The sequence below is a fragment of the Pteropus vampyrus genome, unplaced genomic scaffold (genome assembly GCF_000151845.1).
Source record: "Pteropus vampyrus isolate Shadow unplaced genomic scaffold, Pvam_2.0 Scaffold242, whole genome shotgun sequence".
In the NCBI taxonomy this organism is placed as follows: domain Eukaryota; kingdom Metazoa; phylum Chordata; class Mammalia; order Chiroptera; family Pteropodidae; genus Pteropus; species Pteropus vampyrus.
The window spans coordinates 2,956,924-3,029,012 of record NW_011889023.1 but is presented as its reverse complement, the minus strand read 5'-3'; the positions used below and the strand labels follow the sequence as shown (position 1 = coordinate 3,029,012).

General features: G+C 33.4%; 1 protein-coding gene across 2 annotated transcripts; it reads right to left on the bottom strand.

Annotated features, from left to right (window-relative positions):
• Nucleotides 1-17,156: 17,156 nt before the first annotated feature.
• On the bottom strand, nucleotides 17,157-59,775 carry SAMSN1 (SAM domain, SH3 domain and nuclear localization signals 1). Of its 2 annotated transcripts, none has more exons than XM_011374265.1 (8): nucleotides 59,613-59,775; nucleotides 42,595-42,666; nucleotides 39,654-39,803; nucleotides 35,561-35,687; nucleotides 34,007-34,158; nucleotides 30,763-30,969; nucleotides 28,730-28,880; nucleotides 17,157-18,029 (listed from the first exon to the last, which is right to left on the bottom strand). In XM_011374265.1, the coding sequence occupies exons 1-8, from the start codon at nucleotides 59,667-59,669 to the stop codon at nucleotides 17,827-17,829; spliced, it is 1,119 nt and encodes a 372-aa protein (XP_011372567.1). In that variant the 5' UTR covers nucleotides 59,670-59,775; the 3' UTR covers nucleotides 17,157-17,826. The 2 variants fall into 2 exon arrangements, with proteins under 2 accessions (XP_011372567.1, XP_023375758.1); XM_023519990.1 differs by having other exon boundaries at nucleotides 17,325-18,029; nucleotides 42,595-42,661.
• Between the last annotated feature and the right edge of the window lie 12,314 nt (nucleotides 59,776-72,089).

Genomic DNA, 72,089 nt, shown 5'->3' with positions numbered 1-72,089 from the left:
AAAGTTTATTTTGATCATTTTTGCAATTATTCTCATTGCTTTTATAGATGAGAGTATTTATGGAGATCTGTACTCTGCCATTCAGAAGTGTTTTCTATTAGAATTTTTAAAGCTCCTTATATATAGTTTCTAATGTTCGGGCAAAGTTGAAACCCATTGGTTTTTAGAGAAAAGAACAAGGGCTAGATTATGGAAAACACAAGCATTTAAGACCAGTAATAGAATCAGAAGCTTATGAATGAGTCAGATAGGAAATGGTTCAGAAATGAATGGGGCTTATAAAAAATAAAAGAGGAAAGAGTTTCAGGAAGAGAATAGTCAAAGCTGTTGAATGCTGCCTACATAGTTCAGAATATGGATCGGAAAATATTGATTGGAATGATCTACTAAGAGGTCACTGATCTTTGTTAGAGCAATTGCAATGAAGTGGTGGGGTAGAATCCTAACTGCAATAAGTTCTGACATAAATGGGAGGTTAAAAAAGAGAGAACAAGTTTTACTCTGAAGAAACTGGACTATGAGTAAATGAGAGATAATATAGGCCAGTAGCTATTATATAAAATGTAAAGTCAAAAATGTTGCTTTCTCTTAGACATCAATTTAACTGCTTTACTCATTCACAGATTTTTTTTTGGCCTTTACCTAGTCCAACAGTCCCCAACTTTTTGGTACCAGGGACCGGTGCTCCTATGAAAATCTAATACCTGATGATCTGGGGTGGAGGTGAGGTGGTGATGCTAGCTTTGGAGAGTGGCTGTAAATATAGATGAAGCTTCGCTTGTACACCCATCACTCACCTCCTGCTGTGTGGCCTGGTTCCTAACAGGCCACAGACCAGTACTGGTCCACAGCCCGGGGGTTGGGGACCCCTGCCATAGACCATAGGGCCATCACTAGTAGTTGGATTTGGGGATGAGAAGAGTGACTTTTCTCCCATTATATGTAAAAGAAATATGATGCTAGACAGATAAATTATGCCTTCAAATAGATTCTCAGTGAAACTGTATGACTGGATCTATGAGGGACAGTAGACTGGAATATACATAACATCTGAGAAAACAGAGATTAAATCACAGCTCCTTTACTACAGTTACTAGCTGTATAACCTTGGCCAAATTACTTGAGTTTCTCAGCTTCACCTTATTTATATGGAAAATGATACTAATCTTTCAAAATTCTTATGTGGATTAATTGAGATAATGCCTAGGCTTTACAGTAAAGAGGAAGATGCTATATGATCAATGGAAAATTAGCCTTTTAATGTTAGTCTTCTTTTCTATAATATACAAGAGTTGGATATTATAATCTCCATGCTCCTTTCCAATTCTAACCAAACGGGCCTCAATACTATTCTCCATGTACTTTGTGGGCTAGATAGATATTTGAAATTGATCTAGGATTTAAACTGTTCTTTGTAAAGAGTTTCCATTAGAAAAGGCATTTAGAATTCCAAAGGATTTACTTACAAATGAAAGAGAGCTCTGCTGAACTGGGGTGTACTTTTAAATAGATGAGCTCATTTTAGGACATATAGAGAGCACTCACCAAGGCACATTTCATATCCTTTGGAAATGAGCTTTGAGGAGTGGCACATCTGGCATGATGTCATATCCTAAAGATTAGGTCTGTGTTTTGAGGGCCCCTGGATTGATTATTCTACCTGAAATATTTGTATTTATGCATGTTTATAACTGCTATTTTTTTTTTGGTGGTTGAGGAGACTCTGAAGCAATAAGCCACATGATAAAGAAGGGCAGAACTGAAACTAAGTATTCTGGGGAGAAGTAAAGCGGTGAAACAAGACTGAGTGAGAATTGGTGAGACCAACAGAGCATAATGAGATCAGGATTAGATCAGGCGCTCAGAGACACAGGAAAAAGGGGAGCTGGAGGCCCATTAAGGCTGAGCTGGGCTAGAACAAGAAGAACAAACCAAAAATGACTTGTCTCTTTAGAGACTTTTCCCCACCAATGCTCTCAGCTTGTTTTGTTCAGTTTACTATGTATTTTGGTAGAATTTTATTTGGGTAGACATAGTATGAAATTTACCCTCATTTCAGGCAAGAATTGAAAACTTGCTTATTTTCCATTAGCAGATAAGTGCTTTCAAGTTTAAGGAAAATAAGCTCAGTAATTTAAATGGAGATAAAATGACTAGGAAATAAGAATACGAAACAATAGTATTGTATTTATTGTAATTTTATTAGAAGCCACTTTCCACACAACTTTTAACACATGGTGTCTCAACTACAGTTTCTTCCTGAATTGTGAAAGAATTTCTACTTGAATTCTTCTTTTTCTCCCTCGCTTATTCTTCCCATGTGGCCTGTAGCATAACTTTATTTTTAAAATTAAAGATGGTTGGCAAATTTTCTTTTGGGGGTGTCCCCAATTCCACATTATTTCTTGAGATAACTGGAACTGTCCAGGGTATCCTGGGAATTCTGATCTGCATTGTCTACTTTACTGGAGACTCCATATTTGTTCAAGACATTTTGCTCACATATGACTTTTGGCAAGAAAGAATGACTGGAAGGTCATTGGATGGCCCTTTGTCTAAGTGGACCCTTTGGGTGGGATTATTGATCAGTGGGGGCTCTGTAGGCAGCCAGGCAGCACTACAGCCCTAGAGATCTTCCTCAGCAACCTGCAAATGACACTAACATTATGAAAGATTTCTCCAAAGACAGACATTTTCAATTAGCCAAATTACTCTAACAGGGCATAGCTCTGGAAGATTTAAGGCAGAGTTAGTTGCTGTACCAGCCAAGAGGCCTGCTCTTCCAGTTGAAAGGGAAGCACATCTTTCTCTGCCAGCTTGAAATGAGATGGTTCTTGCAGTGACAGCAATTCTACCATGCACATTTGATTTAAGGCCCTTGATTACCATATCTTTGTAATTATTATCAGGCATTGATAAATCCTGGGAAAAGTATGGGCCTCATATGTGAGGATCTTGGAGCCTAATCAAAATGCAGCATGCAAAATGAATCTTTCTTCTTGATGTTTTACCTCTTTTTAACCAATTGTTCTTGGTTTGTGTAAAGCCGTAGCACAACTCTTTGCCAGTAATTGTGATTCATTTTCACTTTGCTAATCAAAAAGTTGTTTCACAAGACTCTGATTGTATTTAAGACACCTTATAGAGGTATGATTTTTCTCTAATTTGGCTGGTGTAGATCTCATATTTTATATGAAGTCATAGGAAAGATTTGTAAAGCCTCCTTTAGCTTATACGTTTTCTTAGTCTGGCTAAGCACTCGCACAAGGTTTCTAAAAGGCAAACATTATATTATTGATATCTATATATATATTTTGTTTTGCTGTTATTTAAGATCAATGATATCTAGACTAGTGTTTCTACTTTTTTTCCTTCTTAGGGACAATAAGTTATTGAAGAAACACAAATTTTGGAGGATTTGTAAAGGAGAGAGAAGTTACTTTTCTTGGTGAGCCATAACTTCGATCAACTCTATTATGTTAAATATCCAACTTTGCCCAATGCTCTGTTTCACTTATGGTGAATTCAACAGCATGGTATGAAGGAAACAGGCCTAGGCTTAATTCCATAAGATCTCAGTACAAATCTGAACTCTTATTTATGAATAGGTGTAAACATGGATAGATCTCCTCGTCCCGTAGGCCTTAAATCTCTTCTGCAATGTGGTGACATTGGAATAGGTTCTCTCGAGGTCTTCTCCATCTCTGACATCTAGGATTCTTTGAAGACAGGAGTCCCTCCTCTTGAGGAATTAACTATAAGCATCCAAACATTTAGTATACATTTCGAAAAAAGTTATTTATGACACTTATTAATTTTTTTTAGGAACTTTTTCTTCATAAGATTTCATCCCTACCTGTCTTGTATTATTGCAAGCAATAGAAACTTGAGAAAGTTGTAATCAAAGGATACATCAGCATCATTCTCTTATTCATAGACTCATGGTTAAAATGGGAATGGTTTCTTTTGGTTTGGGAAATATTATAACCATCGGGACACCTATGTCCAATAGACTTATTCAGCCCACTTTGTTTTATTATATATAATATAATATTATATATAATATATATATATTCCAACTTTCCAGTTAGATGTTAAGTCCCTGAAGGTCTGAGAGTATTTGGGGGGGAGGGGGACTTTAAATACCCCTAGCACCTACCATTTATCAGTTAGCACCATAACTAATCACTTAATATGTTATATGGCATGATTTTTTTGTAAGCAAAGCTTATGGAAAATTATATAAGCTAAAAATTTCCTCTTAATCACTGCAGTGTAAACAACTTTTCACAAAACTCAATGAAAAGGAATGTAGAAATGAAGAATTTGGTCTATTGTGGTAAACCAAAATCCACTCTGGTGTAATTAGTGCTTATTTGATTTTTAATTGACAGTACCTCCCATAAATTAAATTGTATGCAGATGAGTAGTTATTACTCCATGAATAACTTACCTAGTATATAATTATATACTAAGTATCTGTCTGGTTTACCCTCAACCCTTAGAACTATAAATTGCGAACCAGAACCAGGATATCTCAGTTTCTCACAACATTTAAGTATGTCTTCCTTCTCTGAGCTCTATAGCCATTACTGTGTTCTGTTGGTTTGACAACTACGATACATCTTTTGTTGAAGGATTGTGTTGCTATTACAGTCTTTGGTATTTGTCCTTCTACCCCAGATAGATTGCAAAATGGTTGAGAGAAAAGACCACATATCTTATGATTCTGTATTCTAAGTTTGTAATAGAGTTTTACTTATCTAGAAAGTACTCAATTAATATTTGCTGGAATTCTCTAAGTAGGACTATAGGCACATTACCCATTGTAAGCTCACAATAAAATCAACGAATATAAGTCTACTTATTAAACTTTCTAATTCTTTTATGATAATTTAACCACTCTAAATTTTTGTCATTCTGTTTTCCATGTAAGAAAAAGATATATTTAGGTCCTTTAGATCCTGCCATAGAGTTTAGTCTAGGGTCTTATGTAGGTGTGGGATTGTTCAAAATTTAAAATGCTAAAAGCATTAAAAATTCATCTAAAATAACAAATTTGTTGCATATCTGAATTTTTTAATCAACATTGCAGTACACATTAAATATGAGGCAGCTTTCTAATTATTGAAAAGGATAGTAGATTTTATTAAGAGAAATCTATGTTATGTCTAATTTATATCTCATAAACGCACATGTAAATAATCCTTTGCTTAAGTTTTAAAGAATTTTGGTACTTTTTTCCTGGGAAAAAACTATCCTAGACATCTTAAAGTGTAGTAAATAAAACATTTATAAAGGCATTATAAAAGAGACACTCTAGGAAAGTATATAAATCAGAGTCCCTGGAGTCTTTTTTAAGATTCAGGATAAGGAAGTAATTTCTCTCATTACACTCCCTTGGTGTGAATATGATAATTCAATATTTCATAAATATTTAATGAATTATTATTTCCTACAACTTAAGAGTGTTTGAACAGTAGAAGCTTTGTTTGGAATACAAGTATATATCTAGCTGTGTGGGGAAATGAGTGATTATAAATGCTTGACACTGTGAGTATGTCTTGAAAAAGTCTGGGAAAAATAATATCTAAGTTTTAGAGCAGAAGGATATTTAGTGGGATTTTTTATGGTATAAATTTGAAAGTGTCTGATGGGAATGCTTCTTCATTTTTAAATCTTAAAGTATCATTATTGTTGTTGTTATTATTATTATTAATGTCACTAGTACAAATAATGAACCTTATAGAGGTTGCAGAAATCATGCTAGGTGCCTTATTTGTTTATACTTGTTTAAGCTAAATCTCTACAATGTCGTCATCAATGTCTCTTTTACACTGCAATAAACTAGAGCATAGAAGCCTAAGAACTTGAAGCAAATAAGTGCTGATACTAAGTCTTATCCTAAATATCTCACATTCTAAAAATCCATGCTCTTAAATTGCATTGTGTTGATTTTCTGTACTGAGGAAAAGTTATTTTTCTTTTTGCTATCAAAATATAGGTAATTTTTTGCATACTGGTTCTGGCACTATCTCATATAGGAGCTTCCAATAACTGCCAGTCACATGGTGACAATTATACGTGATTAAGCAGATCCAGTAAGTACTTGATCGACTTTTTCCCATAAATGCTGACATTCTGCAGCCAAAGGGAAAAGAACACTTGCCATTATTCAAAGCGATCTGGCCACCTCCTCTTGTCCCTCCCAATAATACCAGGCCCTGAGTTTCCTAAGATCAGTGTCTCCAGACTCTTAAACTCAGCTCGGATTCCAAGGTTTCTATCAAATATTTCCTTGGATAATTTGAAATGTTGAGGTCCGTAAGCCCTACAAGCAGATAGGTATGACAATTTGTGAGATTTGAGGGGATGCTTGGCAAAGTGTCACTGTTGCTATTAGTTATTCTATCCCTGATAATTCACTGCTATGGATTTTGAAGTCTTTATAAAGTTCCAGAATCCTCTAAAAATACATAGGAAAAAGTGCTTCAAAAATTATAAATGCATGCTATTATGAGAATATAAACAACCCCATGAGATAATATCATATATTTATAGTCCACTGAAAAGATGACTTTAGCAACGTTTCTCAAAAGGTATATCAGAATTGTTCAATGAGCTTGATACTGCTCTGGGAATTATGGTCCCTGCCTCAGACTATCATACTCTCAAACATAGAATATTAGGGTAATATAAATGGCGTAAGACCATAAAGTTTAATTTTATGTGGCTCTCGAATGTGGTCCAGCAGCATTCCTGAATGGTTCTCCAAAAACGACTCAATAATTCAGGTGTTTCCTACAGTGGGCTCCCTCCACAATTCAGAGTCCATTATTTCCAGCTATATAGATTAAAAGGTGGGAAAGCACAGGGAAGAGTAAGGAAAACCTCGAGAGGGAAGACTTGAGCCTCAAAGAAGATCTTATGGGCCAAGCCCTAACTTTGACCAGAACTGGTCACATGGACCCATCAGAATGTGCGAGCACTGACAATGTGCCCAGGAGGCTAATAAACACAATTTTGTGGACACATAGCATTTTCTCTGCCTCATGGTTTATATGAGTAAAGACTGGATAGAGCAGAGAAAAGCAAACTCAAGTCAGAATGAAACATATTGATTCTAATAGAATTTAATGGGTGTCCAGTATGTCTTTATAGTTAATATGGGCCTGTGCAAAGAATATGTGACTTATAGGCAGGTCTTATTGTCATTTTTGTAATCTATAGCATGGTCCTTGAGAAGATCCAAATGTGGATTGTTGATAAAGAATATCTGAAACCAGGGCTAGCTGAATGGATGTGTACTTATGTTTTTGTACAGGGCTCTGCTCTCATAAAAGCCCCACATTTGATCCAATACTCTGTTATTGCTGTTTTAGAATTTTTAATGATTTTGAACAAGGGGACTCCTCTTATTTTCATTTTACACTGGGCAATTATTCTAAGAATTCTGCCTATCTCCCATTATGTTGCTGGTCCTACCTGAAACTCATGCCTTAGCAGAGACTAAAACTGGGCTCAGTGATATAAAGAAGATACAGTCTTTAAGATACAGTTAATTCTAATTGACCTTTTAAAGAAAACAAGTTACAATAAGAAAGCCGTGTATGTGTGTTTGCGTGAGGATGTGTTCATGCATGCACACGTTAACATGTCCATGCAGGAATATGTTTTCTAGGACAAAGATTATTGGGAGCAATTTATTTTAATTGATATTCATTGAGCATCATTCCATTGTTTATTGTTAGCTACTCATGTGAAGAGTTGGTTGATGTTGATAGTGCAAATATTTGTTTCACATATATAGGTGTTTCAGTTGGGTAGGTTTTAATTAAGCAACCTTTATTGTACAAGTAGTTGTTTTAGAAACTATGAGAAAACTACTATGATTTGCTAATTCTGTTATCCTGAATCTGAAGATGTTGAATCTTGTCTATTATAACCTTGAATGTGATTTTGGCTATGAATGTCCCAAATATTTATCAATAAGAAAAAGAAATAAGAAACTTCCAATGTAATGTATTAAATTCTATTTCTACAATACCTGGTACAATTTAACTCTTCTCAAGCTCATAGAATCATTTGATTCTGAAATGATTTATTTTTAAATCTTGCTTGTACACAACTTGCCTATATTGCTATTCTAGCATATCACATTTCATAAGGATTTATTTATTTGCACATTTGTCAAGGGGACGCATGAACTCTTAACTCCTTGATAACAGGTGCTATTGCCATTTATCTTGATATTTCTAGAGCCTCATAGCGTTTCCAGGCACCTAGAACATGTTCAATAAATATTTGATGAAGGAATGAAGGAATAAATATGTTATAATAAAAATACCATATTTTTTTCTTTCAACAAAATATCTATGTCCAAGTCTTAAAGGAAACTTGTGCTCTTAATAAAGACAAAATCAGGATGTTTTTGTTTTGCAAGAACATTTTAAACTTGCATTTTGTTGTTTAGCTTATAACAGCTATATTCCAGGTGCCAATTAAAGAAAGCTTACTTTTATTAAGTGAAATTAAAACAGCTAAAGGATAAAAATAGTATAAACCTAACTGTCATATTAAGAGGGTCATTATTGTATTGAAGGAGTTTTTGTCCTGTTAAAAAAAAATTGAGTTGCTTAAATTCAGTTACACAACACATGTACAAGTAAAGAAGAACAACGTACACAGATTTCAAAGGATAGATATATTAATATACTTTCGTATTAAACTTGCTACTAATAATGTAATTTTTTTCTATAGTCTACTAGTAATGGCCATGAATAGAGGTCATTATTCTTTTGTTTAAGGCTGGAAATGGTTTATTTACTGTCTTAGTTTCCTGCGGCTGTTAAAACAAATGATCACAAACTTGATGGCTTAAAACAACAGAAATTTATTCTCTCCTAGTTCTTGAGGCCAGAAGTTCAGAACCAGTATCATTGGGCCAAAATCCAAAGCGTGTCTGCATGGCCACACTTTTGCTAGAGGCTCAAGAGGAGAATCCACTTCTTTCCTTTTCCAGCTTCTGGTAGTTTCCAACATTCCTGTGTTTACATCACCCCAATCATCAAAGCCAGCCAGCATCTTTAAATCTCTCTCTGCTCTGCCCACACATTGCCTTGTCTTCTCTGTGTACCAGATATCTCTCTACCTCTCTCGTGTACGTTCTTTCTTTGTGCGTTTGTGTTTCGCCCAGTTAATTCCTATTGTTTTTCTTGTTTTCTGCTGCTTAGTTTTTTCTGCCTTGGAGGGCCAGTTTTCTTTAGTAGGGTGACTTTTTTTCTGTTCCGCCGGTTGATCTTGTTTTTTTTTGGCTCCTATTATTTAGCTTGTTTTTTTTGCGTTTCTTTGTTTTTGATTTTTGATTAAGTATTCTGATTTCGGGTGATGTTTATTGGTTTTTTTTTTTCGCTTTTCATTGATCCTGGGTTTCGTTGCTGTGTAGAGGTAGAGAGATATCTGGTACACAGAGAAGACAAGGCAATGTGTGGGCAGAGCAGAGAGAGATTTAAAGATGCTGGCTGGCTTTGATGATTGGGGTGATGTAAACACAGGAATGTTGGAAACTACCAGAAGCTGGAAAAGGAAAGAAGTGGAGTGTTGGAGAACTATAAACTAAATAACACTAAAGGAAATCCTGCCTAAAGAAGCTAGCTTTGGCAAGTAGGAGTCAGAGAGGGAGCTCATAACTTCATGATAATACTTGACATAAATTAAGTAATGTTAATTGTCTCCCTCAAAGCATGGCCATTACGCAGCTTATTGCTCCTACCTTAAGAATTTATTTTGGCATTTCTTGTGGTTCTACATTTTCAATGGTATTTTACTTTTTACCCAGTGGGGCTATAAACACCTCTCTGACAGTCCTTTCTGGTATATTTTATCTCTAAGTATAACAACAGGAGGAAACAAATGGCCAAATAGGTACTGATAAGCTCTGCAGCAATCAAAGACGAAGGGCTCTATAAAGATGTCAGTAGGTGGAGCTCCATTTTGAAACACAGTTCCTAAAAATGGAAAGAATAAGTGTGTCTACATTCCCTAGTTATGAACAGCTAAACTGCCAGTGACCTTGCAACTGACTAGGGAATAATTTTCTATTTTATTTTTCTTCTGTGCTGAGAGAAGACCATCTGAACCATGAAAAAATATGTTTCAATTCCTTCAACACATTTTTATTCATTTCCTACTATGTACCAGTTCCTGTGTGCAAATCCCTGGCTAATACAATTGCATTATTTCTCCCTGTCAGTAGCTTTCTGTGTAATTTTCAAGTTCCTCAAAACTTTGCAAAGTTTTGTTCTTGGTCATTTACAACTGAACCAAGGTTACAAAAGGACAGTTTAGTTGGAGGGAGAAAATAGGAAAAAAAACAAGAATGCTAAATGTCCTCTAGCACATTCCCTGTTCTGAGGACTAATGTACTGTAGCAATTCATCAGTCATTCTAATAGTTTTTTAACTTCTGTCAGAAAGCCTACTAAATGCTAACATCTTAAATGTTTAATATTCTAAACATATTTTCATTAATCATGCAAATTATCTGGGTATCTATGTTCTACAATAACTCTTTTGAGATTAAGAGGCCTAAGGCTTTGTGTTTAAGAAACCCATGTTAGCGAGTGACATTATAGATGAAATATAATTTAAAATTAAAGAATTTAGACATGAGAAGTTGTTAGTAAAATCCCGATATCTATGGGCTATCACATTTATAAAAAACAACCCTAATGATGTTAATGTCAGATACTTCTGATTAGCTGTAAGCAGCTAAAATATACATTTGCTTCATTCTATTATATAGTTGGTGAATGGATATTAATGTTGGTACATGGTGTATTATCTAAACAGAAATGGCCCTATGTTTTATAGAAAAGTGGACTGTGGGCTTAGTTGTTAGTAAAGGATAGAACACGTGTTCCTCACAGTTAGGTTGGCCTGAACTGCATCATGAAAACCTCCATTTATATGCTGCCAGTCACTCCAGTTCTAGGAAATCTTACCTGCTTGGAAAAATGAGAAATATGTGGGTGGGCCCCATGAAACAGATGGCTAAGGGATTGAAAGAGGTCAAGGGCATGAGTTTTGGTAGTGTTAGTGGAAATACTTTACCCTGAAGCCATTTGATTATCAGCAAGGATGGAGGCTGTTCATGAAATAGGTAGAAATGACCTGAGACCATGTAAATGTAATTATACTGAAGACACAGAACAGTGCTCATTGGACTCAAGAACATGACCCAAGTAACTGGAAATCATGAATAATGGTGGAGCCCAGCTCCCAACAGAAAACAGATAACATAAATTGGGATAATCCAAGGAAGGTTTATTTATAAAGAGACAAATTACAAAGAGGTGGGCAGGGTGGAGGGTAGGGGAACCATTAAGGGCTGTGCAAGTAGTGAGAGCTAATGGCCACAGAGCCGTTATTAAATCTAGGCCTAAATTGATGAGAGAAACTAATAATTATCAGAATCTGAAGGAAAGAAAATTATGTGCAAAAAGTCACATTTAGGGATTGAGCTTTGATTATGGGAGATGGCCAGCACAAGGTGATCTCATGGGAAGAATAAATAACCTGGTCTCATTTCTCTCTTTCTCTCCAGTCTCCTGAGGCTTTCCATTCATTGGGTCCAACAGAAACCTGAGGGCACAGATCAAGAATGTATGGAGTCCATACAGCTCTGGGTCCTGGAGGCGGTACCAGGGCTTCACGTAGGGAGTGGATCTGAAGGAAGACACAAGGAGTCAGAAACATCTAATTTTGGCATGAATATTGCTTCTTTGGTTATGTGACCAAAATTCATATGTACCCTTTGAATGACTTTCTTTGTTTTTCAACAATTTCTTATATTTTATGGTTATTTTATTTCACACTATCGCCTGATGCTCTATTCATTATGTTGCTTCTGCAGTACATGTGCATGAACCACCTTAGCCTCTGAGTGATCAGCTATTAAAAAACAAACATAGCTAAATGCCGTCCAGACAGTTTGTTATTCTCCCATGTAGCTTTTTTCAGTGTAACAGTGTGCTTTTAAATATCTGTAGTGTGTATTACTAAAGAAGCACTGAAGTCTTCACTTTTTTACATGGTTTGCCTTCTAATTGTATTTCTCTAGTAAAATATTTAACCAATACTTCCTTAATCATAGATTCTAAGGTGCAATAAAAACCCCAAGGGAAATACAGTTGTTATACAGAGAGACAGATTTTGTTCCCAGAATGTTTTTAATGATTGCTGCAGGAATGAATGAGTAAAGGTTTCAAGAATAAATAGTTGTGGAAAACCAACTTACTGTTATATATAAGTTCATGCAGCCCCTGGGTACAAGCACTTATGTATCTCCTTTTGTTGAGTTCTCTATTTTTTTTATGAATATGCATACTGGGGAAAAACTTCCATCTGCTCTTTTTTAGCTGATTCTATCACATTTTTGAGCTGTGCATCATTATGGAGCTTCAGAAAAAGATGATCATTTACATTACATATGGATATAAAAGAGAGAAAGAGTTGATGAATTGCAAACAGTATAATTTATATGGACAAAGTGTGCCAGAAGTGCTTTTCACCCCATTTTACTCTGCAAATGGAATGATTCCTGCCCATTCACTTGGCCCGGTGCCCAAGAACTCAGAGAGGAAAACCATCCTGTTACTTATATGCATCAGGATTCCACTCCTTTCCTGTGAAGAAAAGGTTCTGTGCACTCAGGCCCACCAGGGACACCAGAAGGTCAAAAGAGATCACAGAATTTACTAATGTTATTTTTTAGGTTCTTTCATCATGGCTTCTTAATTTGTAATATACATCACGCAAACACATTGATACTCTGTTGGTAATTCAAATGTAAAGATTTGCATGATGAAAAAGGAAAGGAGAGTAATGAAAATATCACATTTTCCTGGTGACCTCTCCCTGCACTTTGATTTCCCATGGCAGATCATTTGCCTAAATGTCCGTAAGCTTCATAAATATGTAAATATCTATATTTAGGGTGTCTTCCTAAGGGTTTCTCTTTTGGCAGTAGCACAATCAGCCATGACTCCATATTGTAAAGCCCAGGGCCCATGGTGTAGTAATAGCACTAATAATCTCAAATCTTTTATTTATTTATTCGTTCATTAATATAGGCATTTATTTATTTATTCAATCACACAGTCTTCAAAAATAGTTATCCCTGTCATGTGCCAAGGATGAGGAATCAAAGCTAATTACAACATAGCCTCTTTCTAGACTGTCAGCAGTAAAGAAAGAAATGTTCTGTCATGATAGAAGGGTCATTTATCTGCCAAGTTCTGTTAAATGAGCTGATTTTCTTTCATTGCTGCTGGACATTACAGTTGTCTAAGCCCTCAGACAATTTGTCTGAAGAATTTAAAATTACTACAAGTCCGTGCCTATGTTATTGTAGCATGTGCACTGCTTCCATTTTATTTTTAGATACCAGTTTTTATGCACATACTGCGTGCACTGTGCTGAGTGCTTTGCCATATTACCTCATTTATCAACACAGTAATATGAAATATTAGTACTATAATTATTTTGTAGAGAGAAAAGCCCAAGCTCAGAGAATAGTGACCTGCCCAATATCACATAAGTCTTCAAACCAGGACCTCCAGTCTATGTGTGTAGGTCAACGTTGAGTGTGATCAGATGAACTCAGCAGTAAGCTAGGAGGTAAGATAAAGTGAGAGTTTTATCTGTCTTATTTCCATAGCCAAAAATCCTGGTCAGATTTACAAACTCTTGTTCTCTTGCCTATATTTAGTTTCTATTCATTCTGCTCTCAACTTTTACATAATTTTAGCATGACTTCCCACTTTATAAAGTAGCACATGAAGTCTGCATGCTGATTAGTTATACAATTTTCTTTGTTCATGATGGGGGGATGGAAGTGCGTGCATGTGTGGGCTGATGGAATATCTAAAATTTCTTCATACTATTTTTCTCAGAAGTTATGCTTGTAACGGAAGTTTCTCAACATGAAATGTCATCAATTTGGCCCCACTCAGGAAGTTGCAAGGCACTTGACTCTAACCTCAGTGAATTGTATGTTCTCTAAAACCTGATAATCTTTAGCTGCCTATCATTTTTAAAGTTTTAAAAGTTGTTTTATTTCTTAACTAATTGTCTTGGCAATTTCTTTGCTAAAAAAACTTCTGATAAAATGCTTCAGAGTAAAGATATATTTGTATTTATATCAGCAATAGAATGGGAGTGGAGGTAGGGGCAAGAATTTAAATGATCTGAATTTTGCTCTTACCAAAAATACATTGTGAGAATTTTATCCATTTATCTGGAATAAAATTTCTCTAACCATGTACACCATCACAACATACTTGAATTTGTAAATATAGGATAACCCTGGGATCAGAATAATCATTTCATCCCCAAACTATATTACCTTTCTATGCTGAAAGATAGCCGGTTCTAATGAAGAGGATATGGGGAGATTCTAATGCAGATTACCTAATCCAAAAGGCCTTTATTGACATAGTCTCAGGCAACATATATGCTTAATGTCTAACTATTGTCAAGTGAACAAATAAGCTAATGAGACTAAGACTCTTACCAGATTTCAGCCTAGAAACACAAAGCCAGTGTGATCATCTGTAAACATTAAAATGTCAGCCCTCTCACCACCTCCACATCTACTCTTTAAAGGCTCAGACTCATGTCTCTCTCCCAGCCAAAACAGCAGAAAGTCTAAGCCCCTGAGCTACTTCACCACCTTGGATGGACTAGTTTCTACCTTTCCACTCCTCTTTATCCAGCTTTCCATGGTTAAGAGAAAAACCTGAGAAAGAGATGTAGTAGGTACAGTGAAGGCAGCAGCACCCCCTTAATATGGTGTATACTTTTGCTACAAATGTATCCTTTTTAGTACTGTGATCTGTGAAGGAGCCATCCTTTCATCAATTTGAGCCTCATGGTGTCTTCACTTTCCTCTCATTCCCTCTTTGCAGTAATCCAATCTCTCTTCTTATACTTCAGTCTCCTCAAGGCCTCTGCAACACTTCTACTTAAAAACATTTCCCTGAATCCTTGATTGGGTACCAGATATTCATTTTGAAAGGATAGAAGTTGTGACTGAGAATGCTTCACAAGAGATTTCTACCACTTTACAATCAAGTAATTCTTTCTTTAGGTGCTGCCTAACCTACAATTTCCTGATATTATTATAAAGTAGTTGTACTTTCTTGACCTCCCTTAAATATCTGGTTGATTAAAGTTTAAAAATTATGGTCAGTGGCTATGGTGTGTCCAATGAGTCCAAATAGAATAATCTATTTGGAGCAGTAGCCATAGCAGGAGTGGGGCCACAATGGAGACAGCATGTTGGAAGTTCGAAACACCTTTTACTGCTGTGGAAAGGGAAGAACAGAAGTAGGCGTGTGCTTTACTCCTGACAGAGGCAGTGCATATGGGATTAAATCTCATGGATCTGGAAAAAAAAAAAAATACATTAGAGATTAACAGTTGTTCCATAGCATTTGAAATAACACTTTGTGTTTCTTGATTTTTCCTAAGGTATTATGTTTTATGTATTTTAAAAAAATTTTCGGTCACTTTAGAAGGTATTTACCTATAGGCTGAGTGGATTGATTTAAATATAAATATAGAATATGTTACATGAGAATCATTATTGTATTTAATGCATTCCAGCAAACATTTCCTAAATGCCACTCTGTACCCAGTGTAATACCACGCATCAGAGATTAAGAAGGCTAAACAAAATAATCTCTGGCACAAGGAGGTCACAGTCTCATGGAAGGACAAGTGTCATACAGATAGATAAAATATAAGTGCTATAATCAACAGAGATGCAAGTTGCTATGGAAACACAAAGAGGAGAACACCAAAGGAAATCATGAAAGGGCTTCACAGAGTAAGTGACTTTTGTGAACTTTAAGATGGAAAACAAAGGGTAGCTTATGGATGTAGAAAATAGCAGGAACAATTCCAGGAAAATAAATAGCAAAAGAAAAGTCACAAAGGGAATAGTGAATTCAGGGATTTGAAAATAGATTGTTATGGCTGGAGAGTATAAAGTGAAAGGTGTGAGAAGAAATACATACTCACAACATAGGTAAAAAACAAATGGTTAGGAAAGACTTATGTATCCTGGAAGAGAGTTTCAATATTATACTAAAGATGATGAGAAGCCACCAAAAAACTTCAATCCGAGAAGTACATGATTTGATTTGCACATTGGAAAGATCTTTCTGGAGGCTGTGTGGAGAATGGACCAAGAAGGAGGGCACTGGAAGAACAGAGGTCAGTTGGAAAGCTATTACTATATTTTACACACGAAACATGAGGTTGCAAATCAAGACAGCAACCTTGGGAATGGCTAGAAAGCCATAAATATGAAAGCATTTCTAAATGTAAGATCTATAGGGCTTGATTACTTTTTGAATCTATATGAAGTGTATATATGTCAGATGAAGTGAGATTTTCTGCTTTAGGTAACTAGCTGGGTGTTGGTACTACTAAAGAGAGGTAGGCTGGGAATAAAAAAGAGAGACAAATTTGTAGAGGAAATCAAGGATTTGGGCATATTGAGTTGAAGCTTCCTAAAGTGCTATGGACTGAACTATGTACCCCCCACCCCAATTTATATGTTTAAGCTCTAACCCCCAGTGTATGTAATTTAGAGATGGGGACTTTGGAAGATAATTTGGTTTACATGAGGTCATGAGGGTGAGGCTTCATGATGAGATTAGTGGCCTTCTCAGAAGAAACACCAGAAAGCTTGCAATCTCTCTGTGCCATGTGAGGACACAGTAAGAAGATGGCTTTCTGCAAGTCAGGAAGTGAGATCTCAGCAGAACCCAACCACACTGGCAACCTAATCTTGAACTTTTAACCTCCAGGACTGAGAAGATGAATTTCTGTTGTAAGGCACCCAGTTTATTGTATTTTGTTGTGGCAGCCTGAACGGACTGATGCATAGAAGTATTCAGGAAATTGGTTGACACAGATCTGGGGCTCAGGAGACAGACTTAGGTGAAGCATATGATTTGGGAATAATATATATATATCTATTTATAAAAGTAAGGACTGACCATAAGACCTTGTCTTGTAGGAGATATTCTGTCTAAAGGTCTAATATGAAAATACTTTAAGTAAAACTAGTCTGAAAAATATCAAATGCACACAGTTCTTTTTATTATTAAAATTAGGGCATTTCAAAATTAAAAGTATTTACATTTAAACGTGAAACATCTGTACATTATTAAAATTAGTTTTACTAATTAGAATTGACAATATCTTATCTATACTTTTATACCAAATAAGTGAAGAAATCAACAAAAAATAATTACTGAAACTCCACTGTGGATCAGTATAAAAGTCTCCAATATTAACCTGTACTTTCCCAGTAAGTATAAAGATGAGTTTAAATGCTTCTTAGACAGTTGGCTATCACACACATGCTCCACTGCTATTCATTCAATAATATATACAAATTCAAACCTGGCAGGTATGAAAAAGGTGTTTGTTTCTTTTTGCAGAATTTATCACTTTGCACTTATGAAGTCAAATAAAAGCTTATGTCACACATACCAAAGATTTATACTGTACATTTCTAATACAGACATGTGAAATATTAACATGTAGAATTTAAAATAATAAATATACATATCGTTTATAATAATTGGGAATGTTAAAGATATGAACTTTTATGTACAATTATTCAGATTAAAACATTTTAACTTTAGGTTGTATCTGCAAATACTTCTCTTCCTCTCCGATTTGATCTTTTAGCTCAAGGAAAGTTAAAATGGAGTACATCTGTAGATATAGAGTTCAGAATGTGTGTTCAGTCACTTGTTTCTGTGATAGTTATCTTCTGTACCATGTTGGAAAGATTTTCAGACTCCAGATCTTCTTTGCCATTATCTGAATTTTCTGATGAGATGTAACAACCAGAGTCCCTTGGGCAGTCATCTAGTTGTGACTTATTTAAGGAGATGTCTGGGCTTAAGGATAGGGGCACAGATTCATTTTCTTGCTCTTGAACATCTGTAAATGGAAAAGAAGGCAGCAGTTAGGCAAAGCCAAAAGAAGTTTTATTCATGCACTCATTTATCTTCAAGCTCTTTCAACTGTTCTAACCTTGACTTCTTATAATTGAAATTTCTATAAGTAAATAATATATTTTTTTATTATAAAAGAGATATTTACACTCAACTATTCAAACCACTGTTTTCTTAGAAGACAAAGTTTCCCCTTTGTTGCTCGCTTGCAGTTTCATGGAATTCATGTTAACTGCTTGCATAAGCAAAGATCAATATGGACTCTCATTTTACATTAGTGATGAGTTGCCAAAGAAAGCAGATTGTATCCACAGTGTGACTGATGCCTTGTCCAAATACTCCTTAAAGAAACATTAGAAAAAGTAATTTGTAGATTATCCGTACAGTCCATAGTCCGTAGTGAACAACTCTAGAATCATGAAAATGTGGATTAGTGAATAAAGGATCACTGTGGACAACAATGTATAACAGGATTTCACTTACTTGGAGTTTAAATAATAAAACTTGGAATATTCAGGATTTCCCTACGTTTGCATTTATCAGAAAAATAGACATAGAAACCAGGTTTCTTTTGGGTAGTAAAATACCACCATTTCATCGAATCTTATTTAGTTTGTTTCGTATATCTGTTTGTAGTTCTAACAGTCATTTATATTCAGATTGGTAATTGTGTCATAAAAGCAGTATTTTAGATTCAATTGGTATTATCTTTTTGAAAAAAAAATATTATTAGTGATGTAACAAAAGATTTTTCTAAAGAACCTAAGTAGCCCTGTTAAGTTTTACTCTTCTCAAGAATTCTTTAGCATCAGCTTTCTTTTTGTTAACGTGATATTTCTTTCTTTGCCTTCCCTGACACCAGCAAATGAGTATTTCTCTGCATTATGAGATGGACCTTAGCTCTCAGCTATATCAACATGTTTTATTCTTTTCCCTTCTAACCTTGGAACTTACCTCACTTTGGACATTTGAATAGCCCCACATTGCAAAAACCAAATATATGCATTTCAGGGTGGAACAAGACCTCTGCCTTCAGTGGCTACATACTTCATCCCATTCCAGTCGGAACAAAGTAAGTATCAACTTCAAAATCCATGAGAGAAAAAAAATGGTACAGTTTTCCTCAATAAACTCTTATAATGCTGAGTAATTTATCTTTAGGAAATATCCCTTTATCTTATCTACACATCTGCTTTTTAATTGCATTTTCTAGGCTCTAGCTACCTTGCCAACATAGTTTATGATCCATTGTGTATCTAATTGTTGTCAACTAGAGAGAATTGAGCCCTGGTGCCCCACAGCATCCTATGTTTAACGAATTAACTTCTCTTTAGTGTACCTGGAATGGTACTAGTTATGCACTATCTATGGAGAAGCTGAGAAAAAAGTTACTTAAATTATTTTCTGTGGTTTAGATAATGAATACAGGTTGAGAAAGGTTAGAAAAAATGATAAAAATCCTTTTTTAGTCTACTCATCTTCAAAATGAATCATAACAGTCTTTTTAATCTTTTCCTCAAAGCTTTTATTTGCAACAATGAAAACACATTTATACCATTTTCCAAATCTTCTCTACATTTGTACAACTGCTTTTAACTATGGATTCAACTATCAAATATTTAAAACTAGTAATGTTATAACTAGTTCTAGGTATAAGGAGCTTTAATTTTAATATGCATCTATTATGATTGTTATTTTAAAATTTTAGCTACATGAAGGATTTTCTATTTATTAGTCATAACAACATTTATGTTGGGGGAATCTCTTAACCTACTTGATATTCATTAGTCTTTGTGAGCATCCATCTCTTCACTTTTGTTTCCAAGTGTGTGTGTGTGTGTGTGTGTGAGAGAGAGAGAGAGAGAGAGAGAGAGAGAGAGAGAGAGAAGGCATCTCTGAAATGGGACTTCATTCTCTGAGCAGAAGCTTTCTCCCCTGCCTCTGCCTGTCTATCTTATTGCCACTGAAATGAAGTGAGCCAGCTCTATGTTCCATTATCCAAGTGTTTCTGGAAAAGGCAGAGTAAAAAGCCCTTTTGTTTGCTTCCTGTGACATCAGCAGTGACCATCCTATATGGAGTGCAATCCTCTTAGAATGGTTGTGGGGATAAAGCCATGTTTCTCCAAATTATATTTGAGCCTATCACCTGAACACAAAATTAAAATTACTGAGCTACTTCCCTTCTGACTGACATCTAAACAGGATTTGGCATAATTAAAACTGCTCCCAATACCATGTTCTATTTAGGTTGATTACTGATTGTGGTGCTGTCTTCAGTATATAAAATTTAGGCTTAAAGAACTCTGATTTCCAAAATTAGCTCTTTTCCTTTCAAAAAAGTAATTACTTAGCTTGTTATTTTATCCTCAGAAGGTTTTATACATTCATCTCAAAGGGCAATGAGTAAACAAACAATAAATAAAAATTTGACTTTAATAGAGAATGTAATTTTTTTAATATTAGTAATAAAATCTATTTGTTTTTATTTTTGAGCAACATTATATCACATTCTCTAAATTCTAGGAATTGGTTTGTTATAAATACAGGTTACTTGTTGCAGAAACCTTTCATCTGCAATTTTTATGGAAAAAGGAAATAGTTTCTCAGTATGAAAGTTATGCAGCGCTGTAATTTACAGAACAGCAGTAATTTGCTAAATGATTTCCTAGTGGAATGAAAATATGACTGTGCCTCCTCAAATGCTTCCCACCAGGCTTGCAATAATTTCAGGCAGGTGATCAGCTGGAGTCCCTCAACTGTAACTATAAAAAGAAAAGGCAGGTCATTATGTTATATTATGGAAATGAAAGCTATATAGCATTCAGTTTTTGTATGTGGTGGGTCAAGATTTTTTTTTTATTATTTTCTACGTTTTGTCTTATTTTTCATTCTGACACTAATGACTTAGAGATTGGCATAAACCTAGTATTTGTGCTATGGATAGTTTTTCTAGCAGAGGGGATGAGTTCACAGTAATGCATCCATATTTTCTTTCTAAGTTATTTAGTCCCTTCACGTGACCATGAAACAGTAAAGCTAACTGACCTACCCAGAAATCTCAAGACTGTAACCTTTATCCCATGGTCCAATCATCTGAGCTAACTACGCAAGTGACATTGAAATAAAAAATAGTTTGCTTCCAAAATTACAGACTTGTCATAATATAGCTGAGTGCGTCTTTATACCAAAAAGTTTCTGATAATATGTTAACTTAAAAATTCCATATGTATATTTGTATATTCCATTGTTAATATTATGTAAAAACATATATGTGCATATAATTCACAAATGAAAGTATTAAAATTTTGATAGGTTTCTTCTGTAGTTAACAGATCATCTATAATGTTTTATAATTGATTATAAGAAAAATCAAAAATTAAAATGCTACAATTTTTCAATAAAGTCCTGAATAGTTTGCAAATATCCCAAAGGCTGTACATTTTCAAATCTGAATATATTGGAGGATTATTAAATAATTTGAATAAGGATGTTTCCTTTTGCCGCCAGCAAAAAGCAGGCATAATAAGTCCAGAAAGCATTTTCAAATCATTCTGTACTCTATATAATGAAAATAAAATAATTATGCTAAGAGAAATTATTTAGGAAATATTTTGTCATAAAGAACTAATTTAAATATTAAAATATTTTATTCTTATCAGATTTTTTATGTAATTATATAAAGTCCATGGTTCAACATTTCAAGATAGTTAACTGTGGAGATAAAAAGTGTCATGGTGATTATAAAATAATTATATTGGAATTGTGACATTTAATTAAGTATAGGCAATCTCAATTATACTAGAAGTGAAGAAAGCTTTAAGGAAATCAAATTAGATCCCAATTGTGTGAAAAAGTTCTCATACTCTAAGAAGAGAAATCTGTCCTATATTCACATATTAGAAAGTTAAGGATTTGATAAAAAATATAAACTACTAGTTTTGCTTCACTTTCCCAAGTTTCTATACCCATATTCCAGATTCTGACTTTACTGTCTTGATTGCCTTAGGTATGAAGCCTCTGTTGCTTTGGGCCAAGTATGATAAAATAATGCACTCTGAAGTGCATAGAAAAATGCCTGGTCATTCAAAGTACCCAGTAAACAATTAATATTTTTATATTAAAAGAATATGATATTTAGATTAACTAAAGGAAATATGAACTAAAGAATATTAAATATGGAATTTTGTGGGAATTAAAATGAAAATACCTCGCAGCTCTTGGAATTATCCTCCTATTTTTCTCTATCCTGGTGCCGTCTTTAAAGAGGAAAAACCAGGGATATACCTCTTAGGATGGCTCAAAACCTCAGCCTCATGCTGTAGCTACATTTGAGTCACCTTAACCAAAACTCAGGCATTCTTCAGGTAACTGTGGCTGTATTTATTTGTCCAGAGGCAGCATTGTTCATGGAGGAATATTTGGTAGACAATATGGTACAACTCTTGGTTATTTCTAGTTTCGTCTTAAGCACATCCTTAAATCACATGAAAACTTTAATTTCCTAATTATAGTGAATATTTGGTATAAATTTCATTTGAATGTTAACCCACCCTTTGGGGAAAAAAATGATAAACAGGAATCCCCTCATGGAAAATCAGTGAGTCACTGTTGTTTTCCTTAGGCCCTTAGAGAATATGGAGTTAAAATGACTGTCCCCCTTTTTATACACCTCTCTTTGTATCTCACCATTATAGTTAGTCTACCCTCTAATGAGATGGGTGCTAGGGAGTAAATCTTTTCACTCATACATACAGCAACCTCCACTTGTACCATGCTGGCTGCTTCAGTAAGAGTAGAGGCACACTCGCTCAAGATTACAATCACTCAGCAACAACACAGAGAGCACTGTTAGGCTGCCACTCTGCCCAATCACACATCCCATGAACAGCTTTGGTCCCAGGAAATATTTACCCTTAGTTGAGTTGTTGTCCTATTGGACTATTTTGATAGTGACCAAATAAGATGAAAAACGATAATTTTATATTGCTTAATTAAGAACCTTGGGAAATCAATTTTATTAATCCTATTTTCTTGAGATAGCAAAAAATTAACCTAATTGTATTATTTTAAAAATTACGATTATTTGACAAAAATGGGATTACCCTGATCTACAATTTGCTTTTACCATTTAATATGTTTTGGACATCTTTTCACATCAGTATGCATTTCATTCTCTTAACATCTTCATCCTACTTTGTTTGTATATATCAATTTATTTGACAAATTAATTAATGATGAAAGTTCATATTGGTTTTAGTTTTTTACTAAAATTATTAGTATTTTAACTAGTATTTTTATACATTTGTATGTAGAAGTTAAGCAAATTCTTAGCACTGGAATTTCTGGATATAAAAATATGCACATTTAATCTTTGACAGTTTTTACATTATTGCCCTCTAGAAATGTACTCATTTATATTCTAGCATACACACATGCATATGTGGTTTATACATGCATTAAATAAATCTTAGCAGCTCACATCAACAGCCATTTGCATGTTACAAAAACTTTAATGCAGGAGGTGGGGTTGCAGAGGATTTTAAGTATTATAAGCAGAAAAAAAGTCTGGCTTACTATTTGAAAATTTCTTTACTCCCTCACTCAACATTTATTCATTTTACAAGCATTTATTAACAATTCTTTTAATGTAAAGCAGAGAACTAGAGGCTTTGGGAAGACTCATGGTAATAAAGGATTCAGTCTTGTTCAGCCAGGGTAATCATTACAAAGCCACGCCTAGTACACAATGCAATACAAAAAGCACAGGAGTGCCCTGCATGCACAAGTGCTACCAGTCCCTTAGGTGGCTGAGGTGAAAATTCTATGAACTCCTTTCTCTCGGAATTGTTCTCTGGTAGAAGAGAAAAATGTTTATATTTCATTTTATTGTTTTTTTTTTTTTAATTACATAAACTATGGCACCTATTGTGATTAAATCTTAAGGGTAAAACCAAAAAAGAAATCTGAAGAAACTATGTTGCATAAGGACAAATAGCTATGACTAGAAATAGATATTAAATGCATATTTATAAATACAGAAAAGTAAAATGCCTAAGTGCCTTCTCTACTCTGTGTATGTAGATGGTTAGCATATCTTTTCTTAAAAGCTGTATGTATGTTTCTTTAATCCAGATTCAAATCATATGGCAAGTGGTTTGGAAACACCAGGTACGCATGCCAGGGACTAGGGCACCAGGCTACCCTGGCACATTTTCAGGCCAACTGCTGGACTGCTGCTTGGCATAACTATAAATCTCCCCTGCTGGCAGCTTGTGTTCCAGACTCCTGACTGGGCCTTGCCATTTGCCCTGCATCGTTTTGGGCAGATAGGCAGGTAGGAAAGCACAACTGGGGATAGTTGAGCAATGAGGAGCTGCTGTGACCACAGCTGGTGCCAACAGCCTGGCACACAACCCACCCTTCCCCCTTCCTCCTCACTGAGCACTGCAAAGGTTTCAGGTACTTAAAATGTATACAGATTCTAGTACAGTTTGCTTATTTACTGAGTTTTTTTTTTTTCCAGTTTAAAATTTAATTATTCCTGTGCTAAAGGGAAAACAAGATATTTCCATCACCCATTTTCCCCAAGGACAATAGTACACATCCTTATGGACACACTTTTAAAACACATCAAAGTGTTTCTAAATGTGGAAAAAAGGAACAAGTTCAAAACAAAGAGAAAAAACATTAACTATTAACAGCAGTTAACTTACTCTAAAGAGATATTTCTCATAAAGCAAAGGGGTCTTGAAGGTTATGTTTATGGAACAACACACACAAACACACACACATTCTCTACTCTTTTTTTTTTTTTTTTTTTTACTTGCTGAGAATGTTTATTCTAACTAAATAGACCATTTTAAAATTCAGATGATAGAGAAATCCTAAAGTGCACAAAATAAACAGATTCTGCTCTTTTGCTCCTTTAAGAACCAAGTCGCACTCTAATCTTCCTTCTCCTTCTTACTTCATCTAGATTCCTAGCTGAGGGAGCTAGTGACCTAATTCTGCTCAGTTTTAATGCAACACAGGAGCAAATTCAGAATATCTCCGTACAGGTCTTGCTAGGATTGCAGAACCCCAAAGTCATTCTCCACCTCCATAGGTAATCCTGTGATCAGCTCTAACACCACCTGCCAGCCCTTCTATCAGCTTGTTGGAGAAACATCTTTACCTCTTGTCAAGCAGTGACCTAAAAAGTTTAATCTGATTTACATTTTCAAGGTCTAAGTGGGTGCAATGTTATCTATTCTTCCCTAAGAGAAAAGGAAACTTGCTTGCTCTAAGTCTTAGGCTTCTGTTTTTGTCTCTGTCCCATCCCCATTCTCATGGTCCCTCCAGAAGTATAATTAAAGGATCACATGGAGCTTGTGGTCCCTTCTACATTATTTCAAAAATTTACACTTGTCCTCAAAACAGGTGCCCACTCTGCTCAATTTTTATACTGAATGATTGGCAAAGCAAAACTTTGCAGTTCCCAACCTAAGAAGCAGTGAAGCTCTAAACTAGGAATCTATTGACATTCCCAAACTGACATTTAATGATCAAAATAAAATGCGTACATTAAATCCTGGCCAATTTGCATACCCTATTCTTCCACAGACACACAAAAAGCTAACTATTTTTAACCTATGACTGGTACATCCATTTGTTTTTAATAATGTCTTAGTTTTATATAACCATATTTTTACCTAACCATATAGTTCTTTATCATTCAAGGTACATGAAGGTTGTACATTAAATTTTGGTATGGTTGTAGAAGGTACGATTCACAGAGTAGAGACTAGATAAAAATAAGCATGCAACAGCATGATACTGAATCATCAGAACTCTATATCTTATCAACAAATAAAAGTCATTCTTCTTTATTTCTTGAGCAAAGCAGTTGCATAGAAGATAAATAGCTTTCAGTCAGAATAGCCTAGCATGCAATATGCATCTTTTTGACATGTATATTCTAATAGTACTCTAGACTGTAAGATTAAAATAAGAAAAATCTCTGAGTTGTATGTTGACAACAAACACTAGTTGAATCTGCATTTTTTCCATTTTTCGTCTCCCAGAATTTGGCTCAGTGTGTATATCTCTGTACATTACTATCTATTATTAAAGGATCGACTTCTAGTGACCTTCAAGTATAGTTTTCTAAAGTTTTATAAGTGAAATAATTTGGGGGGTTTGTACTTTTTTATATCAAACACTGAATGTCACATCATGCTTTGGAGATGTTTTTTGTTTTCAGAGAGCAGGGTATAGTAGACTGTATTTCTAATATTTGCATTTAGGAGTCTGGTTTCTAAATAAGTGACCTTGAGAAAACTGCTTACCTCCTCTAGTTTTAGTTTCCCTACCTTGCAAAGAAAAAATTTGGGTCAGATGTTTTTTTAAAATTACACCTAGCTCTAATTTGCTCTTTTGCAAATTATTTCTTTGTTAACATAGAGAGTAGATGGGTGATGAGGAAATTGGAATGAAGAAAATGAGTGGATGCCAAAAGTGGCCCAATCCTTTGGCACTGAACTGATCTTCCCTCCATGGGTCCTTGTTGAAAACTGTTGTATAGCTGAAAGCCCTGCTTGCCGAAGGCCCCTTCCACTTACAGTCCTGTTGTAATGCAACCATAATAGCCTTCCACTTTTCAGGGAATCAGGCTGTTGCAAGCTTTCTGTTCCACTTAAATGTTAACTTCCACTTTCTGAGTTGGAAAACTGAACTGAAGCTCTTGTGTAAATTGGCAAAGTAGTAGAAAATTTCAATTTTCAAATATTCATTGTTCTTTTCATATTTACTAGTTCGCATGTGTGGAAGAAAGAACTTGTGTTTTTATAGCAGACTGCCTTGGGTTAAAACTCCATTTCTGCTACTTATCTGTTTGGCCTCTTTGAAATTTATCTCTAAAATGCTTTCTTATCTGCAGAATGGGCCAAATTCCTACCTGGCTGGTATTGTAGAAGAAAAGTAATTATATACAAGTCTTCAAAAACTACTCAGTCTTCTTCCTCCCTGTACTTCAGCATCAAATTATTTGGGAAAGAATTGACAATGATACTGAACATTATCAATTACGAGAAATCTACAGAATCTATTTTTTAGCCTCAGAGTGCTTAGTGAGGAGATATGTTTTAAAAATGACAAAATGTGAAAAATGTGGTGGGGACACTCTCTTTACCTGAAAGATATTGCTACCTCAGTTTACAGTGATCAGGTTTGTTTGCGCTTGTACTGTTGAGTACATTGACTACTTAAGTTTGACCTTTGTCTGCTTCTGTGACTCTTCTCTCTGCATCTTCTAGCCTTCGCAACTTTAAAGAATGCATATAAATACCTAGGCCCAAGAATAAAATCATTCTGAAGATGTCAAATTAGTCATCCATGTGAACATTCTTTGAAAAGGATGAAGATCTGTGCAAACTCAAGACAGTGAACAAGAAGAATATGAGGTACAGTTTCTAAAAAATAAACTAATACCTATTAGATAAAAGGCCAGTGCCTAATAAACATGTGCTGTGCAACTATGCCCGTTTTGTGTGGCATATGAAAGAGAATACAGGGAAGGCCACAAAGGATCAGTCAGGAAGCCTGGGTCTTAAGTACAACTTTCTTCCTTAGTCTCTATCTGGCCTGTTATTTGTAGTGTTAGAAAGTATAGCATAACATCTCAAATACTGGTCTTAGCTCTTCAATTCAGGTACATGAGCTTAGACAAGTTATTTATCTTTTTGATTTCTCATTATAAAAATAGGGAATGTACAATTTAGCTCACAGAGTTTCAGAGAGCATTAAAGAAGGTAATAAATGTGAAGACCTTGGCTCAAAGTTTTACTCGGAGAACATGTTCAAAAAAAGTAGTTAGCATTTAATATTACTTTAGAAAGAGAAGATTGGATTAGATGATCTAAGTTCTTTTTCATCTTTAAAATTAGACACTTCCGCCTCTCCCCCCTTTTTTTTCCTAACAAAATACTCCTTGCAGATCTTGGCATGGCCTAAACTCAAGGTTCTGGGAGCCTGACCAGATTCAGTAAGAAGAGTGTTCAGATTGGGCAACTGTAAAAACAAAAGCTGTCCTCTCATCACAAACCCAGTTGGTGTAGCCAGTATTCTGCCACGAGTGAATCTTCATGTATTACTCTATCTTAAGTTTATACTTACAAATACATAGAACCATCTCAGATAATAAAATTGAGTGTTGAATATTTTTGCAAGCTACTATAACATTTTGAAAGAATATTAAAAACACATACGAGATGTGACTATATGGTAATGAAATGAATTTTCTTGTGTGGCACAAAAGCTCATTAGCTTAGAGCCATGCTCAGTGCTGTTCTACAGAAGTTGCATATGACATTTCTCGTAATGGCTCATGCTGTCACTAAGTATTTGTTTCTGATTCCCTCAGTCTTTGGGAATGCAGACATCCACTTGTGTGTAAGTTAATGGCTCTGCAGAATCTGAATGAGTTGCTCAGAAAAGTCTTTTCATTTTCTGAGACCAGTAAGGAAAAAAAGGTCCTCTTCCTAATTATATATTTGACCAGAGTTGTTTCCAAATATATAAGAAAATATTTATTTTGTGAGAAAGAATGCTTTATATGATTCTCAATAAATAAAATGGGGGCTTTGTTTTTAACGATTTTACTATTTACATTAAACTATGATTATCAGCTAGGGAGAAGAATAAACTTACTTTCTTCATCAAGGAGATTTTCAGCAGCTGATAGTAACCTCATCCTGTCTTCTGGGTTTTTAATGTTTAATTCAATGAGATGACTCTCTTTTATATCCTTTAAATCTTCTATGGCCTCATAACCATTGAGTAAAAGTGTTGATGTGTAGTCCTGTGTGGGAGAAAAAATATGAATAATATAAGGTAGTCAGATTCAAATATTTTATTTTTAGTTCTCTTTAGATTTAAAGAAAGTATAGAAATACATATGGAAATCAAAGGTGCAAATAGAACTTTTGCTGAACTTTATTATAGTTGTACTAGTTTTCCCCATATGAACTCTAGGGCATTTAAAATTGTATGCTATACAATTCCAACCTTCTGGAAGGACAAATATAAAGAAGAAAATATTACCTTAAGCTGGACAATGCTAAATCACGGATCAGTTAAATAGCTGGATCATTCATCCCTTTGGGCATTTTTTCACTTCTCAAATAGCTGTATTGACAAAGCTAGAGTGTCCTTAAATCTATCAATAAAGTGCCTCTAATAGAGTATATTATAGTACTACTTTTGAATCTGCATCTCTTCTTATTTGCTCGATTGCAAAAACAGCTATCCTCATTAACTTCTTGGAGTAGGTTAAAAAATGAATTTGAAATAGATACAATTTATATAAAAAAGTGGACTTAGCATTTTGGTTATAAATCTAAGGAATCCAAGACTTTCTATTTAATTAAAAGCTTTTATTAAGCTTTTACAAAAGCACTGCGACTGGGAAAAGTATTGTTTCCTTTTCTCAGAATGTATGTCTTGCCCATCATTTACATCAAGATCTATTAGTTCATAGGCTTCTGATTTCAAAGTCTGTATGCTATTTATGTAATCTCTATTCTAACAAATTCAAAGTGAAGTTGAATGTTTTCCAGCTTCCTCAAAAATTCTTCCCATTATACTTGATTATTATTTTAATATCCTTATTTTAGTTATTAAAATTGAATAAGAGAATGTGTTAAAATTTTAAGTAATCATGAAGAACTTATTACCAGCCCTTTATGGACAAAAGAAAAGGAAAAAGTAGCAGTTCTTTTAAAATTAATGTATCCTTGAAGGGACACTGTATTAGAAAAGAGAACACCAAAATTCCCATTCTGACATAACCATCTAACTGTGGGTTCTTGAGTAAGTTATTTAACTTCCTTAGACCTTAGTTTTCTCATACAACAAACGAGTAGTAGAGGCAAGATTCAAACTTGTACTTCCTGCAAGGGGTGCCCAGTTTGAGAGCACTAGTAGTAATATAGGAAGGCCTGGAGAGTGTGTCTACAGACAAAAATATTGATAATTCAGGACAAACAAGGAAGGTTAAATTGGCTATTGCCTTAATGAATTTTGAAAACTAGCAAAGTACTACTATGTTAATTTTAAAAATGGATTGCAAAACAGTAAGTTGAGTAAAGCTAGGTGTACTGTATGTACACACCATTTAACAAGGTAAATATTTCATAAAAATTTTGCTAATATAATGAGAAAATAATTGGATTATAAATATAGAGAACAATTTCCTTAACACAATTATTTGGGCTTAATGATCACTGTTTCCTAACAAATTACTTTTAAAACAATTATATTTAGTTATCTTAACTTGCTTTTGATCTCTGCTCTATAGAAAATACAATTTCATTTTTACTTTTTTCTTTTAATTTTCTGGATTTTTATTTTTACTCTTTATACTCTCTATCATTCTCATTTACATATTTTCTCAGAGCCTTTTATTCTCCTAGGTATTTTTTCATTTTACACTGCACTTTCTCAACATTAATCTCTATTGTCATTGCTAAGTACCATTAGAGTTTAGTTCAAAGGATGTTATATCAAGACCTGTCCTTGCATAATAAAAGTAATAAAGGAGAAACAAGAACTGTTCTTGGAAAACAGATTTTCCTTTGTTCTAAGTCATCTATTTTTTAACAATTCTGTACAAACACTGATCCATTTCCCTCAATTATTCCTTCCATATGCAACGAAAGTCAAATAGGCACAGGTTTGCTAACCTGAAGGTGAATCTTCTCTAAGAACTCCTGCAGAGTCTTGACTTTCTCTCTTCCACTCCTTCGTTGTGCCTTTATTTTCTTGGGAGCTGTTTCTTCTTCTGAGATGACATCCACATAAATAAATTTGAAGTTTCCCACCTTATTGTTCAACATTCCTGTCCACATCCCCATTGGTGTTTTGCAGATAATGTCTATGATGTCTCCTTTCTAAGGACAAAGAAATATACAAATCGGACTAGAGAACTCTGGTGCTATGACGATTGGTAGAAAAAAATAATGGATCATAGAAAGTTAGATTAATGAGGGCATTGTGCTAAGGGGATTCTAAAATAAAAGAAATCATAGAGGAAATTTCCTTTAAAAGTCTAAGGAAACTATTTACTAGTAATAATGAAGGAAATGTTCTTGAAGAAAAGCTTCTACGTGCATTTGATGACGTTTGTGTTTTTTATATCATATCAACTTTTCAACTTTTATTTGTAGAGCACAATGTAATTTACAAAACACTTTTGTACACATAAAGTCATCTTATGTCCAGAACACACCACTTAGGTACATACGTGAGGTGTCATTATTACTCTAAATATTACTAAAAAAAGAAACGCGGACTTAAATAATTTTCCAAGATTTCAGGAAGTTAATGACAGAAGTAGAATTCAAGCCTAAGCTGTCTGAATTCAGAAATGATGCACTTTTTATTAGTTCTGTCAAAGCAATATATATGTAGCAAAGCTCAAGCCATCATTCCTAGAGGAGCTCCCATATTGGGGAAGGAGAAGAAAGAGAAGTCTGTGACTATACCCATGCTTCTAGTTCATCTGAAAAATTCATCTACAGTATAAAATAAACCCATCTAAAGTATTGCATCTATCTAACCTAATGAAACTGTTCAGAACTTTGTACAAACCAAATATGTAACAAAATTATGTGTGCATTAAGGATAAATTATGCTACTTCATCATTCTAAAGGAGATAATACTTAGCTTGAGCTCCACAACAATTTGAATTGAAGTATGAATGAAGCATACTGGAATGGACAAACCAGTTGGTCTTTTTCTTTATTCATGTCTGAGTCTAACTGGCTACAGACTGCCAGTTATTGACAGGAGTATAAAACCTTACAGGGGTATTTCCTTGCAAAGAAAATTGACTTTTATGCAAATACAGTGTCTACATTTATTTTTATTTTTATTATGGTGACATTGATTAACAAAATTTAAAAGACATAGTTATTCCCTTAAGACATAACTTTCTACTCCAGGGAGGACATTATAGTTTCCGATATTTTTGCTATTCTAGGAGTCTACCTGCAAACAAAGTATTAAGTCTGCTACTAAAAATATGTTTTTTCTGCTGCTCCATGAATCCATATTCTTCCACCTAAAACACAAATTGTATTTGTAATAGTAGAATTCAATATGATTAAAAGATCTGGTCTTTTTGATTTGTGATTGCTAATCTGACCCTATGAGCTGTTCATCCAGGTCTTCTCACCTTTAGCTATAGGGCTAGATGAGATCAGCTAAGCAGACCCAGAAACTTTCCCAAAGCTCTAGACGAAGTTTCTAAGCATGGCAGCTCTCTGTTCCATCCTTCTATTATTGTTTAAACTTGTAAAAGGGTATACATTCCAGGAAAGCTCAGCAAACAGAGACCCAATTTAATTTTGTATAAGATGCTTTTTGGAAACAATAGTATTCAATATTCACTTTTTGTGTCTTAGGAGAGCTCCACAAACATGCCTTAGGCAGCACCAGTGGAGGTATGCTGGCGTAATACTGTAGGGAAGGTGAAAGCTATCCTGAGTCAAAATGTATTCAATTCATTCCCTTTCATTGCCCTCCCCCGACAATGGTAACTAGGCTACTAGCATCCCAAGACTTGGACTAAGAAATGACGAAGGAGCTAATTGTGGGGAAAAATGTTTTCCTCAATCTCCAGCCAAGCTCACTCTGATTTGATACCACAGAAGGGATAAAAAGAAGTGCTTAGTGCCTTGAATGTGAAATAATAATATCAATACTTCATAACTTATCATAGTTATTGGTTAACATTGCCATGGTGTTGACAGTATAAAAAATTCATAAATTCTGTCCTTTTAGCTACATAGCATTTTATGTTCCTGAAAGGAATAATTTAACATCTGTGAAATATTTTAGCATTAAACCTTCTTCTATTCGTGCTGTTGTAACCATCTCCTCCCCTTGAGTGAAAGCAGGGCTATGAAAATGATGAATTTCTCACACATGACCATGTTGTGTTATACGACAGAAGGGACTATGCAGATGTAATTAATGTTCCAAATTAGTCAATTTTGTAATTAAAAGGGAGACTATCTAGATGTTTCTGACTTAATCAGGTAGGAGCTCTTAAAAATAGAGATTTGAGGCATGAGCGAGCTTTTCTCCCACAGGCCTTGAAGGAGCAAATTTCCATGTCATAGAGAGGACCATGGCTGGCAGCCTCAAGGAACTGAGAATGGCTCCCAGCTGATGTTTAGCAAGAAAGCAGGAGCCTCACTCCTACAACCATAAGGAACCAAATTCTGGTAACAGCCAGTGAACTTGGAAGAAGATCCAGAGACTTAGATGAGATCATAGTTCCAGCTGACACCTTGATTTCAGCCCAGTGAGACCTTAAGTAGATAAGCCATGACCAAATGTATGACTACAGAACTGTGAGATAATTAATGACACATTTGTGTTGGTCAAAGCTCCTGAGTTTGTGGTAATTTGTTTCACAGCAATAGGAAATGAATACTGAGAACAAGAGTAAGAAGAGGGAACTCAAGAGGGAATATCATCGAGAGAAAGATGTCTATTTACTCCTGGTAACCAATTTAAATACCGAAGTTGCCCAGCTAAGTGTGGTTCCCAAGGCCTTTGCTCTGCTGGACTCTTGCCTGCTATCTCTCTTTCCTCTCTCTCCTGGCTTTATTATTTTTACTCGAGCAAGTATCAGGCAGAGCTACTCAACTGCTTTCAGAAAAATGTAGATAATTCCTTCTCCCCGATAGGCTCTGATCCTGCACATTATATACATAACAGCAACTTACACTAATAGCTTCAACAGACTGATTCTTCCCCCGTACCTGGTGTGTTTTGTTCTAATTCTTGCCTCACTAAACCGGTCCCCAGTTTTACTACTGGGAAGAACACCCAGTTCCCACTGCTTGTATTCTAAAACAGATCATACAACCAGCATTAGACAAACCATACAGAAAGCAGATATGATGTGCACGCACCTTGATTTTGAGGGAGTCAGTGTCATAGGGGCTTGGCGTGAAATCAGTATGTACTCTGGCACGGCCACAGAACGGGCCTGAGTAGGGGCCGTCATCATCAAGTCGAAAGCTGTCCCGGTTACTTGTACCATCTGAACAGCTTGTTATTCCACCTGATGAAGGCAAAGTGGAGGTTGACAGTTCTCATCGAAGGTTCATAAGCATCATCTGGACACAACTAGGCAGAGATAATGCTGAAACATTGGATGGCAGTCTCCAGAGGGGGTTCTAAGGGACCCATCCTGTTTTTGCTTCCCAGTCACTCTCCATCAGGCACTAGCTTTCCATAGTACATTCTAGTTAATAAAATTCTTCCCACATTCAACATCACAATTTAGAATTTTAAAACTTCCAGCAGAAATGAATACTAATAATATCTGAATTTCACACATGCAAAAATATATCCTTCAAATGTTTGTGCAGTAACTTTTTCCCCCCACAAAATCACTGTTCCATAGCCAATAGGAAAATAAGAATAAAATTTAGAATATTTGAAACATCTGGTCTTTGCTATCCATCTCCAAATAACAGAAGCAGTTAATTTAATAGGAAATGAAAAATAAACTTTGTAAAAAAAAATTTAAAGCCCTTAAAAGATTAGAGGGATGTATAACAGTGTGCATATAAAAAAGTTATAAGGCACCCTACAATATCAGTAGTTTCATCCAAATATTGTAACATGAAATGTGATTGAACTCTGAGTGATATCCTTCTTAGAAAATATCAATGCTTTTAGAAAATCCTTGTTGAACATGTACTGATGATATTCCTCTTATTTAATATTATATATTGCTTCATTCTTTATTCACTAATGCTGGATGGAAACCTAAAACATAATGTCAGAATTGATGTAAATGTCCTGCTTTTTTTGAGAATATTGAATTACAAAAGGAAAGGAAGAAAAAAGTAAGAGCAGGCTTGGAGAGAAGAGTAGAGGGAGGGCGGGAGGGAGAGAGGGAGGAGAGAGAGAGAGACAGAGAGAGAAAGAGAGAGAGATAGAGAGAGAGAGAAAAAAGAAAAGGAAGGAAGGAAGGAAGGAAGGAAGGAAGGAAGGAAGGAAGGAAGGAAGGAAGAAGAGAAAAAGAAGAGAAGAGAGTGAGGGAAGAAGAGACAGAGAACAGGATTTTATTATTTATCTGCATACTTTAAGTTATTTTAAAATTTTTGACTCAAGATAATGCTTGTTCTCCCCAGCACATATTTTTATTTTAGGGATGCAGGTTTAATCACTCAACATGATTTTTTTTTTGAGGCATATCCCCAGGAGCCCTGCTGACCAGTGTTAAAAGTTTCAAAAGAATACATAATTCTACTTAATATATTATGTATCATTTTAAACAATAGCAATTCTGAGGTTCTACCCATCTTACATTTTTTTCACTATTTCTTTTATCAGGTAGCTATAACTTTGTTGCTAATTTGACAAACAAGTCCCAGAGAAAGAAATGTGTTATTTTTCATTAACTTAACCCAGACCTCCCATCTAGGACCTTGTTCCTTCTTCCACAGGCTTACTTGATGAGCTCTGCCCACTGTAGAGACTGTCCATGGAGTCACTGGCTTTGAGGGTGGTCTCTGTGTGGGTCCCAAGCATAGGGTCACTGTTCCGACATGGAAGGGCTTCCTCTCCATCTTCTTCATCCTTCAGAAAAACATCAGAGTTTAAGGTCAGAGAACTGATTTCTACAGAGATGTTCACTGTGTGCATTGACTTAACAAACAAGACTGTAGTTTAGCAATAAAATGCTTAGGAATACATCTACATAAAATATGAGAGTCATTAATCTTTAGTTCAATTTCTAGCAAAACATTTTATACTTGAAAATATTGTTTAGATGAAATATTCCAGATTATGGAATTCAGCTGAAATTATAATACTTTATTGTAAAAATTAGGTTGACGCTCTGATCACGACTACTTAATCAGAAATGTTAAATTATTGAAATCTATGCTTTATCTGTTTAAGAACTTTTGTTTCTTCATGTTCTCTTTATCATCTCTTTACCACTACCATCACTAAGCCTTTGAGATCTGATATTACAAGTTTAAACTCTGTATAGTTGTTTCATTTCAGTTATATGCACATCACTAGATCATTAGATATGAATGAAACATTCACACTTTGCAATTCTTAAGAACAGCTTATCTAAGAAACTTTACAAATCTCATATTGTGCTTGCCACCTAGTCAAGTGAAAAGCAAATCTTGGGTAAAATTATAAAGACAATTTCAAAACAAATTACATCTGTTTGAAAACATCTCAAATGTTTTTTATATTTAGATAGTTTGGACAAAACCTAGGGATTCTTTAATATTCATCAAAATGTAGTTTAATATTTCTCATTTTTGAGCATTTCTAAATATTGATAAAACTTCAGAATATACATTTGATATACACTCAGTTTGATTCTCTGTTTTTATCCATTCCTTTATTCATTTGTTCAGTCACTCAATACAAGTTTATAGAACATCTTCTAAGTACCTGGCAGTATTTGGGGAAATAAGGATACCATAGTAAACAAGATAAGAGGATCCTTGCTCTAATGAGGTACATTTTAGTGTGTTGGGCTCTGTGTGCATGTGTGTGTGTGTGTGCGTGTGCGCGCACTTACATAGTGTTTGGGGAAGTGTGTGTAAACAAAATAAGCAAGACAATTTCATGGAATAATAAGTGCTATGAAGAAAATAAAACTGGATGATATGAGGGGATTAGCTACTGAGATGAGAGTTGGGGAAAGGTTGGCTAATTTAGATGGAGTAGCATCCAGAGACCTTCCTCATAAGGAAATATATGCTCTGAATTCTTGACCTGAATAATAAGAAGATATATCTTATATGAAATTTTGGAGACAGTTTTCTAAGCAAAGGGAACAGCAAAACCAAAATAACTAAACTCAGAATTCACTTAGGTTATGCAGGGGAGAACAACAAGGCCAATGTCACTGCAGCTAAATGAAAGGAGAGTATTAGGATATGAGCTAAGAGAAGTAAACTGGAGCCAGATCATCATGAGCTTTACAGACCACATGTGGTGGTCATGGAAATGTGCCACTCAGATCTCTTGCTGTGAAACCCTTCTTTACTGACCACCTCAGCTACTGCCCCTCTTTATCCACCACTATGTTTGCATGGAAGCTATGCTCTCTGCCAATGACTGCAGCAGTAGGGTACTAGTTGAGTCCATTCTGATGAGATGTGAGGCTCCTCTAATGGAAAACTATATTTCAAGGACTCCCCATCAACTCGACCAAAATTTTCTCAGAACAGTGCTGAAGTCTGAGACTACTGATTCTCCTTTCCACTTCTCCTTATACAGATATCAGGCCTTCCATGCCAATTTTTTCACAGGTATTTTACTCCCAAAATCTTTGGTGTCTGCTTCTCAAAGGACTGGAATGAACATGCCACAGTAAGGGAATGCATTGTGAAGGTACTGTAAAATTTTAACCAGGAGAGTGATGTGTTCTGAATTCCACTTCTCAGAGATCCTTCTGAGTTTAGCGTGGAGTATGGAGAAAGGTGGAAGAAAGGAAATCAATTAGATGGTTATTAGAGTAACTAGGCAAGAGAGGTTGATTACTTAGTCTAAAGCACAGATAGTTTACATGGAGAAATCAGGGGGTTTAGGTATACTTTAGAGTTAGAATTAAGAAGATATGCTGATGAATTGGTGTGAAAAGTGAGAGAAAGAAGAAATTTTGAATAATTCTTAGCTTTCTCCTTCCCTATCTTTCTTTCTCTCCCTCTCTTCTTTCCTTCCTTCCTTTCTTCCTTCTGTTCTTTTATCTGTCCATCCATCCTTCTTGGCATCTAGAGTAATAACAGTGTTGTCTATTGGTACTTGGGAGAGAGGACAAGAAAGAATTTTTTTTTTTTTTTTTGTATAGCACAGAGAATAATTCAGTTTGGGATATATCGGGTTCCAGATAGTTATTGTACATTCAAGTGATGACATTAAATAAGCAATTGGTTGTGTACATATAACAGATAAGTAAAGAGGTCATAGCTAGAGATATGATTGTGAAAAACAAAGTCATGAGACTAGATAAGAGAGAGTAGAAGAGAGTAGATTTAGTAGAACAACCATAAGCCTCGGGAAGATTCAATATTTGGAGGGATAGGACAGAAAGTAGAAGCAAGAAGTGAAACTGAAAAAGAAGGAAGGCCAGAATGCCTAAAGAAACCAAGAAAAGATACTGTTTCATATATAATAAAATAATCACTTGTATTGAATGCAGCTTAAAAGTAATGTAGGAAGATAGAAAGTCAGCCACTGAATTTGCAATACAGAAGTCAACACTGATTGTGATGACTGTTTTAATGGAGCACTAGGGACAGAAGTCCTACTGAAGTGGTTTCAAAAGAGAACTGACATAGGATGTATAGATCAATGGAATAGAATTGAGAGTCCAAAAATAAACACATATACTTATGATTCATATATTTATGATCAATTGATTTTCAACAATGGCGCCAAGACAATGCGATGGAGAAAGGACTATCTTTTCAAGACAGTATTAGGACAACTGGATATCCACATTCAAAAGAATGAAGATGATTTCCAACCACGCACCATATATAAAAATTAATGAATCATGCTCCAAAATTTAAGAGCTACAACTATAAAACTCTTAGAAGAAAACATAGGGTTAAATATTTTTAAACTTACATTAAGCAATGGTTTCCTAGATACAATATTAAAAGCACAAATGAGAAAAGAAAAAGTAGATAAACTGCACTACATTAAAATTATAAACATTTGTGTTGCAAAACCATCAAGAAAATGAAAATAAAATCTACAGAATGAGAGAAAACACATCATATTGCAAATAATATATCCGATAAGGGACTTGTATCCAGAATATGTTTTAAAATTGCTTAAAAGTCAACAATAAAATAACCCAATTAAAAAGTGGACAAAAGGTCTGAATAAACATTTCTCCAAAGAAGATATGCAAATGGATAATAAGAACATGAAGAGTTTCTCAACATCATAAGTCATCCGGGAAGTGCAAATTGAAACTACATTGAGATTTCACTTTGCACCCATTAGGGTAGCTAGCATCAAAAAGACAGACAATAACAAATGTCGGCAAACGTGAAAGAAATTAGAACTTTCATGCATTGCTAGAAGGAATATAATGTCAGTTTCTGAAAATATTGGAGTTACTATATACCTAAGAGAAATAAAAAAATATATAATTCCATGCAAAAACACAAATATATTCATAGCAGCAGTGTTTATAACAACCAAAAAGTGGAAAGAACCCAAGCGTCCATCAACTGATGAAAGGATAAATAAAAGTGACATCTATAAAATAAAATATTAGTTGGCAATTAAAAGGAATGAAGTACTGATGTTTTCTATAACATAAATGACATGTGATCTTCACATACTACATGTGTGATCTTTTTCAATGTCAGTCTCTTCTTTCAAAATGGGAATAACAATACTTTCTTCCACCCAACTTCTGGGCACAATTATTGAGGGAGAAATAATGTTGAACTCCTTCCTAAAGCACAAGTATTTTTATGCCTAGAAGAATATATTAAATATTTTAAGAAAAAGATAATAGAAAAATACAAGTGATTAACAGAGTACACCTACCTTTTCTTCAGAAAGGGCTTTGATGTACTTTTTACCCACTCTTTTCTTCATTGTCCAGGAAATAGCTCTCATTTTTTTACCTAAATTTCCTCCATGATTTGCAGTTTTATTTTGTTCTTTACTTTCATTTATAGGTTCCCCCTCATGTACCTGGTTAGAATTATTTACAGAAGACAAGATAATAAAAAGCATTAATCTGAACATTGTTCTATTAGCATAACATAAAATAATGTAATTAATATATTTTGTAATATCTAAGACATTATATAGACTGTATGTGAAATAAAATATATTCACACCTCACCCTTAGCTACTTCTCATATTTCCCTTGATCACCATAGCAGTGTTTCTCAAAATGTGGTCCCAAAAGACCAGCAACCTCAGCATCACTTGGGGACAATTTGCATTTTAACAAACTCTTCAAGTGATTCTGGTACATGCTAAAATTTAAAAACAATTGTAATTAAGTATTGCCATACTAATCCCCTTGCTGTTTCTCTATGTTCTCATCAAAGTTTGTACTTACTTTTGCCATTGGCTTCTTCTGGAGATCCACAAATATATCCCTTCCTTCATTCCCATTTCTAATCACATGCCAATTAATAGGAAAGAAATTTTCTGATTGGTCACCCTATTTAGAATAGCCCACCCTTGCCCATACTCCCTGAATGTTTACTCATCTTTTTCTAAACAGTTAACATTACCTGATAACATATTTGTTTGTTCGTTTGATTACTGCCTACATCTCCAACTATGACATATGCTTCATGAAATTAAAGACTTTGTTTTATTTATTCTGAGTGTTTAGAATACTTCCAGGAACATAAATGACCCTCAATATATTTGAATAAGCAATATTTCTCACGTAGAACTTTGGAGTGATTTTTTTTCTTGGAAGAAGTATTTGGGTTATGTTTCCTTAGCATCTCAGTTTTTCAAGAAAGGACCCTTGAAGGTTATCTAATTTAGTGCTGCCCCCCATTCCAAATAGCCAGTCATTCCCTGAGTATAAAAAAAATCATAGGAAACTTCTCTTTAGTGAGCTTGAATATTTTAATATGAAAGTTTAACCACATAGTTAACATCATTATTAATCAATATTATGTTTTGCTTCACATCTCACTCCAGATTGCCCATGATAAATATGAATGGACAGCCAATTTAAGCCCTGATTGCACTTTATTAATTTGTACATTCAAGGTTATAAAAGCAAAGACTCTTTGCTTAATTCAAAAACCCTGAATAAAATATAACTTGGAAAGACTTTAAAATTTTAGAGTTAGCTTTTTTCTTTTCTCTTTTCTCTATTTAAACTTTCTCTATGTTCATGTAAAATCGCAAACTAAAATTAATAAAGTACATTATTTTATTATTACTTGTGTTAATTTACCATTGTCTAAAGTTCAAAAAAGTACTACAAATATTTTTAATTTCAGATTTTCCTGTCACTTTTACAGAAGCTTCAAAAAAAACCATCTCAACATATTTTTAATTTAAAATTTTTCTATGCTATTTTCTTTCATTGTTTGAATCACAATTTTTATTTATTTATTTATTTAGTGAGTTAATTAGTTGTTTTAATCTGTCTCTCCCTAGACTTCAGGCTTCATGAAGTAAAGATTTTCATCTGTTATTATAACAGTACTTTCTGAACACCTAACAGAAATCCTGTAATAGAATAGATATTCAATAAATATTTATTAAAATAATGAATGTTGGATCACTGAAATGCGAACTACTTTATTAGGTTCACTAAACTTTCACAAATTACTAGGCCACTGTTACTAATCAATGAACTTCAGTGAGCCTGAGAAACTTTTATAGGTTAACTCTAGAATTATAAATTTAATAACAATAGAATACATCTATGTATAATTATGGAAAGTCAAAGATTTATGCAACATACTAACTGAAAACTATGTGGTTCTTCTATTTATATGCATAGATTATATTGTATTATTTACAATTATGTAAATGTTGATAGAACATATAGATACATATAAGTTTATCCATAAGTGTGTGTGTGAGTGTATACATGTATAGGTGGATAAAGGGGGTATGTATAATATATATCTATAAAAGGGGATGTATTATACACACACATATATGTACTAATGAAGATAGTTCTAAAGTAATCATAGGTGTAATTTTATTTTCATTTCTTTTATTTAGAATACCATTATTGAAATTAGCATATTAAAAATATTATAGAAAGATGTATATAGGAATCTGAAGAGTATTTTGAGAAATTAGATCCAATAAAGAGAAAAATTGTTTATAAAAAATTGAGATACACTAACTAGAATGAAATATTAAGACATACATAAAGTCTAAAACCTATTGCTCTAAAGTGGACGTATCTCATGTGCTACACATGGGAAGCTTTTCTTAAGCTATATTTAAAGTGTGCATGGTTTGCAAATGTGTAGGGAATGATCACCACTGAGACATTTCAGTACAGGTGGTAAAAGTGTGAGAGTGCAATTGAGTAACCATATGCTTTCCTTAACAAATTTACAATTAAGCTATTTAATCATTTTCTAAGTTAAAGCAATTATAACTTAAAGATAATTTAACATATAGATTGTTTTATAGTGAAAATGCTCAGAAAATTTGGAACTATCTGAGTTACATTAAGTTGTAACTCTCTTAAGTTCATGTTCAGCCTTTTCAAACATCTGTTAGGCTTTTTAGATAACTTTTTATACCCAGTATAGTACTAGGTACTAAAGAACAGTTTGTTCATTTATCACAAAAATATATGCGAGGCTATGATTTTTAAGTTCATTTTTTGTTGTATTTTGCAAAAGTGATTCTGGCTTTCTAATTTTTCACAATGTGTTTCCATATTATTCATAAAAACTTTGCAAAAGTGATACTGGCTTTATAATTTTTCACAATGTGTTTCCATATTATTCATAAAAACATAATAAATACTAACCTCAGTTGAGTCATCTGGTTTTGGTATGGAATTATTCCGAAAACGATCAAAATTGCCAAAGCTGCTGCTGCGCTATAATATAAGAAAGAAAGGAAAAGGAAAGGAAATTTAGGATTTGTGACTTTCACTGATAAGAGTACAAAATATATTAGATTATGGTTCAGTAAACATCAGTCTTGCAAATGCAGGATCAAAAAAATTGTCTCTGGAATAGATAAAGGCACTGAAGGCATAACTATTATCAACATTGTAATGTTTATAGTTGATAAAATGTCTTCATATGTTTTATGTTATATTGTTAAATACCTTGGAGAAAATCTATTAAATTTTTATTTTATAGTGTTACTTTTGCTCTTAAGAATGGCATACATTACTAACCCTACAACCAGCTAATAACGACAAAAACCATCATCTGAGAAGATCCAACATTATGCCTCATAAAGATCATATCTGTCAAAAAAAAAACGAACACAAATGCATTTCCACCGCTAACTCTTGATAATTTGAAATTTTCTACTTGATGTCAGGAAGAGAAGGCATACACATACATAGACCTACTAATAAGTTGAAAACAACATTTGGGCATGCACAGTCTAAGGTGTGGAGTAAAACTGAATTTTCCCACATTTAACATGAAATTACAGTGAGACCTCTGGGTCAATTTCATGCACTGGTTTTGAGAAAAAGCTTAATATCTTAATAGAAGACTTGTTCCCTTGGTTACATTTTGTCCTACAAAGCTAAATTTTTATTCTTATGCAACTTATTCTAGGCAGGTAATTACAAACAATTCCTGATATGCTGTAAAGTAAATGATTCTCTTAAATTCATTTTCAAAAACATTTAGAGTCATTGAGTCAAAAAATCGATATTTCTTCACTATTTAATTTTATACATCGTTTAGGAAGGTGGATATCTGATATTATGTCCTTTAGGTACCATAAATCCCAAAATATGTTCTTTCTTAAGAACTTTATCTTTTTCAAGCTTGTATTTTCAAAATAAGCTGGTAGTACTAAAAAATATCCTGGTAATCAGAAGAGTTAATAACGAGAGTCAGTAATCTATAAAACTTTGTGTTGTCCTTTTAGAAGTCATAACCCTCTTCAAGTCCTTACAAGCACTGTTAAACTCACCTCTCCCCACCAGCTATTTTTAAAACTCCTTTTTTCCCTTTTAAATGAGCTGAAATAAAAAGATCCTGACATGTGACAAGGGGTTAGCTTGATAGACAGTGTGATACTGAATATTACCCCAAGGATAATGGCTGTGTTAGACACAATTAACGCCTTTTGCTGACTTGCCACCCCTACTGAACAAGCCCTTCAGCTTGTGGCAAAGGGAGAAAAAGAAAAGAGCTGAAATTGAGAACCACCCTCAAAAATACAATCTCCTCATGCTGAGTTTACTAACCTAGGATAACTTCTCAAAGCATTAATCACCTCATCTTGCCTACCAGGCATTTCCACCAGGCCATCACTGCCCAGAGATCACAAAAGGGAATTGAATATATTGTTGTCCTGCTTATAAACTATCTGAATACAGGGAAATCCGTTACTCTTTTATATATTTGAAACATTCAAAATTGCCTAGGGCAATTTTGTAACCTATATCCAGCCTGTGTCCTGCTTATTAAATATTAATGAGGGTTACAGCATGATTTCCACCACTGGATAATGAGTCGTGTTGCCCAGGAGGGCACAGAATAGGCTCACTTCAGCATTTCTCTACACTATCTTCTACTATTAAGTAATCAGTAGTCTTCACCTTTTAAAATCAATTTCCCCTCATTATATCAATAAAAAGAGGCAGATTTCGGAGTGATGGTTCAAGAAAGCTTTAGGACTATTACTTTGGTTTTGTCAGTCATCTCATTATGAATCACTCAACAGGTTTAAGCCAGAGGTCTACCCATGCTCAGACACTCTTAAGAAGCTACTCCACACTTTTAAATGAATATTTTTAAATTTAAGAATCTACTCTACATTTTTAAATGAACATTTTAAAATTTTCATTATTTGCTAGTCTAGAAGTAAGTAACTTTCTGCGATAGTTTCTCTATATATAGGTTATGGCTTGTGATGAAAAAGGATTAATATCTACTATGAGATATGGACAATGAATAAATTTATAATTTCTACTCCTGTTAAGTTTCTAATGAAAAGGTGAATCATGTGGAAGCAAGTGACTTTACAGATAATAGTATTTTATAAATGAGAATGTATTTGAATACTGATGATTTTGCATTGCATAATTGTAATAGTTAGATTTACCAAATACTATCTGTCTCATTGAGACAGAACTATTATATAAATAAATAGCTATCAATGGAAGAGTAACAAATAAAAATGCAATTCATATTGTAGATAATTCTTTGTTTCTGTTGACATTAGATCATATTTAGTCTTTAACTAGATGCTATGTAAATCTATATATAGTCTTTTGTTGTCTGATTAGATAAGTGTTTGTAAAATGGCACAACACCTGTGGAGGGTAATTTGGCAACTAGAAAGATTACCTTTATGTTTGCCCTTTGATCCAGCAATTATATTTCTAGACATCTATAACAGAGATACACATGGATATAAATTGACTTAAATATCCACATTCATTATAAAACTTTTATATTATCAAAAAGCTGTAAACATCAGTTTATTAAGACGGGACTGATTGAATAATATATCATAAAACAATGAAAATATGTGCTGCTCTAAGAAATTGAAATACATCTGTTTATACTTCTATGGAATGATCAGGATACAGTGTAAGTGAAAAAAGCCAAGTGGAGAAAAATGTACATAGTAGGCTGCCATTTTTCTAAGGGTGGAAATACAAGTGTGTTTTAATACTGGCAAATATATACTTTCCTCCTTAGAGAAATTGGGCAAAATAAACAAAGTAAAAGAGAGGGGAAAGAAAATAGACTTCTCTGAATATACCTTGTTTTGTAGATTTAATTTTAAAACTATGTAACTGTTTCAAGTATTGTATTTTACATATTTATAAACATGTTAAATAGAAATAAAAACAATTCCTAAATATTCCAGATAAAAATGAACCAAACTTAATTCCATATTGAAGTGGTGGCTTCAAGAGAGTAATTATCCTAAGTGACTTTAAACAACAGTAATGTGATTTTCCAAAGGACAAAAAACAATGCCAAATTAAATTTTAATCTGTTTTCAGTAATCAGATTGTTATTAATAATATTGGCATATATAAATATGTATGTTGAGGGACAATGAAAATAAGTAATGATGTCAATGATATTTGGAGTCAGGAGTTTCAGAATTCTCAAAATTATCATCTTGTCACATCATAAAGCAAGTAAGCTATCAAAGTCTACTGGGACCATGTCAAAACAATACATGGGCCATATTAAAAATATTCTAACTGGAGTAGAGTATGCCCAAATATGAGATAATTTTGGTATCAATAAGAAGAATAACTGAACTATATTAAAATATATCTAATATATCAAAATTCATGAATTCATAATGATGTTAAAAGAAAATTCAGTAGTTACCTTTGGAAATGTTACAGTGATATTATTAGAACTGTCAAGTAAAGGGAAAGAAATATTTAATCTGTCCTTGTATGAAATATATTTCAGAGTAACTACATACTTAATGAAGAAAAATCTCTCTCATACATATATATTTATGTATAGACTAGCTAATCAATTAATAATGATGTAATTGCAAAATTACCATTTTGTAAACCCTTAATGGCATAATGAATCTAGGAAATGATTATCAATGGCTACTAAAATCACAAAAAGAACTAGAATATATACTTCATGATGGAAGTACCTAATACTGCCAATGAAATATTCTTTAAAAAAATCGGGTACATCAAAATTTTGTATCTCACTATCAAATTAAATACAGAGACAGAGGAGCATGTTCAATGACACCAAGAAGATGCAGTCCATCAAAAATCTAGACAATCAGAAAATCTATAGGACAAATAACCTGAGTTTTTAAAGTAATCAATAAAAAAAAAGGGGACAGGGAAGTATAGATTAATAATCTTTAAGACTTTTATCCACCAAATATAATCCATGATCTTGTTTAGATATAGATCAAATAAACCACTGGAGCAAAAACATCCAGGAGACAACTAAGGAAATTTTTTAAATATCTAGCTATTTGCTGATATTAAAAAATACAGTTATTTTTTTATTTGTAATTCAAAATAATTTAGTGAAGGGTAGCAAGTATGTGGGCATAAAGAGGAAACATGACTAGCCATAATTTTATGATTAATTGGGTGATGGATATATGAAGCAGATTGCACTACTCTCTACTTTTACATATGCTTCAAAATTTCCATAACAAAATTCTGGGTTAAAAAAGAAGAAATGAATTTACAGATTTAGTAATGTGTAGGGACTGGGGTGTATATGGGAAAACTTTATACTTTTAATTTTGCTGTGAACCTAAAACTGCTCTTAAAAAAATAATCTTTAAAAAAGACTTGATGGTAGCATAAGTTTCTAAAGAAGAAATTTTAAAAATATCATTAATATTGCGTAGGTTATAGTTGTTTAGAAATACAGACATATTTAAGGAGAAAATAAACTGTTGCTTTCTGTATTTATTTTAGTACAACTAACTTTCTGATATAAATGCATGTTATTGGGCTACCTTTTGAAGACTGTCTGAGGTTACATGGTGTAGATTACTTTCTTTCACATAGTCTACTTGGTTTTCATAAAAATAAGACTGGACAAGTGTCAGTTGGGGTGTTTGAACACATTTGTTTGTGTGTGTCCCTACACAATGCAATGTATAATTAAAACTTGAAGAGCATTTATTATTTTGTTACTCACATTTTTTCATTAGTTTTGTAATAATTTGAATTATTACGGAATGACATTTCATAATATAAAGCTGGCTGAGTTCTTAGAAATCATCTAGACTTTCTCAATTGGAAACTGTTATAGGAACCAGAACTCACCCCCCTAATCTCCCCACCAAAAAAACACCTTTTTTTTTTCAATTCTCTACCCTGATGTACTCTTCTCTCTGTCATTTCATTACAAAGTGTTCATTCTTCTATTTTTAAGGAAACTTGCTATCTAAGCAGGATGGAAAGTGTAGAAATTTAGCTTGATAGAAAGAATGAACTGAATAGACTTCTTAAAACAATGACCAGCCTAAATTTATCAACATGAAGGAGAAGTAGGAAGTCATTTTTAGGAAATGTAAATTAATCTTTTGACCAAAATCAAAAGAACTTGACTCTTATTTTCACTTCTTAACCACCTACCAACTTTGAGGGTCTTCAAATAAAATTTTACCTCCAGCATGTGGGTAAGGCACAAATGGAAAAATTTCAGTCTATTTCAAAGAAAAAATTTGCATATGTGAGTCAGACATTCTCAGTATTTTGAAATATACTGGCAAATTAAAAATTACACACTGCCAATGAGTTCTCACATCATCTCAATATTGCACATAGCGTGTTGGTTAGTAATATGCTGTAGAAGATCAGAATTTTGTTTCAGCCATAAGGTTGTATGAATATTCTATAATAACAGTATGTTAAATTTCAATAAGCTTGTCAGCCTTTATCCAAAGACATTCGAGGATTTAATTGTTCTAATTAACTCAGCTACTGAGATGTTTTGAAGAGTGTGAAACAAATTTAACTCACTTAAAATAATCTGTTAAGATTGCATCAGTGTTAAATAATTACACTATCATGTGGTGCCAATGGAAGACAGTTGTGTGGGGCATCAGGGGGAATGAAGACTAAAAGACAACCAGAGCTGTGAAACACGGGCTTCTACATGAGCATTTAACCTTGGATAAAGGCAACCCAGTGCTCAAATGTATATCAATGCTCTAGATATTTTTAATGTACATCTGGATTCTTAGAACAAAAATTTGTTTACTTGATCTGTCTGGTTCAGTATCTTGTCTATCAACTGAAAAATATCTAAAGGAAGTACAGATTCTATTGCCACCATAGTGCTTTAAAGTTATGTCAAAATTTCCATGCTAAAGCTTTACTTTCAGACATCGAAGTGCTACCAGAGACGTTTTCTGCAAATTGAAACTGCCGCAAAGGAAAGAAACTAGAACAACAACAACAAAAAATCAAAATCAATGAAGAATGATCCATAACCTATAAAAGTGGTTATTCATATCAGCCCATTTAATGTAACAAAAACAAGTTTTATGGGTAAACCAGACTCAAATATTTAAAATTGTCAATTGCACCTCTGCATGATTTATTGCTCTATCTCATGATTTACATTACATCCATAGACTGTAAGTCATGCTGTACTTTCTATATGCTTAATAGAAATTAAGATATTTTCTTTCAGCTGCAAGGGGTTCTTAAAAAAAGTAGTATATTCTTTTTTTCGGTTAAAAATCATAATGTGGCAAAAGTTCAGTCACTTGATATCATTGATTTTTAAAAAACTCTATAGAATGTAAAGGAAATTAAAAGCTTTTAAAAATGTGACCATGATAGTCAGAAACCTGTCCTCAAAGAATTTACATTCTATTGGTACCATCAACCAAATAACTTAAATCGATAAGAGCTAAACAGAGCCATATTCAAATGAGTGGTATAAAAATATAGAAGCAATCCTAAAAGCTGGTTAAATTTGTATGATCCTCAATAAATTTAGTTTAAAAAGCAGATTAAATTTATACACAAAAAATGAAGTTAATAATATACAATAGACGTCAACTTGGAAATTTATATATTTACTCATTTACAAACACTAATTTGTGCTCACTACTTAGTACATGAAAGGTATTTTGTGTTTATATGTCTATACCTACATAATTTATAGTAAATCTATAGAAAGGTTCATTAAATGATCATAAATTTTGGAAGTAAAATTAGTTGAAATCAATACAATTTGAATCTGCTTAACCATCTTCAAAAATTATTTACTCTAAGAGATTGTGTAGTAATTGACTGAGGAATTCTTTAGAAATCACCATATTCAAAGATGGTGATTGCTAAAATGATGGTAAAATAATAAAAAGGCGATGAACCACAGACTGTATGATAAAGGGAGTACTAGACTACACGCACAAAAAAATGTGTCTAATATAATTATCTCTTAAACTCTTCAAGGAAGAGAAAGAAAGATTGTCTACAGTGAACGTAATCATTTTGGGCACTGGAAAACTGTTGTGTACTTGGTACAAGAATATTTCACTAGCATTTTTCATTGTCTGGATGGTCTATCTCTCAAAACCAAAGTTGGCAAGAAGTTTTCAATTCTTGCACCAGCATGGATAGTTTTTGAAAGCCTTCGTAGAGGGCTGTGTTGAAAAGAGTTCTGAAGCCACTTTCAAGCTTAGAGTTAAAGAGGTCGTGGTTAACCATGTCCACCATGGTTACAGAAAATAGTGTGTGTTTTAGGGAAGATAGTGGGGAGAGGAACGAGAAATTACAGGTAACGTATTCCTTGCATTTACCATCTCTATTTTAAGATATTTCCCTGACCAAATTTCCATTACTAATTCTGTTTTCTAGGTACCTTGATAGAATTTGGTGCCAAAAATGTATGACTTACATTTCTAGTTATAGGAAATATGTATTATCTTCTCATACATTTAGAAATTAACTCTTTCTTATATGCATATTATTCTACTTATAACCAAATATTAAATGATTTTTAATGTAGTCAGATTATCATCAAATATTTTCATCCTACGGCTAAACTTCAAAAACAAATAATTCTGCATACAGAATTCTCCTGTATAGGATATGGTAACAAAAGAAGATAATATGAATATCATGGTAAAAAAGACAACAGTTATTCAGAAGAATAACTTTGAAATACTAATCTTAACAGGCCATACTACATTGACCATACTCTTACATATCAAATATTCTGACTTTCTTAATAAGGGCCTGATTCTACTCTTTGTTCTACCTAATAATGAAATCATATCATATGTTTTATGTATATAATATAATCAATCTATAAGACAAGCTATTAAAAATATAAAAGAGAATGTCTATTCAATATAACATAAAAGAGGTTTCTAAAAAGCAAGAAGAACTTACTATCGGCTGTATTAAACTGAACATTTTTTTTCAGGATCTTAGACTTAGGCCTTTTTTCCTTTTCAGTAATCAGAAAGAGAAAAAGTCTTGAAAAATTTTCATTACTTAACACATGGTGGAAGAATGTACAGTATATTTAAGTTCATTAAAATAATTTTAAAATATTTAATAATTGATTGTGTTGACTCAAACTTTAGGTTCCTGAAAAATTTCCTAATAAGTTTACCAGTCAAATGTTTATACCATTAAATCAAGTTAAAATAATTTTGCCGCATTACGAAGAGGCAAACAGTCATAGTACTCACTGCTTTAACATCATGGTTAAATAAAGAAGTAAAAATTAAGTATGAAAAATATAATTCATTTAATAAACTTTCCCATCAAATTCTCTGGAACAAAAACTCTTGGTTAGTTACCTCCATTAGTCTTAAATGTCCTCCACGCTCACTTGGCCTCTGGATACATATTAACCTTTCTAAAAGTCTCCCAAGGGATATTTAGTCATGCAGTAATCTCCTTGAACAAAAGTGGTGACAAACAATAAGCTAATTCTCAAAAAGTTTTTTTTTAAGTCATTTTTACTACTTTTAAATGAGTGTGTTTGATGCATGATTTTGGTCCCACTGATTAATGGTCACCGCCAGCCCAGCTTCTGGAGTTGTAATGTTTCTGTGAGCTTCCTTCCAGCAGAGCTCGACCATTAATCCAGTGGCATATGTCAGCTCAGCAGAGCAAGGTCACTCTTCTGCTTCAAGGGGAACCTTTTTAGAAATAATAAAACTGACAGAAAGTTCTTTTTTGCATGCTTTATGCCACCTGAGGTTGAATGCCGCAGTTAATATCATAAAGCTTATAAACATTCCCATCTCAGGCAGTACTCACTGCCACTATGCTTAGGAATTTAAACGTTTTTTTCTTAGTAAGAACAGACATGTTTATGTGGGATAAATATATGGTATGTAATCCCAAACAGGGAAAGGACAGGTGGAAAAAATTTGTAGTAAGTTTATGCTAGGATATTTGGAAGAGACTTTTGGGTTCTCTAACTTCCTCATTGTCTATTACACTTATTTTCCTTTCAATTAAATTGGATTTGGCTATATGAAATTTTAGTCTATCGAAGGGTTAATAGTGGTGTTGAAATGTAATAGTCATGGTAGAAATAAACCAGTTTATGATAATTCCTAAATCAATTATATAATGTTTGATAACTGTACAGCACTTATATTTGAAGGAATTTTATTTTTAACATTATACACATTTGTTTCATTGGTAATTGCTGCTTTAAAGTTGATAAACAATTATAGTAAAATATTCATAATCTTAAAGTAATCTGAAATTTGTAGATGGCCTAATTCAAAAAAGATGATGGCTAAAACTATTAAAACTAACAGTATAAAGAATTTATACCATAAGCATTACAAAATTTAAATACTGACTTATTTATTACTTTTACTTATTTAAAAAAAAAATCAAAGTTGTGTAGTTATTACCATGTAAAATGTTCAGAAAAAAATTTAACCAAATATCCAGACTGTCATCTCACTACGAATTATTAAATAGCATTTGATACAAGACAAATCTGCCTTGAATCTTATTCCGAGAATTTAAATTATTAAAATTATGAAAAACATAGAAAAGAAAGTTTATAATTTAGTTGTCTTTATTTTATGTATACAGAGAAAAGGCAGAGCCAGTTGGCAATTCCAGCCAGTCTTTCTAGAAAATCACTTCCTGGGCCAGGTCTTTATGTCCAATATCAGGCCCTCTTTTTGACAAGTATAGGAACTTTATTTTTCAAGCTTGCAGAAATAAACAACCTTAGGTGAGACTGACTTGTAAAATAACTGATAAGATAACAGAAATTGCAATACCAAGTATTGATTAGGTATGAGACATTCAACTGCCAAGAAGAATATATATTCTTGTTGACTGATCAAAGAATTGTCTCCTCTGGAAGAAATACGTCATGGGACACAAAATCATTGTTGGGAGTTTGTTTAGCATAGTAGAGTCACAGTAAAGTGGATTAGGTGATACTAAGGGCTATAGACGTGAAGTTATAATAACTCAAAATACATATTTTACCTAAATGAGCACATCTGAGCCAAATGGAATATTTGCTTTGGCTCATCTGGATTATTCTGCAGACACAGTGGCAAATTTCTACTCTCCCACTCCTTTTTAGGCTCCCTGAAAAGCAACACCATTCACAGATGCTTCTCCCCACCGCCCCTCCGACAGATTACATTACAACTTTGATTATTTTTTTTCTTTCGTTTCGTTTTGATTCTAAGAATGGTTACTTTGTTTTATGTGGGTGTTGCTCAGATCTTCATCAGTGACCCATTTTAAAACTGTGTCTTGAAGTAGGTTTTTTAGATGACTAATATTATCCATTAGTCATTCCACATTTATTGTACATATATTGAGAAATCACAACTATGTTCCATGTTACAAATGTTTTTGATGGTAACTAAGGTGTAATAGAAAGCACCTGGAGTCTGAAAGTCAGATGAAGTTCAGTCCCCCTTATTTCCCAACAAAAATTGCAGGGATATAAATATGAGTAATATACACCCCCTGTTCTTGATGGTGACTCTAGTTGGAAAGACATATTGGGATAAATTATGGTAAGAGAAACAACAGAAGTGTGGAACAAGTGTTATCAAAATAGAAAGGAGGGAGAGATTACTAATCAAACATGTACTATGTGCTAGGATATTTACATGTGTAATTAACTTAATTCTCACATCAAGCCTATGTGACATGTTTTAACACATCCCCTTCAGAATAAGCACATAAAAGCTCAAAAGAGATTTAATAAAATGTTCAACTTCCTGCAGTTATGACACATCAAAATAGGACCTCAAACCTGCGTCTATAAGACTTTCGTTCATGTTCCCTATTGCTATGTCAGAACACCATCCTATGCACGAACACCATCCTATGCACCACCTTGTGCTAACTGGTGGAGGTTTTCTTGAGGGAATGAGAGTTCAGTGAGGTATTAAAAGATATATATGTATGTATGTATGTATGTATGTACATATATATGTTTATGTGTTGGAAAAAATGGGCAAAGACATTCTAGACTAGGGGAAGCACAGAGAGAAAAGCATGAGAGTGGCTAGAACCACTCAACTCAAAGATGAGATCTGAGTATATAAAGAAAGGCATCAGGGGTTTTCATGCACAGAGGGAAAGCCATGTGAAAAGGCAACAAATGGTGGCCATCTGCCAGCCTGGAACAGATCTTTCCCTTATGGCCCTCAGAGGAAACCAACCCTGCCAGCACCTTGATCTTGGACTTCCAACCTCCAGAACTGTGAGAAAAAAATTTCTGTTCTGTAAGCCACTCTGGCTGTGGTATTCTGTTATGGAAGCCCTAGAAATCTAGTACAGACTAGGTGGAAAATTCCAAAGCTCTTTGTGTGAGGAGAGAAAGAGGATATGGCCAGCTGTGTGGACAAATGGCTCTATCTATCAAAGAATCACTTTATCTACCACCAGAGACAGCTTAAAACCCTCTTCTATTTTTATTAATCAATTCTTAATGGAAGATATTTTTGTTCTCTACTTAGAAGCTGATTACAAATGTCTGGTTTCTAAAAGTTCGTCTAAATCCTTAACACTAGAAAGGAAGAGAAATGGATTAGTTTGGTAATGCTAAATTTGGAAACCTAGATATGTAGAGTATGGATTTAATTCTATTAAAACACACACACACACACACACACACACACACACACACACACATACAATCTGCAGGGATAATGATGCCCTTTATCTCTAAAGCAAGGCAAGAAAAGAGTAAATAAGTGTCTCATTAAATTGCTTTTTAACAAATCCAGATTTTATACTCTTCCTCTAGAATATAATATCCAAATTTCCAATGGGGAGTCTACACTTTGATCATTTCTCTCAGTAATTTGTCTCCTGAACCTTCTGGGTATGTCTGGGCACTGTTTATTGTTTGTTTGTTTTTCAAGTATAACCAATCTATTTGGCCCCAAACCTTTTGCTACTTGCTTACACAATCAAAACAAAACAGAACAAACAAAAAACTGATTACAGTTTTATATACTGTACTATAGAAAAGCTAAAATGAATTAGTGCTTTTTTTGGAGAGGAGTTTTTAAAACTAAAATTATTTAACTCTTTAAAATAAACATGGTGAAATGAGAAAATTATTATTAGTTCATCTCTTCTGATTTGAGGTGACCTAGAAATGAAAATTAAATCCAATTTAAAAATGTATTTTGAGGAAACAAGCAGAAACCATTAGGAAGTGGTGCATCATTTGGGGGGTGAATTTCTGGTAGCCTTGAGCAGAGGATAAGGGTATTTCCCCTTGGCATAAGGACAGCTAGAAGCAGGAACAGAACTGTTTATCATCTTTCAAGCACATAAAGTAAGTTTCTTATACATATGCAAATGCGTACAATAAGTACAAATAGATCTCAAATCCAACATCTCTCAATATCCACCATCATCTCCTTCCTAGTTTCTATAATAACATCCTAATGGGTCTCATCTCCCTGCTTCCTCCCTCACTTCCTTCAGTGTATTCGAAATACCAAAGACAGAATAAACCTACTAAAATGTAAGCCAGATCCTTCTCTTTTCTTCAAAAAATCTGTCAATATTAACTAAAATCCTTATAATGACCTGGAAGGCCTTCCATGACCTGGCTCTGTGTGACTGCTCCTCCCCTTGCGTACTCTGCTTCATTGTTTCTTGTACACACCAGGGACACACACACCAAGACTTCTGGGATTGCTCTTCCCTCTACCTGGAATACAGCTCTTCCATTTACTTCAGGTCCTTTTTCATATGTCTCATTCTCTGGTTCCTTATATCTCATGTCTATATTTTCCTTCTTAGCACTTATCAATACCTAGCTTGCTATATATTTAACATATTTATCTTGTTTATTGTCTGTCATTCCTAGTAAGTGTAAATCCTATCAGGGCAGGGATCTTTGTTTTTTTCACCACTATATTCCCAGCATGTAGTCTCTATTGTCCATAGTAGGCACTCAGATAGTTACTTTAAAGAATGAATGGATAAATGAATGGGTTAATGAATTAACTTCTAAATCTTTTGGAAAGATTATTAGGAAAAAAAAAATGGCTCCAGATTGGGAAACTTTAAAAGTTCTTGATGGTCAGACATATCCTGTATGTCCATATTAGGTCAAACATAAAAGTTCTTGATGGTCAGACATATCCTGTATGAGATAAATCAGAATATTTGAAGATGGAACCCAATCATAAATATTCTTTAAAGCCCTTCAGTGATTCACATGTGTAACCTAGATTGAGAACCATCAATATGGACATTATTTCCACACTTTAAAGTGCTCACCGAACTCCTAGGTATATTTTTATAGTCTGATTTCTAAAAAAACTCTTGGGATGCCTCTGCTGCTAGTCTGTAGGACCACACTGAGGAGCAAGTTCTTATATCCATATTCTACTCAACCTGAATGTTCCTATGACACTTTTTATCATGGTTTGTACTTTGTTTTCTCCTGACTTGTTTTACTTAGTTTTAGGTTTGCATTATAATGTACTTGAAATATTTGGGAAGCAAATATAGAATAAATACTAACTAAATACATAAATGAAGATAACTTCTTGAGAGCATTTTCTGGATGCAGAGGAGGGTGATAATCAAAAGTAAAAATAAACGTTTATTTACACCCACTACTTTTTAAATAGGAAAAGTGAATTTAAAATATTACCTACAATGTATATTACATATTTTATTTGATATCACTTTGTCTGAAAAGCCAAAACATTCAACTAAATTCATATCAATTGAAGTCAGAAAATTATACCACAGATGAAGAAGCTAAAAGAAGTAGTAGGGTGGAAACCCACATGTTTAGAAAAAACACTGTCCCATATAATCCCAAATTGTTTTTTTTAATAGCTGTGATAACTTAGGTAAAATATTTCACATCTACAGGACTGTTTTCTTTCCTGTAAAGTGGGGAAAAGTTTTTTCATAATTTCAAAATAAATTAATATAAAAATTAATATACAAATGCCTGGCCTAAAGTAAGTACCAGTGCATGTAAACACTTCTTTTTTTCTTACAGTTGGTTAGATAAGAGTTAAAATGTATCTTAACAGTCTTGATAGGAAAAACAAAGAAAAAAAGCTCTTTAATGCCACAACTATGTGTCATTCTTGTCTAGGAGCATAAATTTGCACAGCGGGCAGTGCAGTGAAAACAGCTCATAATCAACTCATCACCTCTCATCATTGCTAGGATCAAATGCAAATGGGAAAGAATGCCACTTCAGTCATTGCTAGTGAAAATTAGCATCTGTGACACTAATGGTGTCTCATTTACTATGCACTTTAGGTTTTAAAAAGTGGTAAAAAAAAAAAAAAAGCTATTTCTAGAACTGCCATTATTACAATGTTTCCCTATATAATAACAGTGGTATTTGAATCTCTTTTACTCAAAGAAAAACCTTAGTAAAAATTTATTAACACAGATCATTAATCCTAGCCAAAGAAAAGCCAAATGGTTCAGCTTCAGAATTTCATTTGTAACATTTATTCCTTTTCTATTTTCTAAGTTTCTACCATATTCCATGACCTGGAAAAAAGGTCTACTGTTAAATAATGATAGCCCTCTCTAGGGATTCTTACACATTTGTTGTACTGATATTCTTCTTAAAATGAAACTTAAAAATGAATTAGTTATACTTATACACATATGTACAAACTTTCTTATGTATACACTAATAAACTTGCTTCCGGGAATAATGAAAGTACATAACATTAGTGAGTTAACATGAACTGGATGAATAAATAATATTTTCATCATTTTTAATGGTGCTCATTACCTACTTTAAATTTACAATAAAACACAAGGAAGTCTCTCTCAGAAATTCTGAAATAATATAACACAAGGAGTGTATGTTTCTGAGTGAAGAGATGTGAACTATTGTCGGATTTGTAGTTAATCAGCGTAGACAGTGATTCCCTATATATCGGACTGAGTTCCTCATGGTTCTATTCTGTCTTTCTAGACACAAGCTCCACGTTTCCTTCCAGCAGATGAAGGGATTGACACTCTCCTTTCTACTACCTATTTATTTGTAGGGATCATCATGACATCCACCTCTGCTATCCTTTATGGATTTTGCTCTTTTCCCATAAAATACACAAAGAAAATTACCCAGTAAATGTTTCAAAGACATAATAATTGGGAAAATATCACTTTTGTATTTAAAGGAAATGATTTATTTGACCTGGAATGTTGAAAAACTCTTGTAGGTGTACACCTACATACTTCTTTAAATTCATATAGAGTGGATAAAGTAATAATGTGGTACATATATACAATGGATATTTCTCAGTCATGAAAAAAATGAATCTTGGCATTTACAACAACATAGATAGATCTAGAAGATATTATGCTAAGTGAAATAAGACAGAGAAAGACAAATAGCATATGATTTCACTTATATGTGGAATTTAAAAAGCAAAATAAGTGAACAAACAAAACAGAAACAAATTCATAGATACAGAGAACAAGTTGATGGCTGCCAAATGAGAGGGGAGCGAAGGGATGGGTAAAAGATGAAAGGGATTAAGAAATATAAATTGCCAATAACAAAAATAATTATGGGGATGTAAGGTACAGCATAGGGAATATAGTCAATGATATTGTATAAAGCCAGGTGGGTACTAGACCTATCAGGATGATCACTTTATAAGGTATATAAATGTCTAATCACTATGTTGTACACCTGAAACTAATATAATACTGTGTGTCACCTGTAATTGGAAAATAAATTAATATAAAAATTATATGGAATGAAACTATCCATCTCAAGAAAATGAGAATTTATTCACAACAAAATTTATCCAGCTGTAAAAATGCTTGTCTATCCTTTAGCAGATCTTTGTGTCAGAAAGAATTAATATTAAAAATAATTTATTCTTAGTTTCCAAAGATTGGAAATTATTTATTTTTAGTTTCCTTCAGAGAAGTTTCCTGTAGCTTGAAAAGAGTTTTAAAATATTGACCATTGTTCAAATGCCACATCGATTCACAATCAATTCTCAAGTCTTTTCTCTCACAATGGATGCTAAGCAAATAAGGACCCATAATAGATACTAAGTCAGTCCTTTAAAAAGATATTTGATGTCAGCTATTGTTTAGATTAAAAATGTTATTTACCTAAGAAACTCAAGAAATGTACGAGTATTAGAGAAATTCTCTCTAACAGTATTTCATAAATTAATAACTAATTTAGACTTCTAAAACAGTATCTAAAGTTTGTTAGCTTGTGCCTTATTTTTTTAAGTAGCAATTATTGTCTAGACGAAGACTAGAATAACATTCCAAATAGAATCAATTTGACAAATCTACTAAGTTACGTGATTTTGATGCTTTTCAAAACACGAACCAATCTTCTCCTTAGTAATGGTGTTAGTTCAAGAGAAAACTAGAATGAAAAAATACCGTATTTTTTATTCTGCCATATAAAAAATGAAAAAACATATAAGGAAAATATCTACTTTACAACCTTCTCATAATTAAGTGCATTGTGAAGAGCTGAGCACTTAAGAGATAAATTGCATTCAGTAGATTGTTAAATAGATATTGATAACTTTATGGTCATTCAAAATGTGCAAGAAGATTTTATAATATCAACCTTTCAAACAGAGACCATCAAATTGATTTCATGAAGTTGATAATCTGAGCTCAAAGTTCAGTTACAGATGTAAATGATCAAATATGCACTATAAGATAAAATTACAAAGATAATAACTGGTATTATTTAGCAACTAATCTGTAATTTAATTTTTTTCATACCTGCCATGAGGCATTCAACCCTCTGATTGAATTTATTTATGACTGACAGATAAGAACAATGTGTGCATGCATTCTATTAAATGGTTTAGTTTTGTTGCCTACGTATGAAATTGTCTTACCTTTGGTTTTTGATGTTTCTCCTTCTCTGAAGCATTGGATGGTTTTCTTTTCAACATCTTGAATTCAGCCTATTCCAAGTGAGTGCACTTTCTGTTGTTTCAGAAACAGCCGAGGATAGTCTACAGTGTGCTGTCTAAGATGTACAGCAGTAAATAATTTTGAGCCCTGTGACCTGCCACTTCCTTCTTTTGTCAGGATATGACTTCACATCTACATGGGTAACGTTTCTGGGCTTTCTTTTTTTTTACAATAATTCTTTGGTAACTCTTTAATGTTCTGTCTCTGCTATATTCTATGAGGCAAATTCTTAAATTTCACACTTTGATATCCCTGCAGTTATCATAACAGTCATAAAGATTTCAAAATAAAACTCATGTTTTTAGTTTATATAAAAATAAAAATCTATAACACATCCTATAGGTAGTTTTATTTAAAAATAAAAATTATAACATTCTATAGGTAGAACGAAGAAAACATCTGAGACAATAAATAAAATGAAACGAGATGTGGGCTTTTTAGTTTTCTAAAAAGGGTAGTCAATTTTACATTTCTAGGTAAATTTTGTTAGATGAAATAAACTAGACTTTATGCAATACTAATTGTATTTAAAGAATATATACATTTCCTTAATAAATTGAGCATGGATGAAATTTATATAAATATAATTGGGAATATGATTCCAGAAATAAGTGATTATGCATATTGTTATTTTTAAAACATGTTACTGTGCTGTAAAAAGCTCTGATTAATATGGAAACCTGTTAAACAGAATGCTCAATGAACCAGATGTTCATTGAGCTACAAACTACAGTGCCATATACTGATAATTTTTGTTCCAGTGATGATCCAATGGATCAATGGTACCTTCAAATGAAGCATCCAGAATCTCTATTTAATAGGCCTGGAATAGAGCTAATATGCTTAGAAAGACTTTCTTCCTCAAAATAAAGGATTTAACATTTTTTTTATAATGTCAAAACCGAGACACCTAGGAAGTAAAAGCAAGAAATTCAAGCTTTCTTGTTAATTAGGAATTTACCAAAGAAAGACTGTGAAATATCTGAAACTCTAGTTCTACTAAAACAGGATTGTTAAGGAAATCGACCTAGATTTCTGTTCATGAAACCCATGTGTTGTAAAGCAGTGGTGCCATATTCTTAATGAACAGCTTCTCTAGATAACAAATCAACTGACTCTATTTCTCAATCTTCCCTCACATCTCTAAGGCCCTCCTTCCTGAGGCCCTGTTCTCGTATTCAGATTTTACTGGTTAATTTCACAGATATTGAATTGAGTGCCTATTGTGCTCTGTCTGACAGTTTATCAAGCCTCTTGACTAGCTAAAAAATTGCTTTTGTTCTATAATAGAATTGAAAGACTACACTTATCAAGATTATGGTTAGTATGCTTCTAGAGGATATTAAGAGCAGAATTATATTTTCAAGAATTATCAGGCTGGTATTTTCAAAATAATGACACAACAGATAATATTGAAACACCTCAGGACTTTGAGTTGGATAATTCCCTTGAAGTATGCCTTCTTTCAAACTTTTTATTTGGGTTCAGGTTCAGTAAGTGGCCTAAGTAAAAATTTTGTTCTTCCTCAAAACTTGAAAGTCATGAAAAAATATATTTCTTAACTAAAATATCTGCATCCTCCATGTTGCCATTTCTTTGTATGTGAATAGAAATTTAATTCAGCTGTGGAGTTCAGTCAATAATATGGAAATGATTATGTGATTACTACATGAGTGGATTTTAGTGAAGGTAAAAAGATATACCAATAAAGAATATACTTATTATATGACTTATTTAAATAATGTTTTATGCCAAGTAATGTTTGTGGATCTTAAAGAGGAAAACTTCAAATAGTTATGTTTGAGGTGGTATTTGCTATACATTTTATTTCTATAACAATAACTAAAGAATAGAGAATACTCATATTTATGGCGACTAAGCTGGACTACATGCAGTTTAAAAAAATGTTACACAATCAGTTTTTGAAAATCTCAATTTATGATCTCTAGTCATTTTACCATCATTAACACTATAAGAAATATTTAAAATGTCAATAAAACTGAAAACTTTTCCTTCAGAATTACAAATGAGAGAAACAATTTTACAAACTTCTCTTATCGAATAATATTTTCTGGAGATTAAAAGACAGATATGACATTTGAAGTCCTATTACAATCTGTATTAAACTCCTTGGTCCTCAAAATATTTCAGGTAACAAGATAGAAATTGTTTTTATCAATTATCTATTTATGAAATTCTGGGGCTACCAAGATATTTAATAAGTGACCCAGAATGATCCAGCAAATTCAAAAGTCTAAGGTAGACAGAACAGGAATGGAGTAAATAGAGTCAGTTTTGAGCACACCTAACTCCCTATCATGATTCAACCACTAAACCACATGTTGCTTAAGACATGTTCCGAAACAGGGAAATTGCAAAAGAGCTAAGTCTCAGTGTACTGTTTTTACACATTACCTAAATGATCTTATAAGCCAGGCGGAGTGAAACAAGGTTGGGACTTTGTGGCATATATGTGCGTCACAGAGGTGAATCAAAACTTTAAAGAAATTGCAATCAAATGATAGCTGCTGGGGTGAATGTGAATGTAAAGTGAGACATAAAAGAGACCAACAAAATTTATTAGTAGATTTCTAAAACATGAATTATGAAATTCAAATATAGGTATCAGAAAAGTATAGATATGAGAAAATGCTGTCTGATGTTTTTGATTCTGACATCTTCTTTTCGAGGTTTCCTATTTTATTTTATTTATTTCTTTTTAATTAATTATTTATTTTTAATTAATCATTATTTTTTATTATGGTGACATTGGTTAACGAGACCCAGTAAGTTTCAGTTGTACAATTCAACAGTAAGGCATATATATATTGCATTGTGTGTTCACCACCCCTAGTTAGAATTCTTTCTGTCACCATATATTTGTCCCCTTTTACTCTATTTACCTCCCCCTTCCTCCTCCCTCTCGATTCTGACATCTCGAATGCTTGATGACATCTATCTATATCTCTTTGCTTTCTGCCATCAAATTGAATAATAATATTTAATAGTAATGTTTAGATTAATTCTAATGAATATGTTATTTCAAGACACAGTTGTTCAATGGATGGAAGATTTTCCAACCAAATCTTTAAAAATAGGACTAGGATTTCCATGCTGCTTTAATATTTATACCTTCTCCAGCATGTAGACTTGGTCACAGTACATCTAATGCTTCCATGTGTTGCTTTGGGGGCAGCCATGACCAAAGCTATTTTAGTAACTATGACCTAAAATACTTCTGACTACACCCCAAACGCATTATTGGGGGAGGAAAGGAGAGAGATACCTTCCAAGAACTTAAAAAATAAGGAAAATAATATTGCTGTCATGGAGTACCATTCTGAAATTAATGTTTGATGTAAAATATAATTATTATAGAAAAAAAAGGATTGTATTCCATATATACATCTACAGAATTTAGTCACTTATGATAAAGAAAAGAGTAAATCATAAAAGCATCTTAACCTCGATAGTTCCTGTCTTCTCTCTGGCCCCTCAGAGCAAGCTTCTCTCTACAGAATGGGGAAGAGAATTGTACAGAAAGAAGTCCAGTGCGGGTATTGTGTTCTTGCCCGCTTATGGCTTGCTGGAAGTAGAGATCCTACATTACTATACAAATTTAATTCTACTCAGGATTTCTTCGAAGCAAATACACACTGGAAGTTCTGAGTAGTTCTATACTCAATAATTCATATATTACTTTCAAAACCATACGACATATTGGGCATTTTCCCTCTTCTAGATATCTAGCTTATTCTTACCATGTGGTAGATTAAATACCTCCTTGTTTAGATGTGGGGGTTTATAGAGAAACAGTGAGATGGATATTCTCCCAAGCCTACAGTGGGAGTGAAGAGATTTGGGGGATGGTGGCTTTCCTGTGAATCTCTTGTATTTCTTAAGTCTCTGAAGTCATTTTACCCATTCTCTGTCTCTGGAGCCTCTATTTACTAATACTTTTCAACAAGGGGCCCAGCTCCTTCTTCAAACTCTTGAAATCCCTTCTAATGTTTTTACTTGAAAAATCTTACAGTTTGTGTGTGTGTGTGTGTATGCGTGCTTTGCCCCAGTGACCTGCTTTAGGGAGTGATGGGCTTAAATTTTGAGAAGATTGGGAGAAGAGAAAATTCTGTCCCCATTAACAGGGTATGTAAAGAAGATGGGACTATTGAAGTTTGTTTTTCCCAACGAGGCTTGAAATTAAAGCATGTCTATCACAGTAATTAATTTTCTTGAAGGACCTATATCAAGTCTACATAAGAAATTAATATTTTATCTACTAATTTCTCTTTGTGATATGGTGCTTTGCCTGAATTTTACTGCAGACTTCTCATACACTCACTAACAGTAACAAGGGTGATGCCCAAATCACTTAGGAATGTGGGTGTGTGTGTGGTGATGGTGGGGGTCTTAATTCATTCTGCCTTACACAGGAAAAGGAGAGTAATAGGGGCAAATATTGGTTGTATCAACTCAAGCTGCTGAGTTCAAAAAAAAGTGAGCTTCAGTGAACTTTTAGCATCTTAATTCTCCTGACAAAATAATTCATCATCAAGCAATTTTAGCTGGATTTCATTAAACAGCAAATATGTCAAACTGCTTGTTTTTGTATTCATTCTAAGCTCTACAGTAACTTTCTAATGATGATGTCTTCTTAGGTAGCTCTGTTTTCAGGAGAATGCGTTGTTCATATGGATATCAAGCCCCTGAAATCCTATAATTGCTATTTCTCACTGTAAATTAATAAATTGCCATGGTGATAATTAGAGTGTGTCCCAAAAAAAGGTCGACTTTTGGTATGCTCAAAACATTATGCTTCTGAAAGAGAACTGCTGGTCAGGCCCTAGAAATCTTGAGAATCCTCTCGGGAGAAAGCCTGGCCCTGCAACATTACTTCTTATTTTAAATTCTTACAGAGATGAAGCACCATATTATCTCATTATCTTACTAGTAGAGGAAACAGAATTGAGATAAATAAAAAAGGACTAATGGTCTAGGATGAATAGTGAACCTGAAGAATTATATAGGAAGAAACTCTCTAGAAAAAGACAACTTCTTAGGTTGCATCCATGCATGGCAAGATGTTTGAAAACAATGTAAGAGAAGATTTAGTAAACAAAAAATGAAGAATACCAGTTCAACAGTGACTAAAACAATTAGGAGAGCTGATTAAGTTCAAAATAAATACAAATTACTCAGATTATTTCAATAAATTATGAATATGTACTGTTTGATTGCCACAATAAGTAATGAAAAAATTTCATCCATTATGATTAAAAGTTACAATATTCATGAAGTAATCTTATTCTCAAAGTTAATAAAAGTAATTGTTATCATTTTTGAGTGCTTATTACATGTCTGGCAGTGCTGCATGCTTTATACATATTTCCCATGTAATCTTTACTAAATCTCCATGAGCCAGTACTAATGTTATCATCCTTAACTTCCAAGTGAGATTAGGTAATGTGTACAGTTTGTGCAACTGGGAAGTGGTGGAGTCAGGATTTAACCCAAAACCTCAGGTCATAAACATCACTCTATGTCAAAGCTATGCTTTGGCATACCTAAAGACTTGGCATAAAATGGGAGTGATTTATTTGGGGGTTTAAGTCAGGAATTGGTGAGGGCTGGGTGGAGGGTAATGTTGAGTTACTTGATAGGAAAGAATGTTTCAGTCATTACATGTATATAAAAATTTGAAACCAGTCAGTGTGCAAATAATCTAGAACCCTCTTCTTTAATTAACACTCAGCACCACAGGGACAAACCTGCTACCGCTTAACTTTCCTTCTCCAACCCAAGAAACCTTTTCGTGATCCTAAGAAGAGTCAAGAGCCCCTCATTGCTATTTTAAATAATCACTCTCTCCAATTTCATGCTTATAAAAATCAAGGTAAGATCACAAGTTAGACTTGTCCATACTTTATGAAATTCCTTAGGTTCTGAAGTTCCCTGCTGATGGCTTTTTGATAAGGTATCAGTCTATGAAGTTATTACTATAAGCATATTCTATTTTTCTTCTTGACCTGGAGCTATAGCTCCCAATTTATGTTTCTAAAATGTATTTATTATTCTCAACCTTTGAATATTAATTTTACCAGTTTTTGCTTGCCTTAATGTCACATCCAAATTATTGCCATAATCTTCACATTTCTATAATACTTTCCCCTTCTTCACTTCTAAATATCATTTTAACTTTAATAAAATTAAAATGCTTATCCTAAACGATTAAAAAAAGAAGCTCCTTATCACATTCCGTTCTACTCCCAGACTTATTTCAATTCTTTTTTTTTATTTCTTCAGTATTAAAACCATTTTTTCTCGTTGGTTAGATTTATTTTCTTACATGATAGGCTCATAATTTCTTTCTTTATTATTAGATATTATCTATTGATTCCTGTTTTTGTTCTTGAGCATTCTGTATGTACTCTTTTTACTCCCAACTCCCTTATAATTATGTAGTTAAACAATTAATCACTATTATTTTGTAAATATTGTTCACAGATAAGTCAAATTGTGCTTATGTTTCCTTTGTTGTCTATTTTTTATTAGTTCAGGCGTACAGCACAATGGTAAGGCATTTGTATAATTTATGAAGCGATCCCCCCAATTACTCTAGTACCCATCTGGTACTGTACAGATATTACAATATTATTGACTATATTCCGTATGTTGTACACCACATCCTCATGACTGTTTTATAACTACTGATTTGTACTTCTTCATCTCTTCATCTTTTTGCCCTGCCACCATCGTCTTCCCCTCTGGCAATCACAAGTTTGTTCTCTTTATCTGGGAGTTGGTTTTCATTTTGTTTGTTCATTTCTTTTGTCCTTAGATTCCTCATATAAGTGAAATCATATGGTGTTTGTCTTTCTATGTCTGACTTATTTCACTCAGTATAATACCCTCTAGGTCCCTACATGTTGTTGCAAATGGTAGAATTTCATTTTTTATGACTGAGTAATATCCTATTGTATATATGTACCATAGCTTCTTTATCCACTCATCTATTGATGGGCACTTAGGTTGCTTCCTTATCTTGGCTATTGTTAATACCACTGCAGTGAACATCAGGGTGCATAAATCTTTATGAATTAATGTTTTGGTTTTCTTTGGATAAATACCCAGAAGCACAAAAAGTAGTTCTATTTTTTAATGTTTTGAGGAACCTCTAAACTCTTTTCCATAGTGGCTGCACCAATTTGCAATTCCATCAACAGCATACAAGGTTTTCCTTTTTGCACATCCTCGCCAATACTTATTGTTTTTAGATTTATTAATGACAACCATTCTAACAGATGTGAGGTGGTATCTCATTGTGGTTTTAAGTTCCATTTCTCTATGACTATTGACCTTGAGCATGTTTTCATGTCTATTGGCCATCTATATTTCCTCTTTGGAAAAATATCCAAGTCTTCTGCCCATTTTGTAATTGGATTGTTTGGTGTTGTATGAGTTCTTTATAAATTTTGGATATTAACTCTTTATTAGTTGTATCATAGGCAAATATCTTCTCTCATTCAGTAGGCTGTCTTTTTGTTTTGTTGATCGTTTCTTTTGTTTTGCAAAAACTTCTTAGTTTGATGTCGTCCCATTTGTTTATTTTTTCTTTTATTTCCTTTGCCCAAGGAGATATATCGGCAAAAAAAATTACTAAGAGCAAAGTCAGAAGTTTACTGCCTATGTTTCCTTCTAGAATTTTTATGGTTTTGGGTCTCACATTAAAGTCTTTAATCTATTTTGATTTCATTCTTGTATATGGCATAAGAAGGTGGTCTAATTTCATTTTTTTTGCATGTATCTGTCCAGTTTTCCTAATACCATTTATTGAAGAGAATTTCTTTATCCCATTGAATATTCTTGTCTCCTTTGTCACATATTAAATAAGCAAATAGGCATGGATTTATTTCTTGGCTCTCTATTCTTTTCCCTCAATCTATGTATCTGTTTTTATGCCAGTACCATACTGTTTTGATTGTTGTAGACTTGTAGAATAGTTTGATATCAGGTAGTGTGATACTTCCAACTTTGTTCTGTTTTCTCAAGATTGCTGTGGTTATTCAGAATCTTTTATGGTTCCATATAAATTTTTTGATTGTTTGTTTTAATTCTCTGAAAAATGCCATTGGCATTTTGATTGGGATTGAGTTGAATCTATAGACTGCTTTCGGTAGTATGGCCATTTTAACAATATTGATTCTTCGTATCCATGAGCATGGTATGTATTTCCATTTATTTGTATCTTCTTCAATTTCTTTTTTTCAATGACTTATAATTTTCCAAGTATAGATCTATTACCTCTTTGGTTAAGTTAAATTTATTCCTAGTTATTTTATTGTTTAAGTTGCAATTGTAAATGAGATTGTTTTCTTAATTTCTCTTTCTGATAGTTCATCATTGGTATATAAAAATGCAACCAACTTCTAAATATTAATTTTGTATGCTGCTATCTTAGTGATTTCATTTATGAGTTTTAACAATTTTTTTTGGTGGAATCTTTAGGGTTTTATATGTATATAGTATCATGTAATCTGCAAATAATGATGATTTTACTTCTTCCTTTCCAATTTGGATGTCCTTTGTTTCTCTTTCTTGTCTGATTGCTGTAGTTAAGACTTCTAATAATATGTTGAATAAAAGTGGTGAACATCCTTGTCTTGTTTCTGGTCTTAAGGAAAATGCTTTTAACTTTTCCCCATTAAGTATTATGTTAACTGTAGATTAGTTATATATAGCTTTTATTATGTTGAGGTATATTTCTTCTATTCCTACTTTGCTGAGTTTTTATCATAAACGGATGTTGGATTTTGTCAAATGCTATTTTTTGCATCTGTTGATATTATTATATAATTTTTACCTTTCATTTTGTTAATGTGGCTTATCACATTAATTGATTTGCAAATATTGAACCAGCCTTGCATCCTAGGAATAAATCTAATTGGACCATGGTGTATATTTTTAATGTATTACTAAATTTGGTTTTTGAAAATTTTGTAGAGGATTTTTGTATCTATATTCATCAGGGATAGCAGCCTATATATATATATATATAATGCCTTTTTCTTGTTTTAGAATCAGGGTAATGGTGGCCTCGTAAAATGAGTTTGGGAGATTTCTCTCCTCTTGAGATTTTTGGAATAGTTTGAGAGGGATAGGTGTTAATTCTTCCTTGAATGTTTGATAAAATTCAACTCTGAAGCCATTCTGTCCATGACTTTTGTTTTTTGGGAGTTTTTAATTACTGTTTTGATTTCAATAGTGGTTGTCCATTTTTAGAATTCATAATTGTCTTTCTTTTTATCATTGGTTCCCTGTGTGTTGCTAATATATCTCAAATAAATGTCCCAACAATTCTATCAACTTATTTGTTTTGAATATTTAAGTTCAGACATCATTTTTGTAATTTCTAATGCTCAAACATTTTGGACTTATTTTTTCTTTGTTAAAAAGTGATTTGGTTATTCTCTAAATATGTAGTGCTGAGACTGAAATGGAATTTCTCAACCTTCTCTTGGTTTAGATCATTTCTGACTTGATTGAGTCTCACATCATCTTTTTTGTCTACTCTCTCATTTGCAGAAACACACCTCCTAATAGAAATGTTCTAAGTTCTTATAGATACTTCATATTTGAGTGCTGTTTTGACTTAAAATAGAATTCTAGCCTCATTATCCCTCAGAATTTAGAAGGTCTCTCTATTGTCTTCCAGCTTCCAGAGTTGTTGCTGAGAAGTTTAATGCCATTGTGATTCCTGGTTTATTTGATATGGACTTTCTGTCTCTCTCTCTCTCTGTCTCTCTCTCCCCCGCTTTTATCCTTGGTATAGGTCTTTTTTTTTTTTTTTTCATATAACCTATAATTCTTTGATTAATTCTTCATTTCTCTTTCTCTGTTCTCTCTTTCTGGAAATCTGCTTAGCTCAATTTTAGACATCCTGGATTGATAGTCTCATTTTATTACATTTCTCTGTTTTCCACCTTTTTAAAAACATTTTTGTCGTGTTTTTCTAGGAAATTCCATTACTTTTTCCAATTATTCTAAAACTATTTTAATAGTGTTTTATTTTACAAAAGTTCTTTCCGATTATTCTCTTTTCATAACATTGTTTTTCAAATAAAGCAATAAAAAATAATGAAATCAATTGGCATGCAGCGATATTGATGAATCTTAGAAATATAATATTACATAAAAAGAACAATTCCAAAAAGAATTACATATAGTATGATACTAAATAACATGTCCTTGGCATGTTATTTAACCTTTCTATAAAATGAACATGATAGTAGTGCTTACCTCAAAGCGGTTTCTATGATGATTTAATAAGTTGCTCTTATAAAAAGTGTCTGGCATATACTAAACACTAAGAACTAAATAAATAACATGAAATATGTTCTCTTTTCTTTTTGAGTTTATTGTTATATATTTTTTAATTTTTCTTCTGTCCCTTTCATTGCCTTTGTTGCTTTCTGATTTTTTTTTCTCTTTGCTTTGATCTCTGTCTTTTATCTGTCAGGCTTTCTGCAAATGTCTATTTTCTGAGATCCTGTTTTCTGAGACCATTCAGGTTCTTCAGGCAATAATCCTCCCATGTCCCAGGGCAGCTGTGAAGGAGGGGGAGTAGCTTCCTTACAGCCTTCCAATGCTGAGACTCTCAGGGAGAATTCAGTTCACAATGACTCACTTAACTGCAGCATCATTTTCTGCAGATTCTCACTTGCAAGAGATTGCCACTTGCTCCTGTCCTCCACTCACCTTCCATCGTCCCAAACACTAGTTGACATTTCTTCTTCTGTTCTTTCATCAGATGACTTTGTCTCTGTGGGTTTGTGTCTTTTTGGTAAATGTATATGAAAAAAATACTATATTTAAGCAGTTTAGTTTTGTCAATTATATTTCTTCACATTCCTATCACCTCTGACTCTTCTTTCACTCTGCCTTTTAAAATATTTGCATCTCTTCACCTTATCTTAATTGCTAAACTCTTAATTATATGGATAATATAGCTAATTACATAAAACTTATCTCTGTCTCCACCAATCCTACCTTACAATTTTTAAGATTTTTTTTTGGACATGGCTACTTGCGTGACACAGCAGGAAGAAGGCAGGACACAAACATGAAGTGTTTCCATGGAAGCTCATCCTCACATTTAAGTAATTGTGCTCTCTCCACATTTTCAGATTCTTCTTACAAGCACAGAAATATAGTATCCTGTGAAATAATTTACCTTTTCAATCTTTATAGATAGTATAAAATTATAATAAAGTTTACATTATTATTAAAAATCTTCAAAGTAATTTTTAAACTAAGAATACAGTTCAGTACTACCTGAATCATATCTCATTAGGCTGAAAGAAAATTTTGTTCATAGTACAATACTGACAGAACAAATTGAACTAACTTTGCATAAGTGTTTTTTTAAGTAACTTTTATCTGAACACAGTACACTTCACATGTACTATTAAAATCCCCTGCTTAATCGTATTTCTTTCTGCAGAAGCATACGAGGAAGTTAGACTGCGCTGATCAATAGACCATGATTACTGTCTTTGCCTATTAAAGAAAAATGTAATTAATAAAATATTTCTGAAGAGATATAAATAAACTTTCTTCCCCAGAAAAGCTATTCTTAAACAGGAAGAACAAAATTATTTCTATTTTCTTTCTACCTTCACTCATCAGAGATATTTATAGGAGATTCAAGAGTAACCAGATTATTTTTCAGACCTTACTATTTGAAACTATGCTAAAGCTGTAAAGCTATAAGAGATAGTAATTGTATAGCTTATTTATTTAAATAATCGAAATCCCTTACGAGATCTTTATCCCCTCAACTTTGACTACAATATAATTATAAAATAAATATTTTAATTACAAATCAGTTTAAATTCAAAAGAAATGAACAGAATATAATTGTGGTCGATTTTTAATGTAAATCCATTTGCCACAGCAAAATCAGAGTTTGTAATGTCCTATATATACACACACATCACATATATATACATATATTTATATGTATATGTGTATATACATCTGTGTATATGTATGTGTATATAAGTTTGTGTTCATTTAGGTAGAATTCTGTCTTTTCCTTTTAATACAAAGGATAGTAGAAGAGCTTCTTAGAGACTGGATATTTCGTAAATAGGTATACATTACCCTTCCCAGCCCAACACGCAAAGTGAGGTTTCCACATAAAGTGCGAAGGTGCAGTGAGGCACAGCTTCTCGAAAACACCCCTGCATTCTAATTTTAAAGCATCTGTGTCTCTCATTTCTGGGAAGGGAAAAATCAGGTGATTAGTTACAGGATGTTACAAATATGTTACCTGCAACTTCATTCTATTTTTCTCTCTAATAAGAAAACCTTCCATAACTTTTGCAACTGTACTTGTG

Coding starts and splice junctions, on each gene's coding strand:
- SAMSN1 (XM_011374265.1), bottom strand. CDS start 59,669: ATGTTGAAAAGAAAACCATCCAATGCTTCAGAGAAGGAGAAACATCAA. Junction 39,804..42,594: donor AACCAGATGACTCAACTGAG/GTTAGTATTTAT, acceptor AATTCTAACCAG/GTACATGAGGGGGAACCTAT. Junction 34,159..35,560: donor CAGTGGGCAGAGCTCATCAA/GTAAGCCTGTGG, acceptor TGCCTTCATCAG/GTGGAATAACAAGCTGTTCA.